The sequence below is a fragment of the Triticum urartu genome, chromosome 3A (assembly GCF_056163025.1).
Source record: "Triticum urartu cultivar PI428250 chromosome 3A, HENAU_Tu73, whole genome shotgun sequence".
NCBI classification, from domain to species: Eukaryota; Viridiplantae; Streptophyta; class Magnoliopsida; order Poales; family Poaceae; genus Triticum; species Triticum urartu.
In genome coordinates, this window is record NC_141875.1 from 214,446,153 (window position 1) to 214,518,241 (window position 72,089).

The 72,089-nt window shown below is 45.4% G+C and overlaps 1 protein-coding gene, 1 long non-coding RNA gene and 1 pseudogene across 2 annotated transcripts; 2 read left to right on the top strand and 1 right to left on the bottom strand.

Moving 5' to 3' along the window:
* The first annotated feature begins 23,856 nt into the window (after positions 1-23,856).
* Positions 23,857-51,077, top strand: LOC125532379 (DNA gyrase subunit B, chloroplastic/mitochondrial). The gene is made up of 21 exons (XM_087546824.1): positions 23,857-24,126; positions 24,247-24,373; positions 25,252-25,332; positions 25,427-25,540; positions 26,878-26,934; positions 27,293-27,394; positions 29,152-29,299; positions 29,398-29,474; positions 30,336-30,443; positions 37,234-37,304; positions 43,628-43,769; positions 44,528-44,626; positions 48,314-48,442; positions 48,532-48,646; positions 48,856-48,923; positions 49,240-49,353; positions 49,454-49,570; positions 50,128-50,181; positions 50,268-50,373; positions 50,552-50,682; positions 50,770-51,077. The coding sequence occupies exons 1-21, from the start codon at positions 23,990-23,992 to the stop codon at positions 50,836-50,838; spliced, it is 2,166 nt and encodes a 721-aa protein (XP_087402950.1). The 5' UTR covers positions 23,857-23,989; the 3' UTR covers positions 50,839-51,077.
* On the top strand, positions 30,454-35,669 carry LOC147979247 (uncharacterized; annotated as a pseudogene).
* LOC147979248 (uncharacterized) lies at positions 42,018-43,337 on the bottom strand. Its single transcript, XR_015618599.1, has 3 exons — positions 42,738-43,337; positions 42,476-42,639; positions 42,018-42,105 (listed from the first exon to the last, which is right to left on the bottom strand). It is a non-coding gene; the product is annotated as an uncharacterized LOC147979248 (long non-coding RNA).
* Positions 51,078-72,089: the final 21,012 nt, after the last annotated feature.

The window sequence follows — 72,089 nt, forward strand, 5'->3', positions numbered from 1 at the left end:
GGGGATAGATTGGTAGGAAAAGACCATCGCTCGTCCCCGACCGCCACTCATAAGGAGGACAATCAAATAACACCTCATGTTTCAAATTTGTTACACAACGTTTACCATACGTGCATGCTACGGGACTTGCAAACTTCAACACAAGCATTTCTCAATTTCACAACTACTCAACTAGCACAACTTTGATATTATTACCTCCATATCTCAAAACAATCATCAAGCATAAAACTTCTCTTAGTATTCAATACACTCATAAGAGAATTTTCTTATTCTTGAATACCTAGCATATTAGGATTTTAAGCAAATTACCATGCTATTTAAGACTCTCAAAATAATATAAATGAAGCACAAGAGTTCATTTATTTCTTCAAAATAAAACTACCACCATGCTCTAAAAGGTATAAGTGAAGCACTAGAGCAAACGACAAGCTACTCCGAAAGATATAAGTGAAGATCAATGAGTAGTTGAATAATTATGGAACTATATGAAGACTCTCTAATATTTAAGAATTTCAGATCTTGGTATTTTATTCAAACATCAAGTAAAGGAAAATAAAATGACATGACGCTCTAAGCAAAACACATATCATGTGGCGAATAAAAATATAGCTCCAAGTAAAGTTACCGATGAACGAAGACGAAAGAGGGGAGGCCTTCCGGGGCATCCCCAAGCTTAGGATCTTGGTTGTCCTTGAATATTACCTTGGGGTGCCTTGGGCATCCCCAAGCTTATGCTCTTACCACTCCTTGTTCCATAGTTCATCGAATCTTTACCCAAAACTTGAAAACTTCACAACACAAAACTTAACAGAAAACTCGTAAGCTCCGTTAGCGAAAGAAAACAAAACACCACTTCAAGGTACTGTAATGAACTCATTATTTATTTATATTGGTGTTAAACCTACTGTATTCCAACTTCTCTGTGGTTTATAAACTATTTTACTAGCCATAGATTCATCAAAATAAGCAAACAACACAATGAAAACAGAATCTGTCAAAAACAGAACAGTCTGTAGTAATCTGGATCAAACGTATACTTATGGAACTCATAAAATTCTCACATAAATTGCTGGACCTGAGGAATTTATCTATTAATCATCTTCAAAAAGAATTAACTAAATAGCACTCTCCAAATAAAAATGGCAGCAGTTCTCGTGAGCGCTAAAGTTTCTGTTTTTTACAGCATGATCAACAAGACTTTCCCCAAGTCTTCCCAAAGGTTCTACTTGGCACAAACACTAATTAAAAGCATAAAACCACGTCTAAACAGAGGCTAGATGAATTATTTATTACTAAACAGGAACAAAAAGCAAGGAACTAAAATAAAATTAGGTTGCCTCCCAACAAGCGCTATAGTTTAACGCCCCTAGCTAGGCATGATGATTTCAATGATGCTCACATAAAAGATAAGAATTGAAACATAAAGAGAGCATCATGAAGAGTATGACTAGCACATTTAAGTCTAACATACTTCCTATGCATAGGGATTTTGTGAGAAAACAACTTGTGGGAACAAGAATCAACTTGCATAGGAAGGTAAAACAAGCATAACTTCAAAACTTTAAGCACATAGAGAGGAAACTTGATATTATTGCAATTCCTACAAGCATATGTTCCTCCCTCATAATAATTTTCAGTAACATAATGAATAAATTCAACAATATAACCAGCACCTAGAGCATTCTTTTCATGATCTACAAGCATAGAAAATTTACTGCTCTCCACACAAGCAAAATTCTTCTTATGAATAATAGTGGGAGCAAACTCAACAAAATAACTATCATGTGATTGAAAATTAAGATCAAGATGACAAGTTTCATGGTTCTTATTGTTATTTAAAGAATACGTGTCATCACAATAATCATCATAGATAGGAGGCATGCTTTCATCATAATAAATTTGCTCATCAAAGCTTGGGGGACAAAAAATATCATCTTCATCAAACATAGCTTCCCCAAGCTTGTGGCTTTGCATATCATTAGCATTATGGATATTCAAAGAATTCGTACTAACAACATTCCAATCATGCTCATCATTCAAATATTTAGTGCCAAACATTTTAGAGATTTCTTCTTCTAGCACTTGAGCACAATTATCCTTTCCATCATACTCACGAAAGATATTAAAAAGATGAAGCGTATGAGACAAACTTAATTCCATTTTTTGTAATTTTCTTTTATAAACTAAACTAGTGATAAAACAAGAAACTAAAAGACTCGATTGCAAGATCTAAAGATATACCTTCAAGCACTCACCTCCCCGGCAACGGCGCCAGAAAAGAGCTTGATGTCTACTACACAACCTTCTTCTTGTAGACGTTGTTGGGCCTACAAGTGCAGAGGTTTGTAGGACAGTAGCAAATTCCCCTCAAGTGGATGACCTAAGGTTTATCAATCCGTAGGAGGTGTAGGATGAAGATGGTCTCTCTCAAGCAACCCTACAACCAAATAACAAAGAGTCTCTTGTGTCCCCAACACACCCAATACAATGGTAAATTGTATAGGTGGACTAGTTCGGCGAAGAGATGGTGAAACAAGTGGTATATGGATAGTAGATAAAGGTATTCGTAATCTGAAATAATAAAAACAGCAAGGTAGCAAGTGATAAAAGTGAGCATAAACGGTATTGCAATGATAGGAAATAAGGCCTAGGGTTCATACTTTCTCTAGTGTAAGTTCCCTCAACAATAATATCATAATTGGATCACATAACTATCCCTCAACATGCAACAAAGAGTCACTCCAAAGTCACTAATAGCGGAGAACGAACGAAGAGATTATGGTAGGGTACGAAACCACCTCAAAGTTATTCTTTCCAATCAATCCGTTGGGCTATTCCTATAGGTGTCACAAATAGCCCTAGAGTTCATACTAGAATAACACCTTAAGACACAAATCAACCAAAACCCTAATGTCACCTAGATACTCCAATGTCACCTCAAGTATCCGTGGGTATGATTATACGATATGCATCACACAATCTCAGATTCATCTATTCAACCAACACATAGAACCTCAAAGAGTGCCCCAAAGTTTCTACCGAAGAATCACGACGAAAACGTGTGCCAACCCCTATGCATAGGTTCCCAATGTCACGAAACCCGCAAGTTGATCACCAAAACATACATCAAGTGGATCAATAGAATACCCCATTGTCACCACATGTATCCCACGCAAGACATACATCAAGTGTTCTCAAATCTTTAAAGACTCAGTCCGATAAGATTACTTCAAAGGGGAAACTCAATTCATTACAAGAGAGAAGAGGGGGAGGAGAAACATAAGATCCAACTATAATTGCAAAGCTCGTGATACATCAAGATTGTATCACCCCAAGAACACGAGAGAGAGAGGGAGATCAAACACATAGCTACTGGTACATACCCTCAGCCCCGAGGGAGAACTACTCCCCCCTCGTCATGGAGAGCGTCGGGATGATGAAGATGGCCACCGGTGAGGGATCCCCCTCTGGCAGGGTGCCGGAACAGGGTCCCGATTGACTTTTGGTGGCTACGGAGGCTTCTGGCGGCGGAACTCCCGCCCTAATCTCCGTTCTGGAAGTTTTAGGGTATATGGAGTTATACAGGCAGAAGAAGCACGTCACGGGAGCCACGGGGGCCCCACGAGGCAGGGGGCACGCCCTAGGGGGGTGGGCGCGCCCCCACCCTCGTGGGCAGCTCCCGTATCTTCTGACGTGGGGTCCAAGTCCATCAGGTGTGTTTCCTTCCAAAAATAACTTCTCCAGTTGATTTCGTTCCGTTTCGACTCCGTCTGATATTCCTTTTTTTCGAAACACTGAAATAGGCATAAAACAGCAAATCTGGGCTGGGCCTCCGGTTAATAGGTTAGTCCCAAAAATAATATAAAAGTTGATAATAAAGCCCGATATTGCCCAAAACAGTAGATAATATAGCATGGAGCAATCAAAAATTATAGATACGTTGGAGACGTATCAAGTGGTCGAATGGAATCACCCTCCTAGACCCCCGGGGGTTGTCTTTGTTGTTGGTGATTCCCATCAACCACTTCTCCAAGATGTCCTCGCTGACGTCCTCCGGGTGGATCCGAGTGGAGTCCTCGAGTCCGGAGTACATCCACATCGGATGATCACAGGCCTGAAGCGGTTGGATGCGTCGACCGAGAAAGACCTCCAGCAGGTCCATCCCAGTCACCCGTCGCGGACGAGTTGGACGACCCGCTCGACCAGCACCTTAACCTGCGCCTTCTCTTCTGGGACCACCTTCAGGGAGGAGGGCTTCTCCACTCGAGCCACAGAAAAGGGAGGAAGTCCTGTCGACTGACCCAGGGTCGGCTGGTCCTTACATTAAAACCAAGTCGACTGCCAGCCCTGGACCGAGTCGGGAAGGATCATTGCTGGGAAGGTGCTCTTGTTCCTCATCTGGATCCCCAGGCCCCCGCACATCTGGATCACATGCGTCCTCTCATCACTCGGATTGGCCTTTTTGACCGACTGGGAGCGGCAGGTGAAGATGTGTTTGAAAAGACCCTAGTGCGGTCGACAACCCAAGAAATTTTCACACATTGACACGAAAGCAGCCAGATAGACTATGGTGTTTGGAGTGAAGTGGTGGAGCTGAGCCCCAAATAAGTTCAAAAAGGCCCGAAAGAAAGGATGGGGAGGCAGAGAAAATCTGCGATCGACGTGGGTGGCGAGGAGAATGCACTCACCCTCCCTTGGCTGCGGCTCGGTCTCGTTCCCCGGGAGCCGCACCGATTTGTGGGGGATCAGTCCCCCCTCCACCAGGTCATCGAGGTCGTCCTGGCTGACCGTCGAGCGAATCCAGTCGCCTTGGATCCAACCCGGCGGCAGGCCGGATCTCGATGAGGATCCGCCCCGGCTGGTCCGCTTGCCCTTCGCCTTCGCGGTCGCCTTCTTCGCACGCTCCAGTGCCACCGTCTTCTCTTTTCCCATGGCGGCGGATCGAGTTCGAGCGAGGGTTCGGCGACGAGAGCAGAAGCGAGCGTGATGGAGAGGTCGAAGGAAGAAGAAAAGAGAATGGGAGCGCATGGCGCAGAAACCCGGTCCGGTGCCTTTTATAAGGTCGTTCCCCGAGTGACTGATTGGTAGGCCCAGACGATCTAAACAAATCCCGCAACAGTCGCGCACGCAGTACGTGGCAAAAAAGGTGGCGTGGAGATCGAGGAGACCTGCCAAATCCGTCCCGATTACCACGGCCTCGCCCGTCTGGCGCGCTTCCCGAAATTCGAATCCCGCGAAATCTGCGAAGAGCAGAGCGACTGGTCAGACTGAAAACATCCTCCACATTATCATTCGGAATTCTACCATGAAAGTTCACTCGACAAAAACCAAGAATGGACCAAGGCGACTGAAAAAGAAGTTGGCGTTGTCTCCTCGGTTCATGGCTCTAGAACAAGTTATACTCACAACATGAAGAATGAGTCAGAAGTGTTCTCAACTCCTTCCCCACTCAAATCCTGATCCATTCGGGGGCTAATGACGAAGCTATGTACCTAGGGTAGGGTCATGGATCTGTCAAAGATACCCTCCCCAAGGACATCTCTAAAAAGAACCAGAAGTAGTCGAAGAGAGATCATCATCCACTCGACCATGAAGCTATGTTCCACTCGACAGCCTTGAAGACACTCGACCATGCGAACAACCACTCGACCACCAGAAGATGTGAAGCCACTCACTCCGCAATGGTCAGGATTTAAGTCATAGCTTTAATAATCATTTATAGCACTTTACTTCGGACGTTACCAGTAACGCTTCTCCTTTATGAACATTGAACCCTGTGTAACGGAGGGGAGCTGGGGTCCTGGCGCACTCTATATAAGCCACCCCCTCCTCTGGGACAAGGGTTCGCACCCTTTGTAATTCACATGCATATATCCAGTCGACCGCCTCCAGGCTCCGAGACGTAGGGCTGTTACTTCCTCCGAGAAGGGCCTAAACTCATAAAACTCGCGTGTACAACTCCTCCATAGCTAGGATCTTGCCTCTACATTCCTACCCCCCCTATTCTACTGTCAGGCTTAGAACCACATCACCTCCTTCCTTCCTTCTCCTTCTCCCTTCCCTTTTTCCTATTCCATGTGGGAGGTGGAGTCCTACTAGGACTAGGGAGTCCTAGTAGGACTCCACACTTTGGGCGCGCCCTATAAGGGCCGGCCTCCTCCTCCCTCCATCCTTTATATACGTGGCCAGCGGCACCCATATGATACGCCTCAAGTAGCTTTGAGACGATTTAATGTAGTGGCCCTGATCTTTCACTCGCGCAAACAACTACAAGATTTATGTGGAAGAATTATTCAGTGGCTAAGAAAACAAAAACAGAGAAATATACATAGCAGCTTGAGGACTAGACTTGAGCGCATGCAGATGAATTAGAAAGATGGAGATATATTGAGTGGTGGACGTGGTCTAGTAGTAATAGAGCTAGACTAGACGGATGGATTATGCTAATGATGATCAGCAGTGGCGGCGGCAGCGACAGAGTAATTAGCAGAAGATGAGAACTAAGCAGCAGTAGACGGAAAGAAACGAGAGGAGGTCGATCCTTGCCGGTCAAGAACCAAACTAATCTAGTGCCCTAGAGATCAAGTCACCGGAACACAAGCAATCACAAACCAACTTATGGAACGCAGGAAACAGACTGCCTCATCATCGGATGGATCTGAGAATATTTTCCATAAACTAAAACCCTCAACCTAGACAAAGCTGCACCCCTTGCTTATATAGGTGGTGCGTAACACCTGGGCTAAGCCCGACCTAGACTAGGACACTATGAGGACTCCTCATCAATTACAAGTTGTAAACTAGGAAATCCGAACAAACTAGGAAAAATAAATAAAAAGACACATGTACGTATACTTGCATGTATGGTTGCTAGGGCAAAACTAAAATGAACTTGATGGTGCAGCCTTCAAACTTTCATTCTGCTGGCTACGTTGAAGTATTGACAAGGTGTTCTGAATGTGGGCTTCACTTCTTCCTGAGGCACGAGCGTATCATATGGAACAGGCATCACACCTAAGATCCCCCTCTGTTCTGTAGCACACATGATCTTCTTATGACGTAGAGCGGGAACCACATACCTTTGCATCTTGCTTTCATAGCGAGCCTCTCGATTTTCTAATATTTTACTTGACAGTAACGGTGGAACGACAAGAGCACCTGTGCTGTCCATATCATCCTCTCCCCCTTTAAGCGAAACCGTCCTCGGTTTCGGGGTACTCTTCAAAAAATCCTTGTATACAAACACATGATCAATCTTGATAGCATTGTTACCCATAGGTTGCAGCACCCGTTTGATGCCAACATCTCGGAACACATAAGTGTTAGACCTCCCCTCATGTATAGCATTGCGATCATATTGCCACGGACGACCCAATAGCAACTGACACACATCCATTGGCACAACATCGCAAATCACCTCATCATAATATGTGCCAATATTGAACTTTACGTGTACCTTGTGAGTCACCTTCAAACGTACGGAGTTGTACAACCACTCAATGCAATGTGGCTGCGGATGTGGCCATGCCTTCAGTCCTAAAGCATTCACCACACACTTGCTTATGATGTTGGTGTAGCTCCCTCCATCAATAATCAACTTGCAACACTTGTTTTTGATCTTGCATTGTGACTGAAAAATTTTCCACCGCTATCCAGAACTTGGAATTTGATCCTCTTTAGCTCGCTGCACCATGATGCATGGCAGATGAACATAATCTAAGGGATAGCACATGATAGGATTAGATTCACTTTCCCCTTGCCTTGGGCTCATCAGACTCTGCGTCAGTTTTGTCTTCGGAAACATATCCATCATTAACAAGGAGCACTCTCTTCTTTTTCGGACAATCAATGCGTTTGTGTCCCCTACCTCCACATGTGTAACAAACAATCTCACTAGTACGCATAGCAGACCACGCACTTGAATCAGCCCTTGAAGCCACTTTGCTTGCGGCCATAGATTCTTTGCTCATCTCCTTGTGATCGGTAGCAGCTGACCTATAGGATGAAGCTGGCTTGACATTATCATCATCATGCGAATAGGAACATCGCCCCATGCTGAAATTGGTGCGGCCTTTGGAAACTTGCTTGGCTTTGACCCACTGTTCGGCACGCTCTGCTTGATGAAGAAGCTCTTGCATATCATTATACTGCATCAAATCAACACGGTCACGTATATCCTCATTCAACCCCTCAAAGAAGCATGTCATTGTTGCATCATCAGACTCATGCACATTAGTTCTGATCATCAGAACTTGCATCCGTTGGTAATACTCAGCCACCATCATAGCTCCTTGAACAAGACGTCGAAGCTTTGTGTGTTGCTCCTTCTGAAAATAAGCTGGCACAAAGCGAGCACGCATTGTACGCTTCATCTCACGCCATGATTCTGGTCGTGGGTCATTGCGGTTGAGTTGATCCCACCAAATTAATGCATAACCTGAAAATTCAAGAGAAGCAAAACGAATCTTCCGCTCCTCGGAGTAACGATGGTTATCAAAAATCTGCTCCACACGCATCTCCCACTCAAGGTACTCCTCAGGACCGGCCTTGCCTGTGAACGAAGGTATAGTAATTTTTATTCTACCAATACCTCCGTCCTCGTCCTCATCGCGGCGCCGCCTTGGTCCATCATCACGGGGACGAGCATCCTGTCGTGGTCGGTGAGGCAAGTCGCCGCGAGCATCAGAACCATCCTCGGACTCAGCATCATTATCATCATTGGCAACGTCCGTGTCACGGACATGTCGAGGTTCTCGCTGCTGCAGGGCATGTTGTGCCCTCGCTGGAGCAGCCGCTCTGGTTGCCTTACCTCTAGGCGACAGAGGGCTGCCTGCATGGCCTGGAACCCGTCGGTCACCGTCTCGTCGAGGGCCTTCATGCGGTTGTCAAAGTGCTGGTATGTAGCCTTGAACATAGCACGGACACCTGGGTCCAGATCGGGGCCATATTGCGGCAGCCCGTCATCCTCCCGCACCTCATCCTCATCACGCTTGCTTGCGGTTGACATCGCGCGCAGTGATAAACCTGGCGCTCTCTGATACCAACTGATACGCCTCAAGTAGCTTTGAGACGATTTAATGTAGTGGCCCTGATCTTTCACTCGCGCAAACAGCTACAAGATTTATGTGGAAGAATTTATTTTTTTGACTGTGAACTGTGGGGTAAAACCCCCACAGCAGATCAAAACTTTATTGAGAATATAATAGGTACAACAAGTTGATTACAAGGAGTAACCAGGTTACAAGGAACAAAAAAAGAAAAGAGAAAGCCCTACCAAACTAGCTTAGGGTGGGAGGTAAGAGATCCATTTGAGTAGGTCATCCTTGTAAGCAGCTCTGATCCTGTGCTGCATGAGACTAATATCCTGCCGAAAAGCAAACCTCCATTTATTGAAACTGGCCCTCTCATGTCTGAACACTTTGGCATTTCTGACTAGCCAAATATGCCAGCAAGCAATGAATACCACTTCAGAAAAGAAAGGCCTTGCAAAACCTCTCCTTGCCTGAGTAACCAGCTCAATCATAGATGTGCCAGCAGTCCAATCAATCTGCAGATAATTCCAGACCCTTACACTGAAATTGCAATTGAAAATAAGTGGTCTCTTGTTTCCCTAGCCTGCAAAGGGCATAGTGTATAGTGGACTCCATCCTCCATGTGCTAGTGTCTCCTTTCAACTATATCCTTGGTGTTTAACCTGTCCATAATAAGCAACCAAGCAAAGACCTTGATCTTGAGAGTACAGGAGGATTTCCATATCCAACAGAGCAAAGGATTGAAGGACTCAAACTGAAAGGAGAGTAAGTAAAACATCTTGGGTTTGTAAAACTTGGAGGAGCCCTGCCAGAACCAACAATCCTTCAAGCTGGGGTCCCTTCTGTGTGAGTTCATTAAAGCCTTTATCAGATTTAACTCATCAAAGGCTTGAGCCGATAAGGGTAGATGAAAAAATTGGTGGAGATCCTGGGTGTTGAAAATTTCTTTAATTGAGACCCAGGGGTCCTTGGCAAAAGAGAAAAGCCTTGGGAATCGTGCCTGCAAACTAGACGTCTCAGAGCCAAGGTTCCAATTATCAGACCAAAAGAGAGCAGTGTCCCCTTCATTGACCTGTACCCAGGAGCAGTCCCTAAAATGCTGCATGACTTTGCAAATATCCCTCCACCAAAAGGAGCCACTGTCATTTGTTCCCTGGGGCATTCTCTCAAAATAATATGAGTCCCAAACTAGAGATACCCAAGGAATTTGTCGTTTGTTCAGGAAATTGCTGGCATGCTTGAGAAGGAGAGCCACATTCTGAACCCCCAGATTAAGAATACCAAGACCTCCTTTGCTTTTTAGCCTACATATGAGTTTCCAAGCTGCCAGAGATGGAGCTGGCTCATCTCTATGCTTTCGCCACAAGCACTGCCTTTGAATTCTTTCCAACTGCTTCAGAATACCAGCTGGGAGAGCAAGGCTACCCATAAAGAAAATTGGTAGAGAGGATAGAGCCGAGTTTAGGAACTGTAGCCTTTCTCCTTGGTTAAGGAAAGAAGAACTGGCAGTCATTCTTCTCTCCATATAGTCAACCGGTGGCATGAAGTCTGCCATTTTGGGCCTGGTGGTCCCCACAGGTAATCCCAGATATGTAAATGGCATTGTACCAATTTTGCAGTCAAAAGCAGATGCTAAATCCTTCATTACAGCAGAGTCAACATTGATTGGAATAATGGAAGACTTTTGATAATTGACATCCAGGCCAGTGGACTGAGAGAACACCTGCAGCATATCCTTCAGAGCCAGGAGTTGGACCCTGTCTGCAGGGAGGATGATCAAAGTATCATCAGCATACTGGATCACAGGGTAGTCTGTATCATGGCAGGGAATAGGTAAATGCAGAAGTCCCCTCCTGTACATATCATTAATCACTGTTTGTAGCAGGTCAGCAGCTATGACAAATAGCAGGGGAGATACAGGGTCACCCTGTCTAACTCCTTTCTTACAAACAAATTTCCTCCCAGGGACTCCGTTGAGCAAGACAGAAGAAGTACCAGTGGTAAGGAGCTGTTTCATCCAAAGAATCCACTTATCATTAAAGCCCTTATACCTGAGAATTTGAAAGATAGCTTCATGCTCAATGGAGTCAAATGCCTTTTCAAAATCCAATTTAAGGATTACTATTGGCCGCTTGGACTGGTGGCATTGATGTAAGTACTCGAAAGTCCAACCCAGGCAATCCTGTATTGTTCTGGTTTTGATGAAACCATATTGGTTCTTATGGATGCACTGCATGATTATTGTTTGAAGTCTATTAGCAGCCATTTTGGACAAAAATTTAAGCCCCATACTAGTGAGAGAGATTGGTCTGAAGTCTCCCACTTCCTCAGGAGAAAGTTTTTTGGGCACAAGAGTAATAAAAGAACTATTGATGTTATCTAAGACAGCCTTTCCCTCATGAAAGGCCTGGGCTAGCTCATAAAAATCCCCAGAAATAAGGTGCCAGCATTTCTTAAAAAACAGGCCATTAAAACCATCCGGACCAGGTGCCTTATCCACAGGCATATGTTTGACCACATTATCCATTTCCTCCTTTTCAAAAGGCCTAGTGAGCACCTCAAGGCCAGATACTGGTGAGATTAGTGAAGACAAGTCAAAACCCATCACAATCCCTCTAGAGGTGCCCATTCTATTCTTAAAATAGCTCCAGATAAGTCCAGCCATTTGGGAATGATCAGAGACTACAGTTCCATCAGGTAGTCTTAGACTTGCTATGGAGTTTCTCCTATGTCTCTCAGTGGCCATAGCATGGAAAAACTTAGTGTTTTCTCCCCCCACCTTAAAGTATCTGATAGAGCATCGCTTCTTCCAGTACAGAAACTGTAAGTGCATAAGCTTTTCCAAATGTGTTTTGACAATTCTTCTGAAGTTGTTCTCCTGAATAACAAGAGGCCTCCACTCCTCTAGCTCATCCAAAAGGAAAATGACATGATTGCATTTGCTGATCAATAGCCTCAATTTGGAAATATTCATTTGCCATCTCTTAAGACACATTCGCAAACTCTTAAATTTGTCTGCAATTTTTGCAATGATGTGTGTCTTCCGAGAGGGCTGCTTCCAAGAAGATTCAACACAATTCATGAAACCTTCCAGTTCAAGCCAATAGTTTTCAAACCTAAAGATGTTTGATTTTGGAATGGAAGTTTTGATGGATACTAGACAAGGCACATGATCAGATGCAGTCCTAGCCAGAGGCAGAACTTCAGTCATGGGGTAATCAGAAATCCAATCTACAGAGGTAAAGAACCAGTCTAGCTGCTCAAGAAGTGGGGTATCCTGCATATTGGACCATGTGTAGGATCTGCCTTTGATTGGAAGTTCAAGGAGGCCTAGGTGACCGATAATCTCATTAAAAATGAACATGTCATTTATGTCCCCACCCGGTAAGTTTCTGTTGTCCACAGATCGGAGGAAATTAAAATCGCCAAGTAGCAACCAATGCTCATTAACAGGTATAACAAGGTTGTATAACCAATTAACAAAATTGTCCCTGGCTATACCCTGACAAGGACCATAAACAGCCACAAGAGTCCAAGTTTCATTATTTTGTGTGGAAGTGAACTGAACCACCACAGCAAACTGCTGCACCTCTATGATAGTGCCACTAAAAACTGCAGAATTCCAGACAACAATAATTCCACCAGAAGCCCCAATTGAGGGAGAACAGACAAAAGAGTCAAATCTTTTAGGGCAGAAAGATTTGATTGCCCTCGAGTCAAAAGAAGTACATTTCGTTTCTTGTAGACAAGCGATTGAACATTGGCTCTCCTCAATTTTCTGCCTAACAGCTCTCTGTCTAGCTTCAGAATTTAGGCCTCTCACATTCCAACAAAGAATATTCCAGTTTCTACAGCTATTACTCATTATAGCAAAAGTTAAAGGCCAGTAACCACATGGTACACAATACCACATTTTCAAAAGACGACAGCTTAGTCTGTCCCAACATCACCAAGTACCAAAGTTCCAGAAGCAGGAAACAGCCTAAAAATAGAGAAAAGGCAAAATTAAGGGCTTGCAAAACCCAATACTCCAGGGACACACTAATCATCATGTTTAGGCGAAGCTACAGCAGGTGGGTCCACCATAAGTGCATCCACAGTTAGCAGATCAACATCAATCTGAAGCTCACGTCCAACTTCCTGTAGTCGACTGACAGGGGTTGCAGGAGGAATTCCATCAGAAGCAGGCTCTTCATGCATCTGGGCCGTGAAAGGCTTGGCCTTGGGCTTCTTCCTCTTGGGCTGAAGCGCGAGCTCTTGGAAAGTGGGCTTGAAACCATCTCGCTGGGCCGAGCTTCTGGCCGTGGCTTGCGTTTGATCGCAGCAGAAGGAACCTGCACAGGCTGCACAGCAATAGGATCAGAAAAAAGTGCCCTGGCAACTGGCCGAGCGGGCTCCTCTTCCCTCCATGTAAGACGTGGCAGGTGCAAATCACTGAAAGCCAAATCCCAGCTCCTTTTAGACAGAACAACAGGTGACAAAGGTTGCATCATCACTGGCCTGGGTACAGAAAATGCTACAGGAGCTTGCAAAAGGTTCTCAAAAGACCTCCTCCAAATCATCTCCGGGGGCAAAGGAGGCCCAAAAGGAATCACAGGTAGAGCAATTTCCTTCGTGACAGAAGGAGGATGATACACCACAATTGCCCAATTGTTCGCTGTATCTACATTGACCACAGGCTGCATAATTGATTCAGATAGATCATCCTCCACCACAATAACAGGTGGATCATGGTCAGTCGCGGAGCTTGGCTGGGCGGAGAGATCTACCACCATTGACTCTTGATCTTGAGCAGGTTCAGGCTCAGCATTGTCCTGGCCATTCCCCCAATTGTCCTCGGCCACTTCAATGATCACAGGCTCTAGCGGCGGAAGAGGGACTGCATTCCACCCCAAGGCGGGGTAGACAGGAAGATTAAACGGGGGCAAATCCGGGAAAGGAACACCCGGAACTGGATGCGGATTGCCATTGAGGGGCATCCAATCTTCATCCTGGGGCATCTGCTCAGCAAAGTTCGCTCCCAAAATGTATAGAGGCGCAGTCCAAGAAACTCTCGCCCCACCATAGGCCGCAAAATCCATGAAGACTACATCACGTGGTACCAGGAAATCCTCTGGGAAAGAAGCAAAGACCAAAGAGCGGACCAAATAGGGGTCCTCACTGACCCAATGGTGGAATTTCCCAAAAGTATTCACCGCTGCCCTAATGCATTCAGTGTTGCGAAGGTCCAACGGAATACCAAGAAACATAATAAGTCCCTGACGAAAACCCTGAACTCCCCGAAAATTTTCACCCTCGTCATGCTTCATAAAACGCACGAAACGGTCATTACCCAGCGGCTGAGGCGGAAGTTGTAGCAGAGAAAATCTGACAGCAGCATCTCTAAGCTCAAAGAGCCCAACAGACCGGATCCAAGGCTGAGCTGACCGAACATGAACCCCATGCCCATGCAACCACTGCACTACTTCCTCTCTAGCAGCACCAATCTCATCCGGTTGAGGAATAGGCATTACCTCCGCAAGCATGAACTCCTCATGACGGCGCACAATTGGGGTATGTGGCGTCACAAAGGTTCGCGGCAGACGATCTTCTCCCCCATCGACGATGTGGTGACCAGCAGGTACATACCGCAGGGGATCCAAATGAAAGTTGGCCATCGGAGTCGGGAGCTCCGCTTCCAATGACGGCGAGTGAAGGGGCGGAGGAGGGGTTGCTGGCGGCGAAGTCGATGGCGTTTTGGGGCCAGGGCTGATGGAACTGGACGATGGTGTAAATGCAGAAGTGCAAGGGAGGTCCAAGTTTGGTAAAGGATTTGTCAGAGAGATATTCCCGCAGCGCGCCTCGGAAGATGGAGCGTTAACAGGTTTGGCTTGCCACACGAGCCCCAAGATACTAGCAAATTTGTTGCAGTCTTTTTTGACGTGACCAGACCGGAGGCAAGAGATACACCAAAGCGTAGATGTGCACGCAGAAGCAAAATGACCCTTCTCCAGGCACTGCTGACACGTAAAAATTTCATCGACCATATCAGAAATTAAGGTGTCGAAATCTTCCCTTGCTTGTTGAGACGAGGGGATATCCAGCTGCTCCCCAACGGAAACCGGCGAAACCCGGCCCACCTCAGAGAGGGAAGATGGCTCATCCAGGCCCTCCGAGTCCAAAAAAGCGGGCCCAACATGGCCCGGCACGACCTCATTCGAAGGAACAGAATTCCCGCCCGAGATTGGTGGCGTGCGATCAGCATGGGGCCGAAGATCATGCACCGTACCAAACGAGATAGATGGTCTCGCCGACGTCCACCGGAGAGTCGCCGGCAAGGTTGGACGAATAATCACCCGCTCATGAGAAGAAATCGAGTAGCCCGCCTGTTCAACATCATGAATGCAACTTTCCATAGCTGGATAACGATAGTCCTGGCAAGCACCATATCTTTGAAAAACTGCAAATGAGAGCTTCTTGCGAATTGAATGAGCCGATTTGAAAGAAGACTTAGAAGGCTTAGAGCGCAGGGCTAAAACCCCAAGAGCAGCACGTCTCTTTGAGGGACTCACTAGGATCCACTCAGCATCACATTCCAAATTCCAGATCTTGAACTCACGACTCCAATTAGGGCCACCGTTACTCCACAAATGGAAGTAACATTTGAATTGTTCGCAAGAAAAAGACCGAAGACGAAGAATAATCATGGCAACAACCTTGCAAGAGACTTGAAATCCAAAAACCTTGTCCTTTATCAAAAACACCATGAAATCAATGCCCGATCCACCAATAGCTGCTTCCAGAGCCGCAGCCACAGAATCCTCGTTCAAACGAAAGTTGTGGCGCCCAAACGAAACCACCATGGTGAAGATGTGAGAGTCCTCCATGGGGTGTACCGAAAAGCCCGTAGATCTGAAAACCTTCTCCGCAAAAGCCAAACCTTTGGAGAAGTCCAGGCCAAGGGTGGAACCCTCCATGGAACCCATTGAAGATGGGTATGAACGTGTAGATCTCGGAGCGCCGAAGAGATCCACTGGAGAAGAACTAGATTTTAGTGTCTAGTGTAGGAGATCGCCGGAAGGGGGTGGAGATCGCCGGTGTGGGGGTGGGAGCGCTCCATCTCACGTGGAAGAATTATTCAGTGGCTAAGAAAACAAAAACAGAGAAATATACGTAGCAGCTTGAGGATTAGACTTGAGCGCATGTAGATGAATTAGAAAGATGGAGATATATTGAGTGGTGGACGTGGCGTAGTAGTACTAGAGCTAGACTAGATGGATGGATTATGCTAATGATGATCAGCGGCGGCGGCGGCGACAGAGTAATTAGCAGAAGATGAGAACTAAGCAGCAGTAGACGGAAAGAAATGAGAGGAGGTCGATCCTTGCCAGTCAAGAACCGAACTAATCTAGTGCCCTGGAGATCAAGTCGCCGGAACACAAGCAATCACAAACCAACTTATGGAACGCAGGAAACAGACTGCCTCATCATCGGATGGATCTGAGAATATTTTCCATAAACTAAAACCCTCAACCTAGACAAAGCTGCACCCCTTCTTATATAGGTGGTGTGTAACACCTGGGCTAAGCCCGACCTAGACTAGGACACGATGAGGACTCCTCATCAATTACAAGTTGTAAACTAGGAAATCTGAACAAACTAAGAAAAATAAATAAAAAGACACACGTACGTATACTTGCATGTATGGTTGCTAGGCCAAAACTAAAATGAACTCGATGGTGCAGCCTTCAAACTTTCATTCTGCTGGCTACGTTGAAGTATTGACAAGGTGTTCTGAATGTGGGCTTCACTTCTTCCCGAGGCACGAGTGTATCATATGGAACAGGCTTCACACCTAAGATCCCCCTCTGTTCTGTAGCACACATGATCTTCTTATGAGGTAGAGCGGGAACCACATACTTTTGCATCTTGCTTTCATAGCGAGCCTCTCGATTGTCCGGTATTTTACTTGACAGTAAGGGTGGAACGACAAGAGCACCTGTGCTGTCCATATCACAATAGACACACAAGTTGATCATTGATCTCTTAGCCGTGTGCGGTGCCCCCCTCCACCATAATCCACCTCGGTCATATCGTAGCGGTGCTTAGGCGAAGCCCTGTTCCAGTAGCATCATCATCACCATCATCACGCCGTCGTGCTGACGAAGCTCTCCCTCGACACTCTGCTGGATCGTGAGTTCGTGGGACGTCACCGAGCCGAATGTGTGCAGATTGCGGAGGTGTCGTACTTTCGGTACTAGGATCGGCCGATCGAGAAGACGTACGACTACATCAACCGCGTTGTCATAATGCTTCCGCTTACGGTCTACGAGGGTACGTGGACAGCACTCTCCCCTCTCGTTGCTATGCATCACCATGATCTTGCGTGTGCGTAGGATTTTTTTGAAATTACTGCGTTCCCCAACACTTTCCTTCTCTCCTACTCCTCCTTCCCTTCCTCTCCTACTCCAACTAGGGAAGGGGGGGAATCCTACTCCCGGTGGGAGTAGGACTCCCCTACGACGCGCCATAGAGAGGGTCGGCCCCTCCCCTCCTCCACTCCTTTATATACGGGGAGGGAGGCAGCCCATAGACACACAAGTTGATCATTGATCTTTTAGCCGTGTGCGGTGCCCCCTCCACCATAAGCCACCTCGGTCATATCGTAGCGGTGCTTAGGCGAAGCCCTGTTCCGGTAGCATCATCATCACCGTCATCACGTCATCGTGCTGACGAAGCTCTCCCTTGACACTCTGCTGGATCGTGAGTTCGTGGGACGTCACCGAGCCGAACGTGTGCAGATCACGGAGGTGCTGTACCTTCGGTACTAGGATCGGTCGATCATGAAGACGTACGACTACATCAACTGCGTTGTCATAAAGCTTCCGCTTACGGTCTACGAGAATACGTAGACAACACTCTCCCCTCTCGTTGCTATGCATCACCATGATCTTGCGTGTGCGTAGGATTTTTTTTGAAATTACTATGTTCCCCAACACAATATCCCTTGTTTTCCTCTCTCGGATCTCGACCATCTTATAGATGTCCCTTTCGCCTTCCTTCATTCCTAACCGTTGGTAAAGGTCCTCATACGCCCGACCCCTTGCTTCACTGACAGCTCGCTTTGCGGCCTTCTTCGCCATCTTGTACTTCTCTATGTTGTATGCACTCCTATCCAGGTATAGGCGTCCGAAACAATATTTCTTCTCTTTAATCGCCTTCTGAACATCATCATCCCATCACCAGGTATCATTATTTTCGCTTATCCTTCCCCCGGACACTCCAAACTCCTTTGAGGTCACCTTACGAATGCAAGTCGTCATCTTCATTCACACATTGTCCGCATCCCCTCCTTCCTCCCAAGGGCTCTCCTTAATGACCCTCTCCTTGAACGCCTGAGCTACCTCCCCTTGAGCTTCCACCACTTTTGTGTGTATAATAAGGATTAAAGGATGAACTAATCAAAGGGTATACCCACATAGGCCACTTTCTTTGGCCTGGAAGTGTGCCAAGTGATATGCCCAATCGCTGCCACATGTTGCGTGTTGGACGCACCTTTGAGATTTTTTTCACATGTTTTTTTGGCTTTTGCTTGGTTTTGGTGATTTTTCCTTAGGAACTACTGGTTTTTTTCTAGGAGCACAATGGTAAAAATGATTTGTGATTTGGATGCACGATTCAAGAGATAAAACATTTCCCATCTTTTATTTTTGCTAATTCATTTTTTCCAAGTTTGTTTATAAAGTAAGTTCATCGAAACCTATAAACATGAGATCTAGTTTTGAAGATCTTGACCTCAAAAATATAGCGGTAAAAATGGTTTGTATTTAGACGAACAATTCAAGAGATAAAATGTTTGAAAGAAATGAATCAAGGGAGAAAATCATAGTTTGCAACAGCCTCATCACCTGTCAGCACCAAAAAATGGAGGAGTGAGGGTGTCCACCGTGCGTGAAAAAAATAGCAGGAAAGCGATCTAGGTTTTGGCTGCTGTCGCCGCCGGTGGCACGACCATTGATCCTGTGATTGCAATGGAAGTGCTCATGGGCTTCTTCATGCAATTACTTTGAAGGACTCACAAGAGAAGGAGAAGTGAAACGTGGATGCGTTGCTCCCGGCTGATGCGTTGGACCCAGCTACCTCCAAGTTGTTGCCGTTAAGGCGTTGCTCCCAGCTGTTTCAAAAGCTTTGCCGGCTACGTCGTTCATGTTCCAACGCTCATTCTGCAGTGCTGGTTTTTTTGTCCCGGCACAGTTCCACTACTAGGTGCTGTGATTGGTTTTGTCCTGTCGTTGTTTTCGGCAATGGTCGCTTTTCTGTGCTGCAGCTCTGTCCGATCCCTCGGCAAGGTTCGTGCAGTCTTGATTTCCATCTACTATGCTCCTTGTGGGTTAGGGTTTGGACGTACAATGTTTTTGGCCTGTTTGACTGCTGGGTGATCACCGTGAATAATGAAACTCATATGTTGGAACTGCCGTGGCATGGCTAGTGCCGCGGTAGAAAGAGCGCTTCTGGACGTCCAGAAGCAGTGGGGCCATATGTCGTCTTACTGTCTGAGACGTATCTGAACAAAGCCAAGGCAGAAAAACTCCGAAAAAAGTTAAAGATGGACATCATGGAGGTGCATGAAAGTAGTGGGGCGAGTGGTGGTTTGCTTCTGTTTTGGGGGAGACCATTGGCAATTCAACTCAGAGATAAGGATAAAAATTTCTTAGATGTTACCGTGGGGAATGGGATGAGGTTTGGAGGTTTACGGGGTTTTATGGTGAGCCGAAGTGGGAATATAAACATTTGTCATGGTCATGTTTTGCGTGATCTACATTAACGAATAAAAATCCCGTGGTTGATAGCCAGGGATTTTAATGAGATCTTATACTCCCACGAGAAGGAGGGCGGTGCACCGAGGCCAATGCACATGATGCAAAATTTCAGCGATGCCCTTGTTGATTGCGAATTGGAGGACATGGGTTGTAGTGGTGAATTATATACTTGGAGGAGGAGGAGGCTTAGAGAACGCCTCGATAGAGCAGTATGTAATGGTCAGTTCCATGGGCTTTTTCCTGAGGCAAAGATTACTAATGCTGCACACACCAAGTCTGATCACAGACCAATATTCATTGATACGGAGGGAGATGTACATGGGGACCATCAGCGAACCCATCAGAGGTGTTTTGAATCTAGGTGGCTGCAAGAGGAGAATGTTATGCAAATTGTGTCTGAAGCTTGGGATCGAACCAATCCGTTGGCACCCATTGCAGAGCGCACAACAACTGTACACGGCACCATGCATGAATGGGATCGTTCGATCTTGAAGTCTCCCATCGGTGTTTGAAGGAGCTGAAGGCAGACTTGGAATTGCTACGGTCAGGCCCTCTCACTAACGAGGTAGGAGACAGGCAGAGAATATTGCTAATGGAGATAGAAGAAAATTTGGAGATGGAAGAGATTTGGAGATGGAAGAGATCTATTGGGTACAACGTAGTCGCGCAAACTGGCTAAAATTCGGTGATCGAAACACTAGTTTCTTTCATAATTTTGCATCGGCTAGGAAGAAAAGAAATTACATTAAACGCTTGCTTGATGACTCAGGTGTATGGAGAGAGAACAATGAAGCTATGTGAAGTTTGATTACTGAGTACTTTCAGCATCTCTTCTCTGCCGAAGTTAATGTACCAACGATGAATGTTATAACTAAAGTTAAGAGGCATGTTATGAATTATATGAATGAGTCACTTATGGCTCCGTACACAGAGGAGGAGGTCAGGAAAGCTTTATTCAGTATTGGTGATTTGAAAGCACCGGGACCGGACAGATTACATGCTATCTTTTATAAAAAGTTTTGGCACCTTATCGGAGGAGATCTAACGAAGGAGGTTCTTGCGGCTTTCAATACAGGTACGATCCCAGAAGGTTGGAACTCTACTACTATCGTGTTGATTCCCAAAGTGGACAACCCAGAGAAGATCACCCAATTTAGGCCTACCAGTTTATGTAATGTGGTTTATAAGGAGATCTCAAAAATGCTCGCAGCACGCCTGAAGGTTTTTCTTCCAGATATAATCAGTGAGACACAAAGTGCGTTTATGCCAGGGTGCAACATAACTGATAACGTCATAGTGGCATATGAGTGCTTACATACGATGAAGAAGAGAAAGAAGGGGAAGTTTGGAACATGTGCAATCAAGTTAGATATGCACAAGGCATATGACAGAGTTGAGTGGGTATTCTTGGAGGCCATGCTCACCAAATTGGGATTTCATGCTCAGTGGATTCAAATGGTGATGACTTGCGTAAGGTCGGTTGAGTATAAGGTTCGGTTGAGTATAAGGTTCGGTTCAACTCAAATGAAACGTTGCCTTTTTCACCCACGAGAGGTTTGAGACTGGGGGATCCCCTCTCCCCATATCTGTTTCTCTTATGTGCTGAAGGACTGTCGGCCCTTATTTCTCATGAGGAGGAGGTTGGTAACTTGAATGGTGTGCAGGTGTGTAGAGATTCGCCAATGATTTCTCATTTACTTTTTGCTGACGATTCTTTTATTCTCATGAGAGGAGATGCCCACAATGCAAACACCCCGCGTGGGATTTTAGATGAGTACTGTGCAGCCTCAGGTTGATTGGCGAGTGAATCAAAATGCTCTATATTTTTCAGTCCTAACACAAATGTGGAGGTGAAGGCAAAAGTATGTCAAATTCTAAATATTATGACGGAGTCTATTTCAGACAAATACTTGGGTCTACCATCCATGATAGGGGTGGACCGTGTTGACTGCTTTAAACACATAATAAAAGAATTCAAGCAATGGTGAATGGATGGAAAGAGATAACTCTCTCATTCGGAGGCAAAGAGGCTTTGCTGAAAGCGGTGGCCCAAGCCATCCCAACTCATGCGATGGGCGTATTTAAATTCCCGAAGAAATTTTGCAAGGGAATCACCGATACAATGTCGTAATATTGGTGGGGTGATGAGGAGGACCAACAAAGAATGCATTGGTTTGCATGATGGAAAAATATGTATTCCCAAGGAGAGAGGAGGTATGGGATTCCGGGATATTCATAGCTTTAACTTGGCAATGTTGGCAAAGCAGTGTTGGAGACTAATTGAGAACTTTGGTTCACTATGTGCACGAGTTTTGAGAGCCAGGTACTACCCTACAGGAGATATTCTGAATTGTCAACTGAAGAAGGGGTCGTCCTATGTGTGGCAAAGCATTTGGTCTGGAATTCAAACGATCAAGAAGGGTTACATTTGGAGAGTAGGCAATGAAGAAAAGATTAATATATGGGATGACTGTTGGATCCCGAACAGTGCCTCCAAAAAAGTTTTAACAGTAAGGGAGAACCAGTACTTACTAAAGTGAATGAGTTAATTGACCCAATCACGGGAGAATGGGATGAGATGTTAATCCGCGAGAATTTCTGGCACATTGATGCTTAACGCGTACTACAAATCCCATTATTCCATGTGGAGACAGAGGACTATGTTGCATGACATCTCACGAGGAGCGGCGTTTTCTCAGTATGTTCTGCCTATTATAAGCAATGAGAAGTGAATTATGATACAGATGACAGCGGTCTGGCCTGCTTCTCCATGGCGCCCCATCCAGTTTGGAAGAAGTTGTGGAGTTTGAGAGTACCAGCGAAAGTTAAAATTTATATCTGGAGATGCTTGCACAACGCCATCCAATGCCGGAGTACTCTTATGAACCGCCATGTTGGAAACTTGTCCCAATGCCCATACTGTACAGATGGTGCGGAGGACTTAGCACATATGCTGTATAAGTGTGCAAGGGCGCAAGCAGTTTGGAAAGCTTTGGGAATCGCAACAGATATTAACTTTGCTTCATTGACTGATCGAGCAGGTTCAACAGTCTTGAAGTTCATTTTATGTGATGATTATTATCGGCGACAATATTCTGGATTGGTCGAGCTACTAGAGCTCATATCAACAGTCTGTTGGTTCTTATGGTGGCAAAGAAAACGGTTCGTGCGAGGGGAAGAAATATTGACTCCAGAACGAACAGCGCCGGCGGTGGTTGCCCTAGCGATTAATTATGTGTCCGGAGCACAAGCTAAATCTACACCCAAGATCAACAGGCGGCCGACGTTCCTAGCAGGACAACTTGTCCTTAATGTTGATGGTTCATTCACAGAAGGCAATTATGCAGGGTCTTGTGGTGCCATCATCCGTGATTACCGAGGATCTTTCATGTCGGCGTCCACGGCGAGATTAGAACATGTAGTTGATGTGTTCACGGCAGAAGCGGCAACTTTGCTTGAAGGACTGAAGTTAGCAAGAGATACGGGATGCAATAACTTGGTGGTGCGATCGGATAATATCACGGTGGTGGATGCACTTAGATTCAATGAAGGTTATTCTATGGTGGCAGCGCTGGTTCTTGATGAATGTCGTAGTTATCTAGTAGATTTCGGAAGGTTTATTATTAAGCATTGTATTAGAGAGTCAATTTATGTAGCTCATGAGCTGGCTAGATGAGGACGTGCTAATAATCCATCTCGTTGGATTGATGCCCTTCCTAATTTCATTGTGAGTCTGCTGGCAGACGATATATCCATCCTTTGATTAAAAAGAACGGAGGAGTGACACTTACATTTTTTACATGGGATTTCCTTTAAGTAACGATGATTTCGCAAAGTAAATTTGATTTTTTTTTGAGGGGAGCAAAGTAAATTTGATGGAGCGGAGCAAAGTTTCAGGAACCCTAGAAGTCCACCAGGCCCGACCGACAGCCCAATAGAAGAACATCGCATTCCCTGCCCTTTCCTTTTCGAAAAGCCTTTCTCTCTAGCCTGAAACCACCCGGTTCCCTTGCTAAAACCCTCCTCGGGCTCCGCGACGCCTCATCCACTGCCGTCTAAACCCCAACCCCTCCTGCCATTTCCCCCACCACAAGCAGCAACCCAGGCCAAGCCAAAGCAGAAGCTAGGCGGACGCGACGCGAGCTCCCGCCGCCGCCAATGGCGCTCCTCCTCCGGCCGTCGCCTCCCCCACCCCATCTCCGCCTTCTTCTCCGCCGCCTCCTCTCCAGCGCCCCTACCCCCTCCCGTCTGCTCCCGGTCCCCTCCCCCTCCGCTCGACACCTCTTCAGACCCAGGTGCCTCCATGTCCGCTTCATGCTTCCTTCTACGCCTCTTGGCAAGGCAGATTTCTCTCGCTGGAGCGGCCTGGATGCTGATTTGCTGGTATTTTTTTGGCGCGTGTTTTTCCCTTCTAGGGTTGTGGCGGCGGTGGTCCCAGGGCGGAATGGGGTCGCGGTGAGGGCTTTCATGGCCTCCACGGCGGCATCCGATGCGATGCAGGAGAAGCGGGTGGCCGGCGAGTACACCGCAGCAAACGTCCAGGTGATTCTCTTGCACGACTTCTGTGGCTAAGGGGTTAAGTTGGACTTCGGGTGCAAGTGTTTGGAATATCTCAAATTTTATACGATGTGCGGATTATTCGGGAGTTTCATGGAGCACATAACGGCAGGAACAGAGTTAATCAGCTCCAAGCAGCTTTGCAATCCTATACATACGTTTTCATCATGTTTTTTCCCACCAGATTGCATGGGTTTGCACACAAATGTTACATTGCAGCTAATTTGTTAGGTAGCGGTGACACTGCACCCATTCAGTTGAGACAGTGATGCCGTGGAGCATTTTTGGGGGTCTTTTTCAGGGTTGATAACCCACTTAAGGCATCAAGTATTGTTTTGACGTAACGGTGTTTACCTTGAATAACATAAGAATTGCATATTTAATTTTACATCATGTACAATGGTTTATACTCTTTCTTGTTTTGGTGCATAATTGTGGATTTCATACTTACATCGTGATTTATGAACCTGAGCTGGGAAGGTTAAGAATATCCCTGTCTTAATTACTACAAGTAGGCTCTGTCTTCCTAATCTTCCCCTGACAATTTAGCAAATGCCATTATCAAGGCATTTAATTTTCCTAAGCCACTGTAGAATAGATAAACATTTATTATGTACTGTATATGAACTGTTAAGACACGTGGTTAGTTCATCAATCTGGTTAACTTTTAGTTAATGAAAAATATAAGATGTAAAGCTTGCTGATGTTTTTGTTGGAAAGAAAGAGAAAGATAACAATATACATTCACGCACAGATTCGTTATGTGTTTCTCCAGTGTGCCACTGTTAGCTATTATTTGTGAAGCGTGAATGAATTGTTTTTGTTGGCTTGGTATTTATTTATACCAAATTTCTAACTTGCAGGTCTTAGAGGCATTGGACGGAGTTCGCAAAAGGCCTGGTATGTACATTGGCAGCACAGGACCACGTGGGTTGCATCATCTGGTAATCTCAACTGATTAAGCTTTCCTTTTTACCATGTTATTAGGTGTTCTACTTCGTTTCTTGCCTGATCATCATTTTGTTTGGTGTATTCTAGGTTGTTGAAATATTGGATAATGCTGTGGATGAAGCTCAAGCAGGCTATGCTACTGAGATTAATGTAGTCCTTCATGATGACAATTCAGTTAGTGTAACTGACAATGGCCGTGGGGTATGCAGTTTTCCTAAACCAAGGAAGACATACTGAATGCTCAATGCTTTTACAAATATTGTGAATAATGTGCCTGTTATGAATTTAGTTTCATGCTGCTATACTAGTTACTGTTATTAATTTAGTAGTCCTACTTGTTGGTAAATCAAACAGAAGTTTAGCAAATGTTAATGAAGCCTTTATATCATATTCACTCGTGAGTTTTGTTTTGCTGTTAGTACATATTTGACACACCAAGCAAAGTCATCAATGAAATAAACAAAAGAACGGCTGCATGCCAAGTCATCTGTGTAATCACACTTTCACACTGTTCTCTTTATAATGTATTCAAACTCTAATTAACCTGGATCCGTAACAGTGCAACTAACTGACTTCTCGGCCCAACAGGACTCCTCTTGACTACCAACTCTTAATCTTACTCCTACTGCTGGATTCTGCTGCACCGGCTAGCTTTTCCTGTGTGAATATGTTTGTGGCTTATGAGTTCCTTGTCTGATTTCCCCTCGAATTGCATGGACTATATTCTCCTGCCATTTCTTGGACTATTTCATGCCAGTGCTATCCTTTGACGATATCTTTTCCTGGGCACTCTCGGATGAACTTCCACATGCATGTTGCATATGTGACGCACTATTCTGTATGTGAAAAATAGTGCTTTAGCTGTGGTCCATGGAGGTCATAACACATACAACCATTCATAGATCTAACACAATCAACCAGTCAAGTAGGACGGTGGGAAGGGTCTGATTGGCCTGTTTCTCTTCAATAGCAGTTCGTTCCATCACTGCTGCTACATGGCTGACAGATGTTAGTTAACACATGGAGAAGGTCCTAGCAGTTGTTTGCTTATAGTAGCTATGACCCGTAGGTGGTCACATCCTACTGGGATACTTCACTTGCACACCTGCTTTTATTGCCTAGTTGAGTGCACTGATTTTTTGGTAGCACTGTGTGTGTGTCTTTGTATTGTTATGAAAAGCTCTGCCTGTTAGAATGTCCACAAGTAATAGTAATACACAAGATCACAGGACTAGACTGAATGTTCTGTATAACCCTCGTCTTTAAACAGAGTCGGTTCAACATTCATAGTCTAGAAAAAGGGGTTATCTTACAGAGTTACAGTTATGCAGTCTATGCCCAATTTGATGTAGTTCTGCTAATTGAACATCTCTGTTACCATTTTGCTTCTTAAAACTTTGTGTTTCTTTCTTGAAAGTTGAGATTTACATAGCACCAGTTTTTGAGTAACCTACATGCAACCTTCTGTTCCGATTACTTTATGAATTATCTTCTCCTTTCTTAGATAAAATTACTGCTAAATCCTGGATATACTGCAGATCCCTACAGATATACACCCGCAGACGAAGAAATCATGCGTGGAGACTGTCTTAACGGTATGGTTAAAGCTTTATTTGTTTGACAGGGCTGTATATTGCAATGTCAACCATCCTGACCCAAATCCCAGTAAATTTTACTTATTTATTAAGATTATATTCTGGGAATGAAGATGACTTATGGGTACCTCTACGGTCATTTAGTTTTTAGGACTACCATACCGGGAGGCTTGTGTGCTGTTACTATACTTGCATGCCTGCATTTATAGAGATGCTACAATACACTTATATTATCATTTGCATCATATGCTTGTCCATAAGGCAACACTAAAATTTTCTTTTGGGTGGTCAACGACATGCCTAAATGTTCAACAGCTTCCATCTTCTGTCTTGTAAAGATTTTCTTTTGATTATGCAGCTAATGCATGCTGGTGGCAAATTTGGAGGCTCAACGAGTAGCTACAGCGTTGCTGGAGGGCTGCATGGTGTTGGCCTATCAGTTGTTAATGCGTTGTCAGAGGTTCTTGCTTTCACCTTTATTGAATATGAACCATAGATGCTTTAAAGAAAGAGTATCGATCGTAGATCTTACGCGAAAATTGCAATTCTCTCTACACAAAATCACGATCCATTGGGTGGAAGTTAAATTCTATCTACGTCAAACTAATCCTCTCAAGCCTTCCATGGGTTATAATAATAAATGTGGTAGTTATGCTTTTTCATATACTCCCTCCGTTCCTTTATATAAGGTGTATTTGTTTTTCGATAAAATTCCACAATGTAAGGTGCATTTGTTCTAATTCCTCCTAATTCCTTTCTTAGCCCTGTAGAAAAAAAGGAAATTATATCTTTGCTTATTGCATGCATCTCTCCTTGTGGCAAAAAAGGAAAGTATCGCTCTCTCGATTGCGTCTATCTCTTTATTTCCTGGACTAATTGATTTACTTACCACTAACCAACGATTTGCCAAGGGTAATTTTGTCCTCAGTTGTCTATAAATTTGTGCCTTGGTTACCGTGCCGCAAATAATACACCTTACATAAAGGAGTGTTATTTTCTATGAATACTATCATTCCGTGGACCAAGTCTAATAATGATTCTACCCCCAGAGTCCAGACAATACACAATCAGTAAATTTCAGACATGCTCTTTAGAGATCTCCTTTAGGGCTTGTCTGGGTAGGTTGAAATCACTCCCAGGAAAATAAACCTTAATGAGATTTTTTGTGAGCACATGGGATCACCATGCAAAATGAACTCTTTGAGGGCAATGATGCCTGTATTTGCTTGGTACATTAGTATATATGCCAATAAATCTGTCCAGGACGAGCAAGCTCCATTCGTAATGATGATGCATGTTGGAATAGGAGAGAAGTGACAGTTTGATCCAAAATGCAGTCAGAGGGTCGAATAAAAGCACAGCCACCATGCCATACCATGTATGGTTCTAGTCGAAAAACATCACCAACATGGCGAACTTGTTGCTCTAGGGAGGGGTCAGCAACCATTTGACGTACGGCGACGACACACATAGAAGACAAGGGTTTGATGTGCGCTGCACCAAGACAATTGTGCTTGTGGCGGCAGCAACTGGGCGGTGAAGCTTTCACCTTGTCGCCGTTTAAGCTCCACCACCCTGCCCTTGCAGTGTCAACTCTCCTCTTCAAGCCCTTCTTCATCGAATTAGACCGACCACATCTTTTGAGATTTGTGTCAATGTATCTGGATGTTGACCTGCTGTGACCGGACAATTACTCTTTCTCTAGAAACGCAAGTGCACAGCGGACGGTTAAGGCATGCTGATAATGTCAAGGAGGTCGGGGTAGACCAAACTTGACATGGGAGGAGTCCGTAAAGAGATATCTGAAGTACTGGAATATCACTAAAGATTTGACCATGGACAGGGGTGCATGGAAGTTAGCTGTCCACGTGCCCGAACTGACTTGGTTTCGATATCTTATGGGTTTCAACTCTAGCCTACCCCAACTTGTTTGGGACTGAAAGGCTTTGTTGTTGTTGTTGTTGTTGCTCATTAATTAGCTTGTTTGTGAAAAGGAGCGGTGTACATACATAGAAACATAGTTACTTGATTACCATGAACTAAAATTATAGTAGTAGTATGAACTACCTATATTTCAGTTTAAGAATAGGATGAGCGCCTGAACCATGACCATAGAAATCTCTATCACAGTGATAACGTGTTTTGGATATACTACTTGTACATATTTCTGCAATTGATGTGCAATTAATTGTCATTTTCGCGATATTACTATGTCAGGCACTAGAAGTTACAGTTTGCCGTGATGGGAAGGAATATCGACAACGCTATTCTCGTGGAAAACCACTTACAACGCTAACTAGTACCACACTGCCTGATGAATCAAGTCGTCAAGGTTCATGTATCAGATTTTGGCCTGACAAAGAAAGTATGCATCTATTTTTCTGGAAAAGTTTTCTGATCTAAACATTACTAGTTATGTTATGTTGTGTTGCCGGAATGCTCAGTTTTTTTTCTTTGATGTAGTATTTACAACTGCAATTGAGTTTGACTTCAGCACGATCTCTAGTCGCATCCGGGAACTTGCATTTTTAAATCCTGAGGTATGATAGTCCTTCAACTAGAAACATTGATCTGTTCTGTAGTTGGTTGTTAGTTCCAGAGATTGCACATGATTATGATTATTTCCTTCGCTTGTTTATTACCTGACTGATTAATGAATACTGATTGCTCTGTCAGGCTAACATACCTTTGTTATCAGTTGAAGTTAGTGTGTCAGCAAGAATAGAAAGAAGCTTCTATTGATATTTTATTCATTAATAAGGATATGATTCGCTTCCGATTTTTATTCAGTCAAGACACTCATACTATATATTACTTCCTTCGTCCCAAAATGTAAGATCATTTTTGACAGTATGATACATTTTGGGACGGAGGGAGTATGGGCCTTCTGTGCTAAGGAAGCATTCTGCCTCATAAAATCATTTGTTGGAGACATGAGGATATACTTTGTGAAGACAGCATCAGCTAATTGTGGATATCAATGGTGCTGTTCCACTACTGCTGGTGATACCCCAAGCAACAGAGAGAAAACATGAAAGATTTGTTCCAATGGGAATTTTGAGTTAAATTTTGACCAACTGTTCAAACCAAATGCTTTTTGCACACCTCGGTGCATATTATGTTTACAATTCTCTCTTCATATCTTACATGCATTAAAGTGCATTCATATTTTTGTTCGTTTTACTTGTATCATTGGTTGATTTTTAGCTTTATCCTTATGTGTCCTTTTCAAATTGCAATTGGGTAGCTTGGTTTCGTATGTCATTATTTATGCCCGTTATTATTAGTTTATTTATTTATTTTTTATTTGCTTTGCATGCACAATTTCCATGTGATATTTGTTATGCTTAAAGGTAGACCTTTGGTTGATTTCTCATGTTCTGTACTTCTCTTAATGCCAGCTGACAATAACACTGACAAAGGAAGAACAGGATGCACAGGTTCAACACAATGAATACTGTTATGCTGGTGGCCTGGTTGAATATGTTGCCTGGTTGAATACTGACAAGGTTTGTCTCCCACAGCATCTAGAGCTATATGTTTCATGCTGTCTCAGTTTGTCTAGGGTTTCCAGATATACAAAGTCATGCATATATGCTATTTCATGTACTCTAGCCACATTACTGCCTACAGTTTGCAGTTGGCCTAGCTAATCTTTCCTGAGTGACTTATGAAAATTAAGGGCCAGATTTATTCCTTTCTCTTGCTATTAACAGGTAACTAAAAAAGCAATACGTGAACCTACTAACCTGCTTTACATAACACTGACTCTGACAGCCATTTATTAACTCTACTCCTTGTCCCATCCAATATTATGTTGCCCAGCTTTGCTCCTGTCCTGTTGCTAATTTAGAAACTATGCTATAGATATCGGGCTCCTTATCCCATCCAAAATTGAGCGTACGCCTACACTGAGCGGAGGCCTACCGCTTCGCTTTTGGGGTAAGCGTTGAAAAAAGCGCTCAGGCGCCTAGGGTTAGACACAGGAGAGCAAGGTGAGAGAAACAGAGGAGAGCAAGGCGAACTTGCACTGCCAGATGTGGCGCTTTCTTCCCTGACTTCACCACCCATCTTCTTCCCTGACCTAGCGCCGCTGGATCTCAAGCTCCCCTTCCCTGCCTCGCCGCCAGTCCTTCCCCTTCTTCCCCGATATCGGGCTCCTCCTCTTCTAGGCTGGAGTCTGGTGGCTTCTCTTCCCCGACCTCGCAACTGTCAGCTTTCTTCCCCTTCCCTGACCTCTAGCTCCTCCCCGTCTCTCCTTCCCGACATGTTTGCGATTTTAGGCTTAATACATGCTTTACATGCTCTGAAAATTGTTTTTTGGGTGCCCCTGTTCCTGCCCGTACGACGTCCATGCAGAACGCTTAAGCGCGCCTAGACGCGGTTTAAGCTGTCGTTGCACTAAGCGGAAGCACAATGCTCGCTTAGTGCCTAGCGCTTAAAAAAACCTTCTCTATAGTTTGTGAAAGAACTGTAGTGGGTTGAATTAGACCAGTTGTGCATAGACTGAACTGATCTGTGCCTTCTCTTACTGGAGTTTTAGAAAATAAACGGTCATTTTTGTGGTTAGTTTCTCCTATCACACACTTTTCTTTGATAATGTCACGCCTGCAGATCAACCTGCAGCGGACTAACCAGTGCAATTGTAGCTAGCCACTTGCAACGACCAGGTCACCGTGGGGCCCGGCGGCCAAATGTATGCGTGTGTGTTAAGCCAAGTGTTGGCGTGCGTGTGAAGCCAGCGGTGGCTTACTTGTAACCGAACGACTGGTTGGAGAAGGCATCGAAACAGTGAATGAATCACTTCCTCCCCCCCTCCCCCTGTCTCATCTCTCTCGCTCTCACCTACTCCTCTGTTCTTCCTCACCCCGATCCCCCTTCTCCTCTCTCCCCAAATCCTCTGGATCGGGGCGTGACAATCTGCTATTCAGCGCCAAAATTTTTCCCCACCGTCGTTGGCCGCCGATCAATCGGTAACATCCACCGGGTCAGGTGCGCGCTGCTCCGGCGAGCCCGCACGAAATCCTGCCCGGGGTTCGATCTGATCCCGCGAAACCATGGCACCACCATCCAAACCCTTGGCGCAGACCCGCCGCGTGCTCGATGCCATGTCGGAGACCACGGACAAGTTGCAGAACTTGCTCGAGTCCGTCATCCGCCGTCTCGACGCAAATCAGAAGACCGCCGACGAACGCCACCAGGCGCAGGTCGCCTACAACGACCAAGTCTCCGCCGAGCTCAAGCTCCTGTCCGAGCAGATCGACCTCACGCAAGCCGATGTGGACGAGGCCCGCAAGGCTGCGCCGACCGTGGATCCCGCGGCGACCGTCTCCGGCGCCGCATCTCCATCAGGCGTCACGGCCACCGCGGACTCCTCCGCGCACCGTCCACCACCCCCACCACCACCATCACCGAGTCGCCCTCCGCCGCTGCCCCTCTACACCGAAGGTGCAGCACAGCTTCCGTTCGCCCGCCTCGTCAACCACGGTCCGCCGCTGCTCACCGCGCGGTCACCGTCGTCCTCGGAGCTCGACCGCCACGGCGACCACTACATCAAGCCGCCCAAGCACGATTTCCCGCGGTTCGACGGCGACGCCCCGCGCATCTGGCTGGACCGCTGCACAACCTACTTCGAGCTGTACCGCGTTCCACAACACAACTGGGTCACCACCGCGGCGCTGTACATGGACGGCCTGGCCGCAATGTGGCTCTAGGCCTATTGACAGACGCACCCTGGGGTCAATTGGCAACAATTCAGAGCTGCAATGCAAGAGGAATTTGGTCCAGAGGAGTTCGAGGTTCAGATGCACAACTTCATTCAGTTAAGGCAGACAGGAAGTGTTCAGGATTATCGCCATCAGTTCGAGACAGCCATGTACCATTTGCTCGCTCTGGATCCGACCTTGAGCACCAAATTCTTCATCTCACAGTTTCTGATCGGCCTCAAGGACGAGCTGCGCCTCGGTGTGCGATTACAAGCACCTACCAGCATCACTCGGGCCGCAGTGTTCGCTCGCATTCAGGAAGAAGAGTTGGAGAAGCAGCGCACAGCGCGTCCGCGCATCACACCAGTGGGGCGACCACCACCAGTTGCACCACCAGCCGCCGCTGCTCCAGCCCGCGCCGCACCTGCACCACGACAAGGGGGCGATGATTATGCACGGGAGCGCCAACTGCGCGAGTTCAGAAGAGCGAACGGCCTCTGTTTTCGCTGCGGGGACAAGTACTCCAGAGAGCATTAGTGCAAACGCACCGGCCAGATCCTGATGATCGAGGTCGGCGACTTCGGCGAGATCCTTTCAGATGACACAGTCCACGCCCTGCAACTGCTTGATGCACCGGCATTACAAGAACCCGAGTGTTGCTCATTATCCCAGCAAGCGCTCTCGGGGGAGGAAACACCATCCACAATTCATCTCCGAGCTCAAGTGGGTGATCAAATTATGTTGCTCTTGGTTGATTCTGGAAGCACGCACAGTTTCATCAGCGAAGCTTTCCTCTCTCGTCTGACAGTCCAGACAGAACAACTGCCTCCAATTTCAGTTTGTGTGGCCAACGGGCAACGACTCCAGTGCACTCAAATCGTGCGAGGATTAGCTTGGGAAGTGCCGGGACACATTTCACACGGATCTACGCGTCCTTCCACTTGATGCTTATGATGGTGTGCTGGGCATAGACTGGTTATCGGCTCACAGTCCCATGAACTGTCACTGGCAACACAAAACCATCGACTTCGACACCCAGGGCAAGAGCGTACACTTACAAGGAGTGCGTACCTCAGACTTGCCTCCAATATCCCAGCTTGATGCCTATGAACTGCACCGAATGGAAGTGGCTAATGATATCTGGACTGCAGCTTTGGTTACAGTGGAAATAGTGGAAAAACCTGAACCTGAACTAGTTCCGGCCAATATTCAGAAACTCTTATCTGAATATAAGGACGTGTTCTCGGAACCCAAAACCCTTCCGCCTAAGAGGCAATACGATCATGCCATCAACTTGGAGCCCGGCATTGCTCCAATTAACACAAGGGCTCCAATTAACACAAGGCCATACCGCTATTCACCAGCTTAGAAAGACGAGATTGAGAAGCAGGTTCAAGAGATGTTGCAGTTCGGGGTGATAGCACACAGCCTGAGCCCGTACGCAGCGCCGGTGTTGTTGGTTAAGAAAAAGGACGGCAGCTGGCGTTTTTGCGTGGATTTTCGGCGTCTGAACACAGCGACAGTCAAGAACAAGTTTCCGCTTCTAGTGGTCGATGAACTGCTCGACGAACTGGGAGGAGCAGCCTATTTCTCCAAGATAGATCTCCGCGCTGGGTACCATCAGATTCGCATGCGCGAGGAGGATGAAGAGAAAACGGCATTCAAAACACACCACGGGCATTATCACTTCAGAGTGATGCCGTTCGGCCTCTGCAATGCACCGGCTATGTTTCAGTGCCTCATGAACTCGGTGTTCGGCCGCCATGTCCGTAAGTTTATAATCATATTCCTCGATGACATACTGGTCTTTAGCTTCGATCTCCAGGAACACAAAGAACACCTGTGCATCGTCCTTGACCTGCTCCGCGAACACCAGCTGTACGTGAAGGCTTCCAAGTGCTCGTTCGCGCAACAGAAGATCGAGTACTTGGGGCACGTCATCTCCAAGGACGGCGTGGCTACTGATGCGAGCAAGACCAGTGCCATGAGCGCCTGGCCCGTGCCCACCACGCCCACCGAGCTGCGGGGCTTCCTCGGCCTGACCGGCTACTATCGCAAGTTCGTGCCCCATTACGGCATCATCGCCTCACGCGCCTCCTCACAAAAAAGGGATTTCTCTGGGACGACAAGGCGCAGGCCACGTTCGAGATGCTCAAGCAGGCCATGGTGAGCACGCTCGTGCTCACTCTCCCTGACTTCAAGCGCCCGTTCGCCATCGAGATGGACGCGTGCGACACCGGGGTGGGAGCCGTGCTGGTCCAAGATGGGCACCCCGTCGCGTACCTGAGCAAGGCCTTGGGCGTGCGCAACCAGAAGCTGTCAGCCTACGAAAAGGAGTTCCTGGCGGTCATGATGGCCATCGACAAGTGGCGACCGTACCTCCAGCGCGCCCCATTCGAGATCCTCACCGACCACAAGAGCTTGTGTTCGCTTGGAGACCAACAGCTCGTCACTGATCTCCAGCGCAAAGCCATGTCCAAGATGGTGGGATTGCAGTTCACGTTTCGCTACAAGAAGGGCACGGACAATGGCGCGGCCGATGCGCTCTCCAGGGTGGGGCATCTTCTGTCGCTGGACGCTCTGTCCGTGTGCCAACCTCAATGGCTGCAAGAGGTGGCAAATTCATATGAAACAGACGCCGACGCGCAAGAACTGCTCGCCAAGCTCGCGCTCTGCGACACCGACGACCAGGGCCGCACCCTGCAGCAAGGTGTGATCATGCAACGGGGACGTATGTGGATCGGCGCCAACACCGCGCTTCAGACGAAGCTCATTGCTGCGCTGCATCACAGCGCCGTCGGGGGGTCATTCCGACGCCACCGCCACCTACGACCGGGTGCGCAAGCTGTTCGCCTGGACCGGCCTGAAACGCGCTGTCGAAGATTTCGTCAGGCAGTGTGGCATCTGCCAGCACGCGAAGCACGAGCAGACGCATCCGGCCGGCAAGCTGCAACCGCTCCCAATTCCACAAGAGCCCTGGCAGGAGATCACCATGGACTTTGTCTAGGGGCTGCCCAAGTCCGATGGCTACGACGCGATCATGGTCGTCGTCGACCGGCTCACCAAGTACGCCCACTTCGTCCCTCTTCGCCACCCCTTCAACGCCGCTCAAGTCGCCAGATCCTTCTGGGACAACGTCATTCGCCTCCACGGCGTGCCACATTCCATCGTCTCCGACCGCGACAAGGTGTTCACTAGCGCGATGTGGCGCGAGATCCTCAGTGCCGCGGGCACCAAGCTCCTGTACTCCACGGCTTATCACCCCCAGACGGACGGCCAAACGGAGCGCGTCAACCAGTGCTTGGAGATGTATTTGCGGTGCTCCGTCCACGACACACCCAAGCAATGGCGCCGGTGGCTCTCTGCAGCGGAGTTCTGGTACAACTCATCGCACCACGCCTCCCTCAACTGCTCCCCGTTCAAGGCGCTTTACGGCCGGGAGCCCAACCTCGGCGGCATGCCAGCGGTCAACTCCAACATGCCCGCGGATGCGCCGCCAGATGAGATCGACTGGGCAACGCATACGGAGCTGCTGCGCGCCCAGCTCGCGCGCGCCCAGGCGCGTTTCAAGAAACAAGCAGATCGCCACCGCGCCGAGCGCGCCTTCGACATGGGCGAGCAAGTCCTCCTCAAGCTTCAACCGTACGCCCAGTCATCCGTTGCCAACCGCCCTTGTCGCAAGCTGGCGTACAAGTTCTTCGGACCCTTCACGGTGACGGAGCGCGTGGGCACGTTGGCATATCGCCTGAACTTGCCGGCGGACAGCCGTATCCACCCCATATTCCACGTCTCGCAACTCAAGCCATTCGTCCCCGACTACACTTCGGTCTTCGCGGAGCTGCCCAAGATACCGGACCTCACGGCCGCGGACCGTGCTCCGATTGCCATTCTGGACCGCCGCATGATGAAGAAGGGAGACACCCCAGTCGTCCAAGTACAGGTGCAGTGGAGCACCATGCCGCCGTCGTCTGCGACCTGGGAGGACTACTACGTGCTACGGCAACGCTACCCGGACGCGCCCCTTTGGGCAAAGGAAAATCAAGCTGCTCAAGAGGGGGCAAATGTCACGCCTGCAGATCAACCTGCAGCGGACTAACCAGTGCAAGTGCAGCTAGCCACTTGCAACGACCAGGTCACCGTGGGGCCCGGCGGCCAAATGTATGCGTGTGTGTTAAGCCAAGTGTTGGCGTGCGTGTGAAGCCAGCGGTGGCTTACTTGTAACCGAACGACTGGTTGGAGAAGGCATCGAAACAGTGAATGAATCACTTCCTCCCCCCCCCCCCCCCCCCACCCCCACCCCCACCCCTGTCTCATCTCTCTCACTCTCACCTACTCCTCTGTTCTTCCTCACCCCGATCCCCCTTCTCCTCTCTCCCCAAATCCTCTGGATCGGGGCGTGACAGATAATCCTCTGAAGAGACTAGCATCACCTGATCCCACCCACAGTAAGGCCAGTAGAGTGCATGTTAGTTACTTAGTTATACCAAGCCATCAGTTTGGAGGCCAATTCTGCTGCATATAACAAGCTGCAAATTATATTGATATATCCATAATGACCCTAACACTATTACTTTGTGTATGATTCTTTTCCCAGAAACCCCTCCACGACCCAATAGCATTCAGAAAGGAATTGGATGGAATAATTGTTGATGTCTCCCTGCAATGGTAAAGTATATTTCCTCGGCTTTGAATTTTGCTAAGAAAGGAAAAGTAACGTGGAAAAGTTAAAAACCACCATTGTGTTAGGCACTGAACTTGCTTATATATTCCATGTTCTGTGTAGCAAATAATTGTGGTTTATCTGATTGAAGATACTGATAATTTGTTCTCTTTTCTAGTTTATACACGTGATTCTTATTTCTAAGTTTCTGATACTGTGTTCTATACTACTAGAGGTTCTAAACTGAATGTCGTATCTTCCTGAAATTTGCCACCAAAATCTGGATTACATCAGTATCATTTTGGATTTATATTTGACTGAGTGTTAATTACAGTTATTCGAACTTATCTTTCATAATTCATCAGATGTGCTTAAAGATGGCTTAAAGTATGATGTTTTCAACTTCCTGTTACCTTGCAAGTTCATAGTTCTAATTTCCCCTGCTAGACTGGTGCGTTGATTTATAAACTTTGTCGAGTTCGTCAAATTTCATTAAACCCTACAACTATGCTGCACGTGCCAATTCCATTTGAATTCCTAACCACCGATTGTCTTTCAACTATTTTCTTTACCATATTTGTATTCTTAAAGTGAATCAGTTTGATCTTGTAGATAAGAAATATTAATGAAATGGACCCCAAATTTCTCCCCTGTATTTATGCAGTGATGAAGATGAATTCTTCCTGTACGTTATTTCCTAATTGTATGATCACAGTGATCAACATATACAGTTTTAGTATTGTTCACTACATACGTATACATCATATTTCAAATACTGAGGAATATTTTAGTCTACCGCAATGTATACCATAGCTTGCCTGATAGCCTGCTATAACCGTGATAGTTTTTCCTCCTCTTGGCATGATGGTTCACATGCTGTGATCTACAATCTTGATTAAGCCATTTAGCATTATAGATGAAATACTGTAAACCTTTCTTTGTTGGAGGGGCGATGTGTAGCTCACTGGCTCTGTATATTAACTAATATCGCTGTAGTCATCATGCATATATTTGAGACTGATGAGCATGAACATGTTGCCTACCTTTCCCCATCAATTCGAGCTTTAGGTGAACTGGTTGGTCCCTGCAACTCAATAAGGTATCAGAGTCACGATTTCTGAAGTTTAAGACCTGGTTATCACAATTAAAAAAAATGCAAGTTTTCATACCTCTTTTGATCACGGGGTATTTGCTTGGAGGCCAAAGTTCATCACAACTTGCCTAAGAAAGTTAGGCAGGCTAGACATGGTGTTTGGTTCACTACCACAACTATTGCTAGTCACACATCTAATTGGCCACATTTGTCAGACTCTTTTTGTTTGCTAAGGGCATATTTAGCCTCACTTGTGATTCCATTTTTTTGGCCCACAAGTTACGGAAGTTAGCCAAAAAGTTCTGCATGCTTAGGACATATTTAGTTCACAGGTACACATTGCCTTAGGTGTGGCAGCTGCTTGTTTCATTTTGCCGCAGATGTGGCACACCACGCTTTTTCAGCAGCCTGTTAGGCTCATCTTTTCCAAACTTGCCAAAGCTGTGGTGACCAACCTTTTGTAGAATGCCACGATTGAGCAAGAAAAGTCTGGCAAAGTTTTGGCTATCAACCCAACATGCTCTTAGCCTTTCTGTGGCTTCGACAACAGTACCGTGGGATTGACAGAACAAGACCTGAGAACTAGTGCTGGAGTTATGGTACATATTGTCTTTCACAATTAGCTTGAGCTTTTGGGTGTACTAGTAAGCTAAATATTTACCTGTGATGTTCTTCACTAGGGATGACAATGGGTCGGGTTTGGGGCGGGTGGAGCCGGTCCAAATCCAATCCATGACCCATCTTCCTACCTTTTGCCCATCCACCAAAGTATCCATGGGCACAACTTGTGCCCATGCCCAAACCCATTGGATACCCAAATACCCGTGGAGCTCCATGGGCATAGTAAAATAGGCATAAAGCCTTCCCAAAGATCAAATTAACTCATCATCGTTCAATCACAAATGACAACATAAGGTATAAGGATAAGTAGGCAGCAAGTACACGTACACTGTTCAAACATTGTCCACACGCACAACGACAACACACATAGTCTGATAGTAAAAAGCTTGTCTTAAATCTTATTTCATCAAAAAACTGAAGTAGACCACACGATGACAAGTTGACAACTCAAGCAGTATCATAGTAGAATTATGGTCTTAGAATCTTATTACATCAGAACCAAAGTTCTAAGATCTTATTAATCACAACCGAATTTGCATAAATAAAGGACGTAACATATTTGAAAATCCAAATGCACTTCCAACAGTATGTGCACTAGTAATTGGAGACCCAGCCACATGTCCACATGAGCACACTTGGCTCCAAATTAGTCTTCAGTAATGATGGGCTCATTTTCATCCTGAGATAAAAAGGAAAGCATTAATAAACAAGTTAGTTTTGACTGCACATGCATGAAGGATGAAAACGTGGCATCTAATCTAAGTCCAACCATCAACCACACCTTCACAAGTATATATCTTAAAATAAATAGTGCACTGCCCACACATCACTTGTTATTTAAACGTATAAACCATACCCAACAGAATAAATTGAGATGAGAACAAGGAGTTACCATCACTTCTTCATCCTCAAGAACAGATTGAACCGCTTGCAAAGCGAAGTTGATATCACCTAATGCAAAGATGAAGCAAAAAATTAATTTATGCATAGCACAAAGAAACCGAATAAAAATGATAATTAACAAGATTACCTAACATGTCCGCTCGTGACCAAGCTTGCATACACATAAGAGCTTCGGCTATGCTTGGTGTAAGCCGACTGCGATGTGCACTAAGTAACCTCCCACTAGTACTAAAGACTGACTCCGATGCCACAGATGTAACAGGGATGGGTAATATATCACGAGCAATCTTCTGCAAAGTAGGGTACTTGGCACCTCCAATTTTCCACCAATTAACAATGTCAAAATCTGTTGTTCTACGAATAAGGGGCTCGCCCAAGTACATGTCCAATTCAGTGTGAACTTGAGAAGGAGTAACAGGTTGTGAAGGCACGTATTGCTCAAACGCACCCAAAATTTCATCCACACCACCATTATGAACAGCTGGGGTGCTTCCAACAGTAGATGTTTCGACACACTGAGATACATCTTGATATTCAACCAGCAAATCTAGCATTAACTTCTTTATTTTATCAACTTCTATGGATGCATGTTCAGTTCCATACAATGACCCAAATGAAGCCTTCAACATATGCATCTTATAATGTGGATCAAGGACGGGGGCAATAGCCATAAGACCATGGACATCTGTCCAATACTTCTCGAACTTGTCTTTCATTTCCTTGGACATCGCTTTTATGACACTATGTTTGCTAGTTTCCCATTTACGAATTGCCAACCGAATGCCACATATTTGCGGAAAGAAAAGACTAGCTGTAACATATGGAGTGCCTGACAACAACTCTGTGACATCAAAGAACACTTTCAGCCTATCACAAACCTCCTTAGCAAAGACCCAATCTTCTCCAGTTGGACAAGTAATTTTTTTCACGTATTGAAAGTCTTTCAAAAACATCTTTGTATTGCAATGCAACTTTTAACATTATGTAGGTAGAATTCCACCTAGTTTTACAATCAAGAGCCAATCTACACGTGTATTCATTGTTCAAAAGGCGTGCCATCTTTTCAAACTTCTCATGTCTTTTAGGTGTGGCTGACCAAAATGCAACACTATCTCGTACCCTCTCAATCCCTTTCTCCATGACATCCAATCCATCTTTTACAATCAGATTTAATATATGAGCAGCACAACGCATATGCAACAAAGATCCTTGCAACATAAGAGAAGAGGTGTCCAACTTATCTGGCAGAATTTCCATAGCCTTGTCATTTGATGTACAATTGTCCAAGGTCACCGTGGATATCTTCTTCTCAAGGTGCCACTCAACAAGACATGCATGTAGTGCTTCGCATATAACCTCAGCATTGTGTGGACATGGAACATAAACAAACCTATACAATAAAAAGTAAGGAAATATTTAGGTTCAAAGTAACAATAATTAATACATCTATTTCAGAATAACAATGATTTAGATAGAGACATGGTTAATTGGTTACCTCATTAGGAAGCTCTTTAGGTTCCAAGAAGCGTCAATATAATGTGCAGTTACAGCCATATAGCCCCTCTTTTGATGGCCAGCCGTCCACAAATCTGTTGTGATGGCTACTCGGTTCTCAAACTTTGCAAAGTACTTCACCATGCTATTCTTTTGGACACCAAACATATTTATGATGTCCTGCCTAATGGTATTTCTAGACACCACCTTGAACATTGGTTGCAACGTACCACAAAATTTTCGGAATCCAGCATGATCAACAATAGACAGAGGGTACTCATGCACACATATCATCAATGCAAGTTCCTTTCTAGCAAGTTCTTGATCAAAAACATAGGTCTCCAAATTTACTTTCCCATCCCCACTTTTTGACAACTTTAATTTACTTTGTTGTGGACCCACTGGTGCATGCCGAGCTGGACAATTATTACGATGAGTCCTTAAGTGTGACGTACCAGAGGTTGATTCTCCAGCATATGCCTTATGACACCAGTTGCATATTGCCTGCCATTTCCCATTGATTAGTTCTGACTTAAAATCATCCCATACATCTGATGTACGCTTCCTTCTAGAGCCGGTCAGTTTTGGTTGCTCCACTGCTGTACTGGTACCCTCTTGTGGAGTTGAACTTGCGACCACAACAGCTCCAGCCACGCCTGAGACATCTGCTGTAGGAGCAACACTGCTTTCGAGAGCTGACAAAAGAATGCAAGATGCCATCAACTCAGTGCTCTCATGCAGAAATGATATTACACATATGTCTAGCACTAATGAAAATTCTGCATAGTAATGGTCGGTAGATGATTTCCAATTATAGCAAAGATGCTGATAATAAAGCTACTCTATGACAAAATTTAATAAGAAAATTAAATTGTACAAAGGTGATGTCAGTGAATTGTTCCTAGTACTAGAAGAAATAATATTAATAAAGCTACTTTATGACAAAATTTGATAAGAAAGTAATTTCTACAAATGCAATAGAACATAGTTTATGCTAGTTTATATAAAATCTCTCGTAGATCACAAGCAAGGAGAGCACTGAGTTGCAAAAACTGTAGCAATAACCGTTTTCAGTGCTGATGGTGCTGCGGTCGACATCCTGTTGCTCGCCGGTGCACGGAACCTCCACTGCTGGTTGCCGACCACGCAAACTTCTCCGTGGGACACTAACACTCCCGCCCCTGCCCTTCCCATGGTTGCCCTTGCCCCCTTCCATTAAAGGTTTACTCCTGCTCAGAGAAACAGAGCACGCAGCGGCAGCTTGGTCAGAAACAGATCGATCGTCGGTTGGGGAAGGAGAGAGGGAGTGGGATGGGGGGTCACGGACCTTGGGTATCTTGCGGTCTGCCGGTCGCCGATGTGCTGTCTGCTGGTCGCCGAGGCCTGTCGCCGTCTAGACGATGCTGGTCGCCGTCTCGCTGAGGCCGGTCACGCTGGGGAGGGAGCTGGAGTGCTGGACTCGGGATGCTGGTCGCAGAGGCCGGTCGCGCTGGGATGGACGGCCAGGGAGAGGCGGGGGGCAGGGGCGGGGGGCGGGGGGCGGCGGTCGTGATTCCTGAGGCGCAGAGCGCCGCCACGCTGAGGAGGGAGGTGGACTCGGGGTGACTGGGGATTGACAGAGAGATTAGATTAGGTTTAATAATTATTAGGTTAGTGGGGTTGTGGGGGATTAGGGGACATGAGCCGGGCTTTGACTTCTGTGACTGCCGTGCTGGACGTGTGCTTAGTCTTGTGTCACTGCCATATGTCCCCACCTGTCATACGGGTATCCATTGGATATCCGTGGAGCAGAAATTATACCCATGCCCAATCCGGCTGTTCGCGGGTATCCAGATCCACGGATCCATGGGCAGGAATGCGCTCCATACCCTTGCCCATTCGGGTCGGGTATCCACGGGTATCCGGATCCATGGATAAAATTGCCATCCCTATTGTTCACTGATGCAATCAATTAGTGTGCACTGTGCAGCACCAGCTCTGACCTTTAGCCAAAGGAAAGTAATAATGCTGACCATTTAGAAATAACAGCTGTAAGGGTTTCTCTTTCCTCCCCTTATAGGCTATATGGCATTATTCCTGGCACGTAGCAAAAGCTATTTGGATTTTTTAACACAACGTTTCATGGTCAATTTCGAAGCTTTTGTCACATTTCATTTGCTCTGTCTCTAGAGAAGAATTGTATGCCTTTCTGAAACAATCGATTGTCATGATTTACAGGTGCTCTGATTCCTACTCTGATACAGTGCTAGGATATGCCAACAGTATCCGTACTATTGATGGTGGTACTCATATTGAGGGGCTGAAAACTTCCCTGACAAGAACAATTAATAGCTTTGCAAAGAAGTCGAAGATTATGAAGGTTATAACTGATAGCACATTCTGTATATTTTTGTTCTTCCCTGGTATTCACAACTCTAGCCTTCTGACTTCAAACCGTTCTGTTAAAGTTTGTTTGAAAAGGACCGTAGTAACAGCTGTATACTCCCTCCTTTCCGGTTTTGCAGGTCTCATCTCAAAAATTTCATTTTTCCGTTTTATAAGTCACAATTCTACTACTTACCATCACATGTTTGGATTTCGAGGTGCATTAAATCATCCGATGCAAGTATCAGGAGAAAACTCACAATGCATGTAGAAGTTCATGGACATTTTGTGGTCATGCATGCATGTGTTGTAATTAATACATCGATAAACATAACTTTTTGAGAAAAACGAGCGTCCTAATTAAGTACTTATCCAAACTACAAAATTTATTCCACCACTCAGTGGCGAAGCCATGCATGAGCTGTGTAGTCAAATGACTACACAGTTTTTTGGCAATAACATCATACAATAAGTATATATTAAGAATAAAAATCATAAATACATACATATGACTACACAAGTTTGAATTGACTACACATGAATGAATTCCTGGCACCGCCACTGCCACCACTCACCATCTACCTTGGTTGAAGAGATTTTGAAATTGAGCCCTATAAACTGGAAAGGAGGGAGTATATATTTTTTCAGTCTGCACTTTGGGTGCTACTTATTTGTTCCATTGAATGAATATTTGAATAAGCTGGATCTGTAATTTGTTGAGGCATTTTTCTAAACAAATGATGGTTTTTGCAGGATAAAGACATTAGCTTGAGTGGGGAGCATGTAAGAGAAGGAATGACATGCATTATTTCAGTGAAGGTCCCTAATCCAGAGTTTGAAGGGCAGACAAAGGTAACTTGAGGAACGAGTTACCGTGTATGTGCAATGCACGTGTTGACATTGAACAGGAAAATCTATTTTTACATCTACACTAATTTGTCTTGCTTTTGTCTTTCTTTGGACTGAGAAAACTGTTGACGTGAAAAAAACCGTAAACAAAAACTGTACACTAAGGTGACACTACAAAACAATGGGCGCACTTGTTCATATAAAAAGCTATGAAAAGAAAAATAACTACTCCCTCCGTCCCAAAATATAAGAACGTTTTTAACACTAGCATAGTATCAAAAACGTTCTTATATTCTGGGACAGAGGGAGTACAAGATAACTAACGGGATAAGTCGAAGGAGTTTCATCTTAGCTCATCTGTTTAAAGCCATTGAATGATTTATCAAGGCCCTGAACAACAACGTTTCTCTTTGCATCACAAAAGCACAATGAAAACATTTTCAATAATTGATCCAGCATATAGGGCTTGTTTAGTTTTAGCCCCAACTAGCCCAGCCAAATTTTTGGCATGACCAATATTTTGGTAAGCTATTGTTGTTTGAATTATAGCCACTATTTCTGCCAAAAAGTTGGTAAAATGGTAGGCCTTTGTTTGGTTTGCAACCTGCAACCTGGGTCTTATAGTATTTGTTTTAATTTCCATTCAGTTACAAGATTTGTGTACAAACTTAATTAACCGCAAAGTGCCAAGACAAAAGTAGTATTTTGCCCACATATCACCATGCACACCAATTTAATTTGAGAGCAAGATAGAAACTGGAGATCCATCTGCTATTATTCAAGTAGGATGTTCACGTCAAAACAAAAAAAATCAAGTAGGATGCTACAGGAGCTTGAGGGGTAGCCGACCGATTGTTTGCGTGTGAGAGGATGGGTAAAGGGAAGTGATGTGGTGGGTCTCACTGGGTAAAGAGCATGTGAGCCAGAGCATATTTTCTGGCGAAGGTTTTCTACGCCTTGAGCACAACGCCAATGTTTTGGCGCAGAACACACGGGCGCACCTTTGGCAGGTCGGGCGAGCCAGACATTTGACATGTATCCAAACAGCAGGCAACTCTTAAGGGCTAGCCAATATTGTGGTATGGTCAGTTTTGGTTGAACAGACCCATATATCCGGTGCTACCATTGAACATTATATGTACAAAGATAGTGTTTCTTTACAGTGATGATAACTATGCCTTTAGTGACGTCTTTCAATGTGAGGCCTTTGACTGACATTGTACCCTGCACAAGAATTTTTCCAGACATATCTTGTAGTTTGCATGCACTTAGATATCATCATCCTATAAGAACAGGATCACACATCATGTCTAAATCAGCAAAATATCGGGGAAAACCTGGTACCCCTATTCTGATCTCATATACCACCCGAAATTCCAGTCAAGATGCTACAAACAATCGGTTATTCAAGATGTCCTTGCTGCAGGAAACCAAGGATCAGGTTAAAAATATATCTTCCTCAGGAATTAGTTATCCTCAAACATACTTAGTTTTTCAATTATGTTATGAAGCAGAGCTCATGGCCTTGCCAACGCATTTTACCACAGGTGAATTACCTTGTCAACACATATTACCACAGGTGAATTACATGTATGTCGATATAAAATAAATGACTATTCTAGATACAGTTGTACAAAATTTCTTAATGACAAAAACTACTATTTGGGATTTTTTTTGCATAAACAATCATCACCAACCTAACCTAAAGGTCATAACCTAGTGGCTCAAGAGGTCCCCTGCCTGGATAAAATGGAGATTGATTTACTTTAGGTCTTCTAATGTGAGTTCATCTTAGAACCTCAATTGTTGCAAGATTAAAGCCTAAAAGGAACAAAAAAGAAACCAGAGCAATTAGTTCAAATTTTAGCTGAATAAGCAAAATAAGGAACTGGCTAGAAGTGAGATAAGGACTATTTTATGTACTTAATGTGAAGTGTAGCCAGGTGTCCCCTGAAAATTTCAGTAGGGAACATGATAGGGCAAGTAAAGTCATTTGCTAAAAAATTAGTAGGTTCCAAAGCTAACATGAATGATAGTTGTGGGCAAGTTGACATTGCATGTATATTTGCAAATCATGCTTAACTGGTATAACTTTTTGGAAAAACTGAGTGCATACAAAAATAAGTAGAAGTGTTAGCATGCCATTCTACCTCTACAACACATTTTGAATATCCTGCAACTACCACTGCCTAGACCGCAAAGGCATTGCCAAATTCCTTCTAGGGGACTAACCGTTATTTGTCCATATTGGCAAATCCGCAAAACATATTGATTGAAATTGTAATAATAATGTGCTAACCAACCAATTTTAACTGCATATATTTAGTAGTTATTGCACCATAATTTTTTAACAAATGAAATTAGCTGTATATAGTAGTAGGTTCTTTAACTAATCAATCACTGAGACACACCAAACATTCAATAGACAATAGGTTATTTAACTTGTAGAGAGGATCAAATCAACTTTGTACTCGTTTTGAGGTTACAACTGAACAATTACAGTCTTACAGGGTTAGAGGGCCCAAATCAATCTTTTGCTAATCAATAAAGCAACAAAATATGAGTCTAAACCAGAATATGGTTTCAGCAATCTGAACCAAAATAAGGATCATCAACAAAGCACCTCCTTCCATGCATATTTTAAGATAGGCAACAAACTCATGATTCAGTTATGATGGATTTTGGAAATACCATCATTTGTTGTTGATTTTGACAAGTTTGGAACACACTAGTAAAGGCGTATGTGCAATGCACGTTGAAATTTGGTAGAGCATTAATTGCCCGTTGATGGTTGATATTTGGTAGAATATTGATTGCACGATGATATTGGGTAGGATATCAATTGCATGTTAATTATGTGATTTGCATGATATTGATATTTGGTATGATATTAACTGCATGCTAAACATGTTGAGCGCTCGCCATCGGAGCAATCTAGATCGTTGGATTGACATGTTTTGATGGCCGAGATTAGTTGGATGTGCCCCTTTGGGTCGTTTTATATTTTGGAAAACAAATATGGATTTTTTTTATTTCCAAAAGTATCTCCTTACGAATTCAAATATTTAACTAATTTATTTCTTATGTGTTTCGGAACTGAATTATTATCCAGTAGGTTTCATACCCTGGAATCAAATTCCGAATACCCATATATGAATTTTTTGGAATAACATTTTCTTTTTTTAAAGACAGCTCATACTATATGAGATAAGCATATACCTGATATCAAATTAACAACAACACCAAGTTCAGATACCAATGTACCATGCTATGCCCCCCACCCACCCACCCACACACACGCATTATACATTATAAGATTCTTAAATGTGAGCCCGTTGTGGAAAGCACATTACTAGAGGTACATCTATGATCTGCTGTCTAACTTAGTGGAACAAGGGAGGCTGCGGGGCATGGCGCGAGTGTTGTTCGGCTGCACATCATTGACCTAATCTCATGCATTAGTAATAGGCGATTAAGGGCTACGAGTAAGATGGATTAGTAACTGGTGATGCAACATTGGATAACTGTAGACTGTAGGAGGAAGGCAACCATAGGGCTGACTGGTTGATGTTATATGAATCCAACTCAACTCTTGCTTTTAATAGTGGTGGAGATGTGCTAGAAGATTAATGCCATACACTTTTTTCCCATAACGATTGCTCAATTTCTCTTTTTCCTTCTCTTTTACAGACCAGGCTGGGAAATCCAGAAGTGCGAAGAATAGTTGAACAATCTGTTCAAGAAAATCTAACTGAATACTTGGAGTTACATCCAGATGTTTTAGATTCAATTCTGTCCAAGTCCCTTAATGCTCTCAAGGTATTGCTATTCATTATTGTAGCAAAACTCCTTCCCAAGAACTCATTTTTTCGTTCGAGTGCAGTGTATGACATATTTTTCTGTTGCAGGCTGCATTGGCAGCCAAGCGGGCTAGAGAGTTGGTGAGGACAAAGAGTGTCTTGAAATCTTCTTCACTTCCTGGGAAACTTGCTGATTGTGCATCTTCTAACCCTGCAGAATCTGGTGAGCTGCCAGTTGTGCTGGGAAAATCTTGCATCATCTTTTTATGCAGATTAGCATAATTAATTGACTGTTATACATCTCTTCACATTCTTCTTTTGACAGGAAGTTTCTCAATTCTAACAGTTCCAGTTCTATGCTTTTGTTATAAATCACTATATTTACTATCTTATGTTGAGGCTTTGACTTTTGCTGTTCACACGTGAATTCAGAAATCTTCATAGTTGAAGGTGATTCGGCTGGGGGTAGTGCAAAGCAAGGCCGGGATAGGAAATTTCAGGTATAGCCTTTCCTTTTCAATCTGGCGATACTAACATGATATAATGACAGCTATTTTCAAAACAATGCAATATTCTGGGTGAAATTAGGACTAATAAATAATTATAGGTATACAGTGTCTCGTTTTCCTTTTTACAGGAAAAGTTTTACTTGACTAATTCTTACTTACACTGCTAGTGTAGGTAGACAATGCCCTAACTATGAAATGCGAGATGGAAGTTCATAATATGGTTTTCTGTATCAAATTTGTTTTCAGCGTACATATAATATTTCTGGCATTCACTCAGATCTAAGCATGTCTTCAATCATGGATGCAGGCCATTTTGCCTCTGAGGGGCAAAATTCTCAACATTGAGAGGAGGGATGAAGCAGCCATGTACAAAAATGAAGAGATCCAAAATCTTATTCTTGGTCTTGGATTAGGAGTGAAGGTGCATGTTGTTTTGTTCTAAACTTCTGCTACTGTTGCTCGTTATAGTTGAACTACCAAATGGTATGCGCTTATACATCTATTGGTGTTACTTCTTTCAGGGTGAGGATTTTAAGAAGGAAGCTCTTCGGTATCATAAGATAGTTATACTGACAGATGCTGATGTAGATGGTGCACATATCCGGACTCTTCTCCTCACTTTCTTCTTTAGATATCAGGTACTTCTGCTCTTAGTTATCTTGAATCATATGCTAACTGTTAGAGGTATTGAAGCAGGTACCTCCGTGGAGGCACATGAGAGCCTCACGTAGCACGGGAACACACTTCTCCACTGAATACACATGCATGTCTATGCTTTACACTTCTCCACTGAATACACATGCATGTCTATGCTTTATTGAAGTACGGATCATAGGCTACCTGCCAAGTGAATATTGTCTGATTGTACGGATCATAGGCTTGGAGCTGGGCTCAATATAATTGAGAAATGGGGAAGAAATATGGGTTGTGTATTTGGGTCTTAATTTTGCCATAAGGAAGTGGTATGGTTGGGTTGGGTTGGGATGGCTGGGTTCTGGTTTGTATATGATCAATTGCACTCTCGAGGTCTATCTGGACGACGTGCTTGTAAGCAAAGCACCTATTTACATGCTCGTTATAGTTGAACTACCAAATGGTATGCGCTTTTAAGCGCAGCTGTCCAGTACCTATTTACATATGATTACAAGTTGCAACATGATCACTGAAGCTTTGCTTTCTCATACTGTGTTTGTAGAGAGCACTTTTCGATGAAGGTTGCATCTATGTTGGTGTGCCTCCTCTTTACAAGGTTCGATCATGACCCCAGCACTTGAATTTTGGAATAAATAGTTGTTGATCTTAAGTTTGTACTTGATATTTATGTTTTTGTGTTAGGTTGAGCGTGGGAAACAAGTGCACTACTGCTATGATGAGGCTGATCTTAAAGAGCTAGTCAACACCTTCCCTACAAATGCTTCTTATAATACCCAGAGGTTCAAAGGTACAGTGTTTCAACCCATCCAACTAACTATGAATATCCAAGGAAATAATGATCGACTATGAACTATGGTGTATTCTCGTACATGCTTGTATGACATGCATGTGCATTTTATGGCATGTGTTTCTGTTATTTTGATGGCAGATATTTACTGTGTCCTTTTATCCTGGTTGCTAAATAGGTTTGGGCGAGATGATGCCCTTACAATTGTGGGAAACAACAATGGATCCTGAAAGGAGGCTGTTGAAGCAGCTAACGGTCGAAGATGCTGCAGAGGCCAATGTTGTGTTCTCATCTCTTATGGGTGCTCGGGTAAGCAACCGGTGAACATTCTGGATACTTGTTCTGCTTGCGAGTTTACATAACGTTTCACTTTGACGCTACACCATTCTATTTCAGGTTGAATACAGGAAGGAACTAATCCAGAAGGCCGCAAGCATGGTCAACCTAGATCACCTTGACATCTGAGAACCTTAAACAAGGTTGACCATTGTGTATGATATAGAAAAGACCACAACTTGCCATCCATTCGACATAGAAGTTGTTTTGGTGCTAGTTTAGTAGCAATTTAGGCTAGAACGGAGAAAAGGGTTGATCCCCTGGTGCTTGTAACATGAATGGTGCGTTCATTTGTTGACACGCTGTACCCAACTCATCTTGACGCGGGGGTTAAACCGCAATATCATTGGAAGTGGTCAACTTGCTCACTCAGCTGGCAACTCATCAAATCCATGGACTGTGCTACAGTAGTTGAATTCCTGTTACTATTGAGCCGTGCTCCAGTTTACCCATCCAGTCATGCATGGTTTTCTTCACATGGGAGGATGGAAGCTTTTAAGTGTGTACCTGCTCACCAGCCGCGTTCAGAACCGGTATTGCCCCATTTGATCACGTCCTGAGAAAATAAGGTTAATGGATTTCACATAAAAAAGAAACCCAAATGGTAAATGCCACACGTGTGGCACGAAGCAATCTGCCACTGATGTTTTTTACAACTAAAGTTGTATCTAAAAAGAAAAAGCAAGCCCCTTAGCTATTGCCAAATTTTCTTCTTGACGTTCACGTGTGTGTATGCTCGAGGTTGGTAGCAGTCATAAGGGCGAAGGTATCCCATCTTTCAATGAGATGGCAATTATTGTTTTCGGGGGAAGTTGACTTTGACGATTCGATGATCATGTTAAGACGTCGCGCCTTAGCTATTGCTAAAGCAACTTCGAGAGGTTATTGACCGTGCCAAAGCACGGTCAACTTGACCACAAGGGTCTATTTCCTGCACGCAAATGAAGAACAAACAAAAAATCAAGATTGCAATCTGGCTATTGCGAATTTAAGAGAAAAATTTTATTGATCAAAGTGGGGTTCTGTGATGTCTTGGTCTAGTCGTTGAACACAAACGAATGACACGAGTTACAATTATGACGAACTTTAATCTAAACAAAACCCAAGTATAAAACGACGTCCTAAGGACTGTATTTATAGGGTGACAGAGGAGAATTTCGTCGAACCTTGGCAATGTGTGACTAAATTACGTCCTAAGTCGTTTTTCCTATTAATACAGACTCTAAAAGCAATCTATTAAGTGTATTTCAAAATTATATCGGTCTGGCTCAAAAACAAGGTGGCACAACACCTATATTAAACTATGGATTTATGAACTGCCATCTTGTATATTTCATCCATGTCCTTGTATGTCATCATGGTGACTAAAGTGGTAAAAACTCCATCGAAAACTTCGTTCTTGTTCCCCTTGCGTGCCCCATCATGTTCATGCTTGATCATGCTCCAATGTTCATCCTTTTTGTCCATGCTGGGCCGTTCATTTGTAAGCAAAACAAATGTATTCAATTTAGGCAACATCATATTCTCATGAACACTATAATCGTTACCAAGAAACGAAAGTACCTGGTGAGGGAGTCCTGGACTAAGGGTCCTCGGGCGTCCGACCTATTGGATATGGGCCGGACTGATGGGCCGTGAAGATACGAAGACCGAAGACTCTACCCGTGTCCGGATGGTACACTCCTTGGCGTGGAAGGCAAGCTTGACGACCAAATATGAAGATTCCTTTCTCTGTAACCGACCTTATGTAACCCTAGATCCCCCGGTGTCTATATAAACCGGATGGCTAGGTTCGTAGACATATATCCTCATAATTATAGTCAGACAGGCTAGACTTTTAGGGTTTAGCCATTACGATCTCGTGGTAGATCAACTCTTGTAATACTCATATTCGTCAAGATCAATCAAGCAGGAAGTAGGGTATTACCTCCATAGAGAGGGCCCGAACCTGGGTAAACATTGTGTCCCCCGTCTCCTGTTACTATCGATCCTAGACGAACAGTTCGGGACCCCCTACCCGAGATCCGCAGGTTTTGACACCGACATTGGTGCTTTCATTGAGAGTTCCACTGTGCCGTCGAAAGATAGGATCGATGGCTCGCCTTGTTCTCAAGGATAACGTCACGTCCGGAGGAACACTGGCCCCATGCCAAACCCTCCGGCTGGGCGGCTTCATTATGACCGCTCGTTCAGCCATTAAGCCGACGATGACTACTCGGGTCATCAAAAATCCTCTTCATGCTGACTCCAAGTACTCCAAGCAGATGGATCCGGCGGAGCTGTCGTCTTTAAACGAGCTCCTAGATCGCATCGCCGCCCTGGGGGTCGCCATAGACTATGATCGGATTGGGCTTAAACCCGACCAGAGAGAAATTAAAACTCTGCCGACCACCCATCAAATAGCGGTAGTAGAGGAGCAAGATGACAACTCTTCCTCTATATTAAGGACGAACTACATCCGGATCTCCGAACTTGAAGAGCCAGACACCTACCTGCAGAAAGTAGGGATGGCAATGGGTCGGGTTTGGGGCGGGTGGAGCCGGTCCAAATCCAATCCATGACCCATCTTCCTACCTTTTGCCCATCCACCAAAGTATCCATGGGCACAACTTGTGCCCATGCCCAAACCCATTGGATACCCAAATACCCGTGGAGCTCCATGGGCATAGTAAAATAGGCATAAAGCCTTCCCAAAGATCAAATTAACTCATCATCGTTCAATCACAAATGACAACATAAGGTATAAGGATAAGTAGGCAGCAAGTACACGTACACTGTTCAAACATTGTCCACACGCACAACGACAACACACATAGTCTGATAGTAAAAAACTTGTCTTAAATCTTATTTCATCAAAAAACTGAAGTAGACCACACGATGACAAGTTGACAACTCAAGCAGTATCATAGTAGAATTATGGTCTTAGAATCTTATTACATCAGAACCAAAGTTCTAAGATCTTATTAATCACAACCGAATTTGCATAAATAAAGGACGTAACATATTTGAAAATCCAAATGCACTTCCAACAGTATGTGCACTAGTAATTGGAGACCCAGCCACATGTCCACATGAGCACACATGGCTCCAAATTAGTCCTCAGTAATGATGGGCTCATTTTCATCCTGAGATAAAAAGGATAGCATTAATAAACAAGTTAGTTTTGACTGCACATGCATGAAGGATGAAAACGTGGCATCTAATCTAAGTCCAACCATCAACCACACCTTCACAAGTATATATCTTAAAATAAATAGTGCACTGCCCACACATCACTTGTTATTTAAACGTATAAACCATACCCAACAGAATAAATTGAGATGAGAACAAGGAGTTACCATCACTTCTTCTTCATCCTCAAGAACAGATTGAACCGCTTGCAAAGCGAAGTTGATATCACCTAATGCAAAGATGAAGCAAAAAATTAATTTATGCATAGCACAAAGAAAACGAATAAAAATGATAATTAACAAGATTACCTAACATGTCCGCTCGTGACCAAGCTTGCATACACATAAGAGCTTCGGCTATGCTTGGTGTAAGCCGACTGCGATGTGCACTAAGTAACCTCCCACTAGTACTAAAGACTGACTCCGATGCCACAGATGTAACAGGGATGGGTAATATATCACGAGCAATCTTCTGCAAAGTAGGGTACTTGGCACCTCCAATTTTCCACCAATTAACAATGTCAAAATCTGTTGTTCTACGAATAAGGGGCTCGCCCAAGTACATGTCCAATTCAGTGTGAACTTGAGAAGGAGTAACAGGTTGTGAAGGCACGTATTGCTCAAACGCACCCAAAATTTCATCCACACCACCATTATGAACAGCTGGGGTGCTTCCAACAGTAGATGTTTCGACACACTAAGATACATCTTGATATTCAACCAGCAAATCTAGCATTAACTTCTTTATTTTATCAACTTCTATGGATGCATGTTCAGTTCCATACAATGACCCAAATGAAGCCTTCAACATATGCATCTTATAATGCGGATCAAGGACGGTGGCAATAGCCATAAGACCATGGACATCTGTCCAATACTTCTCGAACTTGTCTTTCATTTCCTTGGACATAGCTTTTATGACACTATGTTTGCTAGTTTCCCATTTATGAATTGCCAACCGAATGCCACATATTTGCGGAAAGAAAAGACTAGCTGTAACATATGAAGTGCCTAACAACAACTCTGTGACATCAAAGAACACTTTTAGCCTATCACAAACCTCCTTAGCAAAGACCCAATCTTCTCCAGTTGGACAAGTAATTTTTTTCACGTATTGAAAGTCTTTCAAAAACATCTTTGTATTGCAATGCACCTTTTAACATTATGTTGGTAGAATTCCACCTAGTTTCACAATCAAGAGCCAATCTACACGTGTATTCATTGTTCAAAAGGCGTGCCATCTTTTCAAACTTCTCATGTCTTTTAGGTGTGGCTGACCAAAATGCAACACTATCTCGTACCCTCTCAATCCCTTTCTCCATGACATCCAATCCATCTTTTACAATCAGATTTAATATATGAGCAGCACAACGCATATGCAACAAAGATCCTTGCAACATAAGAGAAGAGGTGTCCAACTTATCTGGCAGAATTTCCATAGCCTTGTCATTTGATGTACAATTGTCCAAGGTCACCGTGGATATCTTCTTCTCAAGGTGCCACTCAACAAGACATGCATGTAATGCTTTGCATATAACCTCAACATTGTGTGGACATGGAACATAAACAAACCTATACAATAAAAAGTAAGGAAATATTTAGGTTCAAAGTAACAATAATTAATACATCTATTTCAGAATAACAATGATTTAGATAGATACATGGTTAATTGGTTACCTCATTAGGAAGCTCTTTAGGTTCCAAGAAGCGTCAATATAATGTGCAGTTACAGCCATATAGCCCCTCTTTTGATGGCCAGCCGTCCACAAATCTGTTGTGATGGCTACTCGGTTCTCAAACTTTGCAAAGTACTTCACCATGCTATTCTTTTAGACACCAAACATATTTATGATGTCCTGCCTAATGGTATTTCTAGACACCACCTTGAACATTGGTTGCAACGTACCACAAAATTTTCGGAATCCAGCATGATCAACAATAGACAGAGGGTACTCATGCACACATATCATCAATGCAAGTTCCTTTCTAGCAAGTTCTTGATCAAAAACATAGGTCTCCAAATTTACTTTCCCATCCCCACTTTTTGACAACTTTAATTTACTTTGTTGTGGACCCACTGGTGCATGCCGAGCTGGACAATTATTACGATGAGTCCTTAAGTGTGACGTACCAGAGGTTGATTCTCCAGCATATGCCTTATGACACCAGTTGCATATTGCCTGCCATTTCCCATTGATTAGTTCTGACTTAAAATCATCCCATACATCTGATGTACGCTTCCTTCTAGAGCCGGTCAGTTTTGGTTGCTCCACTGCTGTACTGGTACCCTCTTGTGGAGTTGAACTTGCGACCACAACAGCTCCAGCCACGCCTGAGACATCTGCTGTAGGAGCAACACTGCTTTCGAGAGCTGACAAAAGAATGCAAGATGCCATCAACTCAGTGCTCTCATGCAGAAATGATATTACACATATGTCTAGCACTAATGAAAATTCTGCATAGTAATGGTCGGTAGATGATTTCCAATTATAGCAAAGATGCTGATAATAAAGCTACTCTATGACAAAATTTAATAAGAAAATTAAATTGTACAAAGGTGATGTCAGTGAATTGTTCCTAGTACTAGAAGAAATAATATTAATAAAGCTACTTTATGACAAAATTTGATAAGAAAGTAATTTCTACAAATGCAATAGAACATAGTTTATGCTAGTTTATATAAAATCTCTCGTAGATCACAAGCAAGGAGAGCACTGAGTTGCAAAAACTGTAGCAATAACCGTTTTCAGTGCTGATGGTGCTGCGGTCGACATCCTGTTGCTCGCCGGTGCACGGAACCTCCACTGCTGGTTGCCGACCACGCAAACTTCTCCGTGGAACACTAACACTCCCGCCCCTGCCCTTCCCATGGTTGCCCTTGCCCCCTTCCATTAAAGGTTTACTCCTGCTCAGAGAAACAGAGCACGCAACGGCAGCTTGGTCAGAAACAGATCGATCGTCGGTTGGGGAAGGAGAGAGGGAGTGGGATGGGGGGTCACGGACCTTGGGTATCTTGCGGTCTGCCGGTCGCCGATGTGCTGCCGTGCTGGTCGCCGAGGCCTGTCGCCGTCTAGACGATGCTGGTCGCCGTCTCGCTGAGGCCGGTCACGCTGGGGAGGGAGCTGGAGTGCTGGACTCGGGATGCTGGTCGCAGAGGCCGGTCGCGCTGGGATGGACGGCCAGGGAGAGGCAGGGGGCGGGGGCGGGGGGCGGGGGGCGGCGGTCGTGATTCCTGAGGCGCAGAGCGCCGCCACGCTGAGGAGGGAGGTGGACTCGGGGTGACTGGGGATTGACAGAGAGATTAGATTAGGTTTAATAATTATTAGGTTAGTGGGGTTGTGGGGGATTAGGGGACATGGGCCGGGCTTTGACTTCTGTGACTGCCGTGCTGGACGTGTGCTTAGTCTTGTGTCACTGCCATATGGCCCCACCTGTCATACGGGTATCCATTGGATATCCGTGGAGCAGAAATTATACCCATGCCCAATCCGGCTGTTCGCGGGTATCCAGATCCACGGATCCATGGGCAGGAATGCGCTCCATACCCTTGCCCATTCGGGTCGGGTATCCACGGGTATCTGGATCCATGGATAAAATTGCCATCCCTAGCAGAAAGACATGTCCTGTTCTCCGAACATAGAATCGGATGGCAAGCCCAAAAAAATCAGCTGACATCCCGGAGCCCGAACTACTAAATCCAGAGATTCTTCAAACTCCGGATCCTAAATTGGGTCAGGGTTTGGATTTGAATCCACCCACCCACCCAGACATAAGCGCTCTCATGGGCATACGACAACAGTATAAGGAAACGTCCCACCACTTCTGGGCCAGATTCCTCCTTGTCAAAGATAAGATTGAAGATTGCCACGACAAAGACGCGATCTCAGCGTTCCACAACAATTGCAAGGATTAAGGAATCCTCAACGCCATCAAACGTTGTCGCATATCACGCTTCGCAGACTTAGCAACCATAGTATACAAGTACTGCGCAATGGAAATCGCCTGGAAACTCAGGCAACCTGCTAGGAACCGCCGGTTTCCACCCAATCCCTCGTTCAGGTGAAAAGGACACACCCTAGTGGCACGCCCGACCCAATGACAAAGAAATATAAGCCCATTACGGGACGCAGAACCGTCCTGTAGGGATGGATCGATGGACCATGCAAGCTCCACACAACACCAGATACTATATCAACTCACAGCCTTAGAGCATGTTGGATACTCCGGCAGGTGGCCAAGAGCGGCGAGGATATCCTCACCAAAAATAACCCAGAGCAATATCCTCCAGAAGACGACGACCCCAGAGTACTGATGGTCTTAGAGACTTTTGCTTCAAACAATAAGCGTAAAAGGGCACTCCGCAACCTCGCCGAAGTCTGCCAAATCGCAGCAACAAACCCTTGGAACGACACGACCATAACTTTCAATGCCAACGATGAACCAAAATTCAGGACAATCCAGGCGCCAGCCGCCTTGGTCCTCAGTCTGATCATGGATGGCTTTCGGCTCACCAAGGTTCTCATGGACGGCGGCAACGGACTAAACCTCATTTATGAGGATACACTCAGTAAAATGGAAGCTGAAGTCAGGAAGGCACGAAAGCCGAGGGGTATGACATTAAATGGAAAGCCGAATACATCACTTTAAAGTCATAGGAGGAGGAACCCGCCTTGCAATGCCGAAGACTATCTGCACGCTGGACACCTCGTCATTGGAGTCTGGTTCGGGGTCTACTGAGGGAGTCCTGGACTAAGGGGTCCTCGGGCGTCTGACCTATTGGATATGGGACGGACTGATGGGCCGTGAAGATACGAAGACCGAAGACTCTACCTGTGTCCGTATGGTACTCTCCTTGGCGTGGAAGGCAAGCTTGGCGACCAAATATGAAGATTCCTTTCTCTGTAACCGACCTTATGTAACCCTAGATCCCCCCGGTGTCTATATAAACCGAATGGCTAGGTCCGTAGAAATATATCCTCATAATCATAGTCAGACATGCTAGACTTTTAGGGTTTAGCCATTACGATCTCGTGGTAGATCAACTCTTGCAATACTCATATTCATCGAGATCAATCAAGCAGGAAGTAGGGTATTACCTCCATAGAGAGGGCCCGAACCTGGGTAGACATTGTGTCCCCCGTCTCCTGTTACCATCGATCCTAGACACACAGTTCGGGACCCCCTACCCGAGATCCGCCGGTTTTTGATACCGACACCTGGTAATGTAATTGGCGTCTGCATGCGAAAGCTCTTGTAATTGGTCCAGTATGTGTAACAGCAAGGGTTGTGGATGTAACTGTAATAGTGATGTCCTCATCATCCTCCCCTTATTAAACTAAAGTCGTCCTCAACGGAAGCTCATATTCCGCACCCATATAAGGCTTCAAATCTACAATGCTTAAAAGTGAGACTAACCCCAAAATCTGCAGACACCTCAAGTTTATATGCACTATCATTTATTTTCTCTAACACCTTAAAAGGACCATCAAAACGTGGCATTAGCTTAGATTTGCGCAAATTAGGAAACCTATCTTTGCATAAATGTAAACAAACAAGTTCCACTAGTTCAAAACAATATGTCTTCTTCCCTTATCACCAGCAAGTTCGTATTTAGCATCCATGCGCTCAATATTTTCCTTAGTTAACTCATGCATTTTCAAGATCAATTCAACATGTTATTTAGCATCAAAATTAACCTTCTCTGAAGATAGAAGAGGTAACAAATCAATGGGTGCATGAGGTAAGAAACCATACACAATTTCAAAATGCATATCTTAGTAGTAGAATGCAGCAAACGGTTATAAGCAAATGCAATATGAGGCAAGGATTCTTCCCACATTTTTAGGTTATCCTTCAAAACATCCCTAAGTATAGTAGATAATATTCTATTGACTAATTCAGTTTGTCTATCAGTTTGGGGGTGACATGTAGTACTAAAAGGCAGTTTAGTCCCCAACTTAGGCCATAAACATCTCCAAAAGTGACTAAAAGTTTAAGTATCACGATCTGAAACAATTGTATTTGGCACACCATGCAAGCGAATAATTTCACGATAGAACAAATCAACAACACTAGCAACATCATTGCTTGTATGACATGGTATAAAGTGTGCCATTTAAAAAAATCTATCCACGACAACAGATATGCTATCCCTCCCCTTCTTTGTTCAAGGTAAGCCTCAAACAAAGTCCATAGATATGTCCTCCCATGGAACACTAGCTACACGAAAAAGCATATATAAACAATGAGGATTGAGTCATGACTTAACTTTTTTGATGTAATGCAGCGAGCAACAAAGCGCTCAACAACCCATCTCATCTTTGGACGAAAAATGTGTAGTAAGTACGTCCTCCATCTTCTTCATGCCAAAGTGTCCCATTAAACCTCCTCCATGCGCCTCCTGCAACAACAAAAGATGAAAAGAGCTAGCTGAAATGCATAGCTTGCTAGCACGAAACACAAATCCATCATTAATGGTGAACTTGTTCCATGTTCTTCATTCTTTACAGGTCTGCATTACATCTTTAAATTCAGCATTATGCACATATTGATCTTTGATGGTCTCCAAACCAAATATTATAAAGTCAACCTGTGAAAGCATAGTATAGCGACGAGATAATGCATCATCAATAACATTTTCTTTACCCTTCTTGTGTTTAATGACATAAGGGAAAGTCTCAATAAATTCAACCCATTTAGCATGTCTATGGTTCAATTTTGTTGACTTTTAATGTGTTTAAAAGATTCATGATCAGAATGTACAACAAATTCTTTGGGCCATAAATAATGTTTTCATGTTTTCAATGCCCAAACAAGAGCATATAATTTCTTATCATAAGTAGAATAATTTAGACTAAGCCCACTCAATTTTTCAGAAAAATATGCAACAGGTTTACTATCTTGTAATAACACACCTCCTAATCCAATTTCACTAGCATCACATTCAAGGTTAGAAGTCTTATTAAAATCAAGAAGTTGGAGTAAAGGAGCACACGTTAGTTCAATACCATGAAGGCTTCTTCTTGTGCAGGATCTCAAACAAAAGACACATCCTTATTTGTAAGCTCATTGAGAGGTGTAGCAATGGTGCTTAAATCTCTCACAAAACACGAGCGAGTCCAAGAAACTCCTCGCTTGTGTGCCCGTTTTGGGCTGCGACCTACTCTCAACTGCTTCAATCTTGGCTTTATCAACTTCAATTCCGTGTGGAGTAATAACATAGCCAAGAAAAGATACTCGGTCGGTGTAAAAGACGCACTTCCCAAGGTTACCAAACACAAGTGCATCATGTAAAACAATAAAAACAACACGCAAATGATCCAAGTGTTCCTCAAAGATTTATTATAAATCAGCATATCATCAAAATGGACTATCACAAATTGTCCAATGAAAGCACGTAAAACTTTGTTCATTCATCTCATGAAAGCCCTAAGTGTATTATTTAACCCAAAAGGCATGACTAACCACTCATATAATCCAAAATTAGTTTTAAATGCCGTTTTTGATTCATCTCCCAATTTCATACGGATTTGATGGTATCCACTACGCAAATCAACTTTGGAGAATATGGTAGAGCCACTTAATTCATCAAGCATATCATCTGGTGTAGGAATAGGATGGCGATATCGAATAGTAATATTATTAATGGATCTACAATCAACACACATACATGATGTACCATCTTTTTTCAGCACTAGAATAATAGGAACATGAAAGGATCAGGAAGAGCGGTCTAGAGGAGGGTGATTAGACCCTTAACAAGCAAAGTGGCAGTTTTTAGTTTCTTCAAGTTAAGGTTGAGTTTAGCACATGTTAAAGCACTCACAATACATTTCAAGCAAGCATGACAAGAGTATATGCAGCGGAGGGAGTAAAACTTGTCTGGGCAAGGGACTCTGGCCAGCATCTCCACTAAGCCAAATCCATACAGGGCCTTAAAAGTGGCAAGAATTCATACAGGTCTCACAAGGTATTAGAGGTATTCATTCCAAAGAGACCCTCATGCAAGTTACATGGAAACAATTTTCATAATTTGATTCACAATTATCAAGTTGAGAATACTTCTCGTACGCATATACCCTCCAATTGGGACATCTCTCGTCCAAGTGAAAGTGATGCAGGGAAAAGTTCATGATGGCCTGAAAACAAGGATATAATGATTGAAGTGAAGAATAATGCCACCATGATTCAACACGTGCTTCATGAGATTCAAGGTCTAAACGAGATTTTGTTGAATGTCATTAAGGATGACAAGCCCATGTGACATCCCCAGATTACTAAACCCTGGTTATGCTAATCAATCATGCCAAGTCATCATCATTATGCCCCAAGAAAGACAATTAAGAAATATTTCAACCTCAAATTCGAATTTGAAATAAAGTCAAAATATGAATCACCCAAGCAACAAAACAAAAATGTTCGCAATATTGCAAAAATTCCCAAAGCTATTATAAAAATAAAACCAACCTCATTTGAATTCCCAAAATGCCCTTGGAAATTAATTAAGTGGTTCAGCAGAAAAATAATTAACCTTTTAATTTTCTAAAAATGCTTACACTTTCTAATTGCCCCCAAACTTTTTGTGCCAACACAGAATATTGCAATGTAATTATGTGGCCAAGTCCCACATTTTACAAAATCCATTTGGCAGCTCAAATATTGCAAAGCAATTTCTGTAAAAAGAAAACACAGAAATAAAGAAAGGGAAGAAATTTACTATGCACTTAAGCCTGCGAGCTACAGGAGCCGTCCTAGCCCATCTACTCTCTCCTTTGACCTCCCACTCTCTCTCCTGTGCGTGTCGATGCCACGCGGGCCTGAGCCGGCGATGGACACGCATCGGCCATCCCCCAGTGCCGTGGCCGTCATGGGGGGATAAGCTCGACCCCAGGACACCCCCAGGCGAACCCTAGCCCCTCAGATTCCCCTCTCCCACCCGCGTTCTCCTCTGGACCTCGTGCCCGACACCATAGCCGTCGTGCCGCCATCGTCCACGCAACCACCGACTGCACCGTGCCGCATCGTCGTGTCCCGGGAACCATCGTCGTCGCCTACGCCGTCTACAACATTGACTCGACACCGAGGAGCCCTACAACAATGGGACGAGGTTGTCTTCAATATCGGTGCTGTCGCCGTCCATCGCTTGATTCACCGCCCGAGCCTCCCCCGAGCTGGCCTTGCATAGCCTTAGCCATCGGCAGCCCGGCCCGGACGGCCCGACCTGACCCGGCCCGACCCGACCTTACCCACGGGCCGGGCCTGAGCCTAGATTTTGAGCCCGATGGCCGGGCCGGGCTAGGCCGGGCCCGGTCCCGTCGTATTTGCTATTTAAGGAAGAGGCCCGTCAGGCTTTTAGCGTGATGGGACGGTCTCGGGCCTGGGTTTTTTGCATAGGGCTTTGGTACGCTCGACCCGAAGGCCGGTCCGACCAGACAGATGGCCAGGTATAGCCTTGCACCCCTACCAGCTCATTGTGAGCCTCCCTTCTTTTGCCCTAACCTCTCTTTCTAGGGCACGCCTGCTAGCCGTAGCCCGTGTTGGGGATCGTAGCAGAAATTCAAAATTTTCTACGCATCACCAAGATCAATCTATGGAGTAATCTAGCAACGAGGGGAAGGAGAGTGCATCTACATACCCTTGTAGATCGCTAAGCGGAAGCGTTCAAGTGAACGGGGTCGATGGAGTCGTACTCGTCGTGATCCAAATCACCGATGATCCTAGCGCCGAACGGACGACACCTCCGCGTTCAACACACGTACGGTTGGGAGACGTCTCCTCCTTCTTGATCCAGCAAGGGGAGAGGAGAAGTTGAGGGAGAACTCCAGCAGCACGACGGCATGGTGGCTATGGAGCTCGTGGTTCTCCAGCAGGGCTTCGTCAAGCACTATGGAGGAGGAGGAGGTGTAGGAGGAGGGAGGGCTGCGCCAGGGAAGAGGTGCGGCTGCCCTCTCTCTCCCTCACTATATATAGGGGGAAGGGAGGAGGGAGGGGCGCCCTAGGGTTCCCTAGGGGAGGGGCGGCGGCCACAGGGGAAACCCTAGATGGGTTTGGGCGCCCCCACCCCCTAGGAAACTTGCCCCCCAAGCCGGGAGGGGCGGCTGTCCTAGGGGTGGCGCCCCCACCTCTCCTGGTTACGTGAGATGGGGTGGGAGGGGCGCTCAGCCCCTTAGTGGGCTGATGTGCCCTCTCCCCTTGGCCCATAAGGCCCCCAACGCTTGCCGGGCCCTCCGAAACCCCTTTCGGACACGCTGGTCATCACCTGGTACCCCTGGAACAATTCCGGACTCCAATACCCTTCGTCCAATATACCGATCTTCACCTCCGGACCATTCCGGAGCTCCTCGTCATGTCCGGGATCTCATCCGGGACTCCGAACAATCTTCGGTAACCACATACTATTTCCCATAACAACTCTAGCGTCACCGAACCTTAAGTGTGTAGACCCTACGGGTTCGGGAACCATGCAGACATGACCGAGACAACTCTCCGGCCAATAACCAACAACGGGATCTGGATACCCATGTTGGCTCCCACATGTTCCACGATGATCTCATCGGATGAACCACGATGTCGAGGATTCAATCAATCCCATATACAATTCCCTTTGCCCAACGGTATTGTACTTGCCCGAGATTCGATCGTCGGTATCCGATACCTTGTTCAATCTCGTTACCGGCAAGTCTCTTTACTCGTTTCGTAACACATCATCCCGTGATCAACTCCTTGGTCACATTGTGCACATTATGATGATGTCCTACCGAGTGGGCCCAGAGATACCTCTCCGTTTACACGGAGTGACAAATCCCAGTCTCGATTCGTGCCAACCCAACAGACACTTTCAGAGATACCTGTAGTGAACCTTTATAGCCACCCAGTTACGTTGTGACGTTTGGCACACCCAAAGCACTCCTACGGTATCCGGGAGTTGCACAATCTCATGGTCTAAGGAAATGATACTTGACATTAGAAAAGCTTTAGCATACGAACTACACGATCTTTGTGCTAGGCTTAGGATTGGGTCTTGTCCATCACATCATTCTCCTAATGATGTGATCCCGTTATCAACGACATCCAATGTCCATGGTCAGGAAACCGTAACCATCTTATTGATCAACGAGCTAGTCAACTAGAGGCTTACTAGGGACATGGTGTTGTCTATGTATCCACACATGTATCTGAGTTTCCTATCAATACAATTCTAGCATGGATAATAAACGGTTATCATGAACAATGAAATATAATAATAACCAATTTATTATTGCCTCTAGGGCATATTTCCAACAGCCCGAACATCGCTAGAGCTTACCTCCGCCGTGGAGCTCGCCCCGCCGCCGTCGTTCATTTCCAGGGCCAAAAGAGCACGTTCGCGTGCTTGGGACGTCCCCATGAGGACGCCCATGCCGTTGCTTTGGCCGCTCGCCTCGCCAAACGACGCTTGCGCCCGAACCGTGCTCTGGCTGCCGCCTGCCATTGCTGCAGGCTGTAGCGGCCACCTCTGTCCACCCCGCGACCTCCCGCTCGTCCCTTCGGATGCGTGTGAGCGTTAGCTTCCCATAGCAACTTACCACACTCGATTTGAGCCATTGTAGACGAATCCCGATTGCCTCCAGTGCCCCTTGTCATGTTTTAAGTCGCTGACGGCAAATCTCTACCGCCCGCCGACGTGGCACCGCCCGGGGCCCATCCTGGGTCACTGATACGTCCATTTTGCATCATGCTTTTATATCGATATTTATTGCATTGTGGGCTATTATTACACAATATGTCACAATACTTATGCCTATTCTCTCTTATTTTACAAGGTTTACATGAAGAGGGAGAATGCCGGCAGCTGGAATTCTGGGCTGGAAGAGGAGCAAATATTAGAGACCTATTCTGCACAACTCCAAAAGTCCTGAAACTTCATGGGAGCACGTTTCAGAATATATAAAAAATATTGGGCGAAAGAAGTGCCAGAGGGGGGCCACCCACCGTCCACGAGGGTGGGGGGCGCGCGCTACCCCCTAGGCGTGTCCCCTGCCTCGTGGGCCCCCTGGCAGCCCTCTGATGCCCATCTTTGGCTATATGGATTCTTTTGTCGAGGAAAAAAGCTACCTCACGGGACGAAACTCCGCCGCCACGAGGCGGAACCTTGGCGGAACCAATCTAGGGCTCCGGCGGAGCTATTTTGCCGGGGAAACTTCCCTCCGCGAGGGGTAAATTGTCACCGACGTCATCACCATCGATCCTCTCATCGGGAGGGAGTCAATCTCCATCAACATCTTCACCAGCACCATCTCCTCTCAAACCCTAGTTCATCTCTTGTATCCAATCTTTGCCCCAAAGCCTCAGATTGGTACCTGTGGGTTGCTAGTAGTGTTGATTAGTCCTTGTAATTGATGCTAGTTGGTTTATTCGGTGGAAGATCATATGTTCAGATCCTTTATGCATATTAATACCCCTCTGATTATGAACATGAATATTATTTGTGAGTAGTTACATTTGTTCCTGAGGACATGGGAGAAGTCTTGCTATAAGTAGTCATGTGAATTTGGTAGTCGTTCGATATTTTGATGAGATGTATGTTGTCTCTCCTCTAGTGGTGTCATGTGAACATCGACTACATGACACTTCACCATTGTTTGGGCCTAGAGGAAGGCATTGGGAAGTAATAAGTAGATGATGGGTTGCTAGAGTGACAGAAGCTTGAACCCTAGTTTATGAGTTGCTTCGTAAGGGGCTGATTTGGATCCATATGTTTCATGCTATGGTTAGGTTTACCTTAATACTTATTTTGTAGTTGCAGATGCTTGCAATAGGGGTTAATCATAAGTGGGATGCTTGTCCAAGGAAGGGCAGTACCCAAGCACCGGTCCACCCACATATCAAATTATCAAAGTACCGAACGCGAATCATATGAGCGTGATGGAAACTAGCTACGATAATTCCCATGTGTCCTCGGGAGCACTTTCCTTTATATAAGAGTTTGTCCAGGCTTGTCCTTTGCTACAAAAAGGATTGGACAATCTTGCTGCACCTTATTTACTTTTATTACTTGTTACTCGTTACAAATTACCTTACCACAAAACTATCTGTTACCAATAATTTCGGTGCTTGTAGAGAATACCTTGCTGAAAACCGCTTATCATTTCCTTCTGCTCCTCGCCGGGTTCGACACTCTTACTTATCGAAAAGGCTACGATAGACCCCCTACACTTGTGGGTCATCAGTCACTGCCCGTGGGCCGCGCAGGTCCAGTTGACTGGGTTGACCCGGTCAACTATACTAACTGGGCACCCCCAGTCATCGACGTGTGGGCCACTCCTTAATTTAACTAATTTCACTAAATTAATTAATTAGTTAATTAAACTGACACTGGCTCGTGGGCCCTACCAACTAATTAACTAAGTTAGTAAAGTTTAATCCCTCATAAATAGTTTAGTCCATGACAGTGGGGTCCCACATGTCATGTTGACTGATGACTGGGCTTTGACTTGCCCCACTGATTAGCCACAGTAGCAACCCCCTGGGTACACTTTTGTGTACCCATAGCAAATAACCTTTAGTAATTTTTGAATTAATTTAATTACAGAATTTCAGAAAATCATTTAAAACTTTGAAAAATCATATAAAATAAACTGTAACTGGGATTAAAATAATTTATATATGAAAGTTGCTTAGAAAAATAAGACGAATCTGAATATGTCATACACTCATCTGTCACATGCCTCTAACACAACAAATATGGAACCCTCCCCTCTAGTTTGTTTGTCCGGTACATGCCTAGAGCCGGGAAAATATTCCTGGATATTTTCCCGTTCCGTCTAAAACAATTAGTACTGCATTAGGTCACCCTAGCATAGTTTATCGACTTGTCATGCATTTGTGATGCATCTGAGTGCTTTATATTTACTATTTATCCCCCCTCTTCTTCTCCGGTAGACATCGAGACTGACGTTGCTCCCGAGTACGGCTACGCCGCAGACGCTCAACTCCTTTTAACAGAGCTTCCAGGCAAGCAAAACCCCCTTGATTATTCCTATACACCCATTCATTCTCTCTCCTGCTTGCATTAGAATTTGCTACTGTATTGGATTGCTCCTATTCTGATGCATAGCCTGATTTTGTAACCTGCTATTGTTACCTTACCTGTTATCCTATATTCTTAGTATAGGTTGGTTAGTGACCCCTCACCTTGTCACTGTTACCCCGCTTCATCACCGATGACTCGATCAACGTGATCAACGTCCAGAGCCCGACACATCACCGACACCCCCTTAGTTGTACGACTCTATAGAGTTACTATCGGGTGCCGAGGGTGATACCTCGTAAGGCATTCCTGATGATAACTTTGTAGTGTAGCTAATCGGTCGTGGATTACGGAGGGTGATTCCTCCTTCGGCACTCCCGTAATGACTATGTCGTGCAACACCTCAAGTGTGAACCCTTCGAGGGTGATTACTCCAAGTTCATCTTGACGATTACGTCAAGTGGGAATCCATCGAGGGTGATTCCTCCAAGTTCATCTTGACGATTACATTAAGGGAGAATCCATCGAGGGTGATTCCTCAGTTTTCTCCTTTGGTGTTATGGACACACGGTTACCTTACTTTACCCCCAAACCTTGTTGAAGACGAGTCAGCCCCGAGGGGTACCCGTGAGAGTTACTGTAGTCGGGTTGACCGTGAGGGTACCCACGAGTTAATTATGCGGCATGGGTGCGCATTCTTAGCCCTTGTCGTAAGTCCATGAGACGGGGCGATGGGACCATCGATCGTGGATCATTGATAGTCTCCACGCGCTCGCAAGTCACTAACGGTTTGGATATGTGACCTGAGTAGGCCTCTTACCTTTTTGCACTGGCCACCACGCGGGAATAAGTATGGGTACTCTGTGTCGTACGTTTCTTTTGAAAGCTCTTCAGATGCCACAGTTGAGCGGCACGCGCCCGGGTGGTCTGCATAAGGACGTACTTTGTATAAAGAGGTAGCTAGGACAAACCCCGACCGTCCTCGAACACGCAGGATTGCAGAAGACGATTGGCCCATGCCCCCTTCGCATTTAGGATGTAGACCGGCATGCTGGCCTCTCTATTGAGCCTAGGTAGGACTACGATGTGTCGATCAGCCGAGGCCGGACATGACCCGAAAGTGTGTTTGGCCGGAGTTAATCAAGCGTGTTGGGTAAGTTGGTGCACCCCTGCAGGGAAGTATATCTATTCGAATAGCCGTATCCATGGTAACGGACGCTCGGAGTTGTATCCCGATCTATACAACTAGAACTAGATACTTGAGACACTAAATGGATATGATGGCTCTGGGATTGCTTTCTCACAGGGAGTCGAGGAAGGATCTCTCGGCGTTGCTAAAATATACTTATTATGTCGGATTCAGGGCTCCGTAGACCCAAGAAAGGTTCGAACTCCGGGGCATGTGTGAAGAACTCAACCTATCGAGCCAACCAGCCCGTCACCCCACGGCCTAGCTCAATCACAAGAACAAGGAAGAAGACGGACACGTCAGTTTACCCAGGTTCGGTCCACCTTGTGGTGTAAGACCCTACTCCTGCTTTGGGGTGGATTGCCCTCACGAGGGGTTGAGGATGAACTAGTACAAGGGATGAACAACCTCGCGAGGTCTGCTCTGGTGAGGGTGGAAAGGATCCAATCCCCTCTATGGTGGTGGCTAACCTATACTTATAGTGGCCTCGGTCCTCTTCTCCCAAAACGTAGGCAGGAAGGGATCCCACAATGGCCAACTTGAAAGGGGATAAGTAGTACATCTTATCCTAACGAAAGGTGGTCTTCGCCTGCAAAGTTTCTGGTCGTGACACAACGGTGGGCTAGGCAATGACATCCGTCTTGCCGTCCTGGCGGTCTTGGTCTCGTTGCACCGGAATGGAAACCTTTGCCTGAGTCCTAGGGAATCCACATATGTCCTTGCCTCCTTAGCACCAAAGAGGAAACTGCCTCCTCTACGCCCACCTGCCTTGGATGTCATGGCTTGCATCATGGTAGCCTCATGAGGCTGGGTACCTGCATAGAAATCTCTGCTCCTCAGGAGGCCGTCTGGAGAGGCCGCTCCCTCAGGAGGTCTTGGCGTCGTTTGCATCGCGAGGGTCTTGTCTTGGCGGTCTTGTAGATGGGTCGTACCAGGCCGTCGAGGAAGCCACTCCATGGGCCGCAGGCAGGCAAGTCTGGGTACCCTGGTTCCTAGAACGCCGACAGTAGCCCCCGGGACCAAGGCGCACTCGGACTTGGCTTCGAGGCGAAGCCAAAGGGCAAGGGCAAAGCACCGCGGGCCCCAATTGCCTGCAGGCCAGGCTGACGCATGGCACTCGATGGGACATGGGCGTCTTCACTTCCCCATGCCGCCTCGGCAACTGCCCGATTTGACAACTCCTTGGTGCATGCAGAGGGGCCATCATGACTTGGAATGTTAGAGGCCACCAGTTAGCCTTCCTCTCCTATAAATGGGGGGAAGGGGCGGAACCCCCAGCCCATCTCCATTTCCTTTCTACTCGCTCCTTCTTCTTATTTGTCCCACCATCTTGCGAAAGCATCCATGGCGCCAGTGAGGAGGTTCTCGACCGTCGAGAGGGGAAGGCCCCCAAGGAGGGACCAGACTCACCACCTCCCTAGAGGGGCCGCGACCGTCCCCGCAAGTACGCTGAGACGCCGGCGGTGGCTCCCCGAGGGCGTGGGCGCACCCTCTCCAAGGTTGGCACCGCCTCCGACAAGAGTGAGGTTGCTCCCGCCCGCGCCGGGGGCTGCCACGGCCGAGGTGGCCGTGGCCAAGGAGGAAGGCCTGTGGCGGCCATTCAGCCACAACGCCCACGATCCCATTCGGCCGAAGCGTCCACAGAGTTCGTGGTGTGGGCGGAGAGGCCTATGGGCGTCTGGTTCTAGCTCTCGTGCTTCTTCGCGGGCGTGCTGTTGGCCGGGGGACCTGGTGGCCTCTGGCTGCAGGCCGACGGTTGCTGCAGCAAAGCTTCGTGGGTGGAGGTCGAAGTCACCCCCGCCGGCAATGTGTTTCTGAACCACGGGTGGTAGCCGTTCGCCCACACGCGCGACCTGCATGGGAGGTGAATTCTCCACTTCAGGCATGGTGGTGCCGCGACCCTCTATGTCAGGGTCTTCGGGGAGGACGGCAGGCGCCTAGGGTGCTGCCAGAAGGCCGATAGCGACAATGACGGCCGAAGGGGCGGCAGCATCCTCGGTGGTGAGCTTGCCCTTGGCGACGGTCACAATGCCTCCAGCAGCGGCGGCTCCTCCTCTGGGGAGAGCACGAGTGACGGTGACTACGACGAGCCGCCACGCCTCCAAGCTCGGACTAGGGAGGGCGACAAGCCGGCTCGCCATCGTGCCCCAGTGAAGCAGGAGGAGGACTCTGACTGAGCATGGGCGTGGTTGGAGCCGAGTCTTAGGGGCCACGGTGGTCACGAGGCCGCTTTTGCTTGCTTCTTTTTTTCTTTTCCCTGCATTAAGAAGTAGAAGGCCCTACCGGGGCGTGTAATGAACCATGGCGCTTGTGCCTCTATATCAATGTTTTTATATTGCATCCTGGCATTCATATTGCTACTAATTGACAGGTTCTTGCTGATCATGATTGGGATAACTTAGCTTACTGTGCTTGTGGTAGACTCACATGGCGCGAGAGCATGCTTCTTTGGAGCTTGGACCTCCTGCGCACCCCTCATTCCACAGAGAGATCCTGCCTGGGGTTTCCTCCTTGGGGGTTTGAAGGTTCTGCTACTTCTTGAGCTTGTGTTGTTTTTTCCCTTGAAGAGGAAAGGGTGATGCAGTAAAGTAGAGATAAGTATTTCCCTCAGTTTGAGAACCAAGGTATCAATCCAGTAGGAGACAACACACAAGTCACCAAATACCTGCACAAACAAACAACAACTTGCACCCAACGCGATAAAGGGGTTGTCAATCCCTTCACGGTTACTTGCAAAAGTGAGATCTGATAGAGATAGATAAATGGTGAAGTAAATATTTTTGGTATTTTTGGTTTATAGATCGGATAGTAAAAGATTGCAAAAATAGTAAATCGGAAACTAATATGATGGAAAATAGACCCGAGGGCCATAGGTTTTACTAGAGGCTTCTCTCATGATAGCAAATAATACGGTGGATGAACAAATTACTGCTGAGCAATTGATAGAAAAGCGAAAAGTTATGATGATATCTAAGGCAATGATTATGAATATAGGCATCACGTTCGTGTCAAG

What these genes read in the sequence shown, in the direction of transcription:
- LOC125532379 (XM_087546824.1), top strand. Translation starts at nt 23,990, where the DNA reads ATGGCGCTCCTCCTCCGGCCGTCGCCTCCCCCACCCCATCTCCGCCTT. An exon ending in TAACTGACAATGGCCGTGGG is followed by an intron (nt 25,541 to 26,877) that starts GTATGCAGTTTT and finishes GATATACTGCAG; the next exon opens with ATCCCTACAGATATACACCC. An exon ending in TTCTAACCCTGCAGAATCTG is followed by an intron (nt 48,647 to 48,855) that starts GTGAGCTGCCAG and finishes ACGTGAATTCAG; the next exon opens with AAATCTTCATAGTTGAAGGT.